This window comes from Macadamia integrifolia, unplaced genomic scaffold (assembly GCF_013358625.1).
Source record: "Macadamia integrifolia cultivar HAES 741 unplaced genomic scaffold, SCU_Mint_v3 scaffold125, whole genome shotgun sequence".
In the NCBI taxonomy this organism is placed as follows: domain Eukaryota; kingdom Viridiplantae; phylum Streptophyta; class Magnoliopsida; order Proteales; family Proteaceae; genus Macadamia; species Macadamia integrifolia.
In genome coordinates, this window is record NW_024868131.1 from 276,448 (window position 1) to 348,536 (window position 72,089).

The following is a 72,089-nucleotide window of genomic DNA, read 5'->3' on the forward strand; positions in this document are numbered from 1 at the left end:
AGAGAAAGATGATGAAGACATTCAGAATAGGAATTCCCATGAATTAAAAAGTCATCCATAAATACTTCTAAGAATTTTTTAACTATGTCAGAAAAGATGCTCATCATGCATCACTGGAACGTAGAAGGGTTATTGCAAAGCCCAAAGGGCATACGCCTATAAGCAAATGTTCCATATGGGCATGTAAAAGTGGTCTTATGCTGATCCTCTAAAGCAATTGGGATCTGGTTATAGCCAGAATATTCATCAAGAAAATAATAGTATTCATGTCCAGCTAACCTCTCTAACATCTGGTCAACGAATGAAAATAGAAAGTGGTCCTTCTAGGTTGCCACATTAAGTTCTCTGTAGTCTATACACACTCTCCACCCTGATTGGACACGGGTTGGAATTAGTTCGTTATTGACATTAGAAACTACAATCACACCAGACTTCTTAGGCACGATGTGAACTGGGCTTACCCATTGGCTGTCAGAAATAGGATAAATTATTCCATGATCCAAGTACTTTAGGATCTCTTTCTTAATGGCTTCCATCATCACTGGGTTAGCTCTTCTTTGGGGTTCCGTGGATAGCTTGGAATCCTTTATAAGATGAATATGATGTTGCACAATAGAAGGGTTTATACCCTTGATATCAGCCATGGTCCAACCTAGGGTTTTCTTATTATCTTTTAACACCTTAAGTAACTCCTCTTCTTGGCTAGAAGTCAAATTTGAAGAAATTATTACAGGAAGAGTCTGGTCAGGCCCTAGGAAAGCATACCTCAAATTAGATGGCAACTCCTTAAGATCTAGCTTAGGGGGCTTAACTATGCAAGGTTTGGGAATGGAATTGGAAAGGGGTCCTAAGGGCTCCACAGGTGTATGAAGACTCAAGACTTCAGAAAATAAATTTTCACTATCATCATCCAACTCATCCATACACTCTTGGATTTCTAAATCAAAATCAATGTCAATGTTCGTAACTAAATCATTAGAAAAATCCAGAAAATCCTCAAACATATTGATCTCTTCTTCTATATGTGGTTGCTTGCTTATCCTAAACATGTTAAACTCAACTGTTTGGTTACCAAAAGATAATTTTAGGAAATCATTCTGACAATTGATTAATGTAATACTGATAGCCAAGAATGGTCTTCCTAGAATTATTGAGATCTCATCCTTGATTGAGAAGGGCTTGGTACCTTACACAATGAAATCAACAGGGAAAATAAATTCCCCCACCTTTAGTAAAACATCCTCAACCATCCCTTTAGGAATCTTAACAGGCCTATCTGCCAACTGAAGAGTAGTTCCAGTGGCTTTCAATTCTCCCAATCCAAGTTGTTTGTATACATGGTAAGGTAAACGATTCACACTTGCGCCAAGGTAAAGTAAGGCATGCTCAATGTAGGTATTGCCTATGACACAAGATATGGTAGGGCTCCCTGGATCCTTATACTTGGCTGCTATAGGCTGAGTAATTATGGAACTAATGTTACCTGCCAAGAACGCCTTTTTGGGCACACTAGTGATACGTTTGTGAGTACACAAATATTTCAGTACTTTTGCATAGGTGGGGATTTGGGATATGGCATCCAAAAGAGGGATATTGACTTCTACCTTTTTAAAGACTTCTAAAATTTTCTCCATGGAAGCAATCTTCTTTTTTTTTATCAAGCGATCAAGAAATGGGACAGGAGGAATATAAGGACTGTTAGGGATTTTTCCTTTTTCAGAAGAATATTTTTTATTTCTTCAACCAAATCATCTTTAGTTTTAGAAGAATCTTTAGGTTCATCAGACAAACCTAGAACAAGAGGCACACTTGTGTCCTCAACTGAAGGAGAGTTCATAGGAGCAATAGATGGGGAAGATTAGGAATGCTCTGTTGGTACTCTCTACCACTCCTAAGGTCATAAACAACATTACATTGGTTAGAGGGCCCTTATTGGGTCTGACCTTGTGCTATATTCAGTGGTGCATTAGTTGGGGTTTGTGAACTAACAGGCTGATGATGCCTAGGCTTAGGCTCTGGTTGACTAGGTAAAGTTCCTTTCTCCCTCTCATGCATAATTGAGACAACTTGGGTGAGTTCTCTTGTAAGATTTTGATGGCTTGTAATGAGGAGGGCCATATTTTTTTCAAAGTCACTTATTCTACCTGCCTCTCCAGTTTTGGTAAACCCAAGGGGTTGCTGATAAGATGATAGGAGAGAGGCCCTAGGAAAACTAGCCTGAGGTCCTACATTTGACCTAGGAAAAATATTATTGTGCAAAGGGAGGCCTTTGGAGTCCAGGTTGACCTTAATTATGGAAACAAAAATATTTTGGGAAAAATATTATTGTGCAAAGGGAGGCCTTTGGAGTCCAAGTTGACCTTAATTATGGAAACTGGAAGGCCGTACTTGGTTGCCCTGATTCCAAGAGAAATTTGGGTGATTTCTCCATCCTGGATTATAGGTGTTACTATATGGATTATTCTGGTACAAAGGATTAACACTATCATTAGAAGTGCCCCCAGAGTTATTGGGGAATTCTTCTATGACATATCCAAGGGACTGGCACCAAGCACAAATCTTAACCAAATTGACTGATGATGACTCTCTAGGAACAATAGCCTCAATTCTCTTGATTAGGTTATCCAAATGGGCTTCCTTGGCTGCTATCCCATCCACAAATATCTTTTTTCTCTAATGGTTCTTTCACTCTCTTGGGTTGATTTCCACTCAATGGTTTTGTCAGCTAAGTCAAGTAAGAATTCCCATGCCTTTTCTTCATCTGTAAAGGATGTGAATCCCTCAGGGCACATAGACTCTATCATTTGTTTAGTTGGGTAATCAATACCTTCATAAATTATTTGATATAAATGTCATAAGTCTAGGCCATGGTGAGGGCATTCTTGGAGTAGATCCTTGAATCTCTCCATATATTTGGAAAATGACTCACTAGGCTTTTGCCTAAACTGAAGGATATCACTTCTAAGCTTATTAGTCTTATGAGTTGGGAAAAACTTCTTAAGGAAGACAACTGTGAACTGTTTCCATGAGGTTATGGAATTTGTGGGTAACCCATACAACCACATCTTCGCTTGGTATTTTAATGCAAAAGTGATAAACCTAAGTTTAACAACATCATCAGAAAGTTGTTGGATCTTAATTAGAACACATACCTCTTCAAATTCCCTTAGAAATAGGTATGCATCCTCAGAGATCAACCCATGGAAGTGGGGCAACATAGTGATGTGTTGAGATTTGAGTTCAAAATTATTGCCTTGGGCTTATGGTAGAACTATGCAGGAAGGTTGGGCTATTCTAGTAGGGTAGAACCTATCTTTTAGAGATTTAGGTGAAGGGTTTTGATGTTGGTCTCCCATATTGAAAGGTTTTAAAGAGAGCAAACGTATAGGGTCACTACTTGTTGGATCTCTTCTTTCTAACCGATTCTTAGTATTACGTACCCACCTTACATTCATGCAATAGAAAACTACCCACAACTAGAGTATGACAAGCACAAAAGAATGGATAGCAAAACCTTTTGATTTTTTTTTTATTATTTTTTTTTTTTGGATTTTTGGGAGCTTACCGACAGGTATCTGGGGTTGCTCAGGTCAATTCCTGAGGTACTGCTATGAGGCGAAAACTGTCTTTATCATACTATGAGGCATGGTGACCTCCACCGATACAACTATTATTATAGGTTGTTCTTCTCAGGAATTCGATAAAAGAAAAGGAAAAACAAAACAAAGCAAACAAAGCACTCTGATTTAGCAAAGGAAAGCAAAAAATAACATGGAACTATCACCCCGGCAACAGCTCCAAAAACTTATTTGTGATTTTAAAATGTAACCGCTAGCGTATGGATTAGTGTAGCTATGGGTCGAACACAGGGAGAGCAACCACTTTATTTTTTTTTTCTTTTAATAATACGAAAGTGAATTGATTAATAGTTGTGATTTAATTCTAATTACCGTCCTAAACATATGTATCTAAAATAACGTCTTAACCATTCGAAATCTAAGAATTTAAAGACGCAAGCCACGCAATTAAAATTAAATAAATAAATAACTGAAAATAAACAACCCACGTAATTAAAATAAAACAATAAAGGAAGAAATGCTGAAATAAAAATAAAGTAAATAAAGGGGATAAAGCTAGAGAGAGACTCACAAGTAGGTTTTTCTACTTAGCCCAAGGGATGCATCATAATATGAGCTCCTCTACTTGACCAGAGAGTCACTCTTACAAGGGTTACTATACTTGGCTTTAGGGAAAGGGAGACAATTAAAATAAAAGCAATAAATTGATGGTTCTATGGCTAGGAGGGGCAAAGCCAACACATACACTAGCCATGAACCTTGGGGGAAAGGGATAGCAATAATGTAACGACTAAAATTAAAATCCTAAATTAAGAAAGAAATGGTAGTCAGAAGAGGGAATGAGAGGGGGGAGAGAAGACTACCGAAGGAGTCTACTTACTTGAACTTCAACCCTTGAACTGAAAACTTGATCGATTTGAGATACTACTAGTACTAAAATCCAGATTTGGAATAAACCAAATCTGAAATTTCCAGTACTAGAGAAAACAAATCTGAATAAAAAAATAAATTGAGCTTGAAAGACATGCTTCGTAGCTTGTTCTTGTCACCTAGAACTAAGCCTAGAACTAGAACTTGAAAATTACAACTTCAATTGCTTAAACAATAAAAATAAAAGACTGAATCAAAAGAAAAAGTGGTTGCATTAATTGAATAAAAAGAACTTACAAAAGTGTTTAAAGCATAAACCTAGAACTAGAGCTAGAGAAAGAGATAGAGCAACTAAAAAAAAAAAAACCCTAGAAGAAGAATGAAGTGCCTCCTTCCCTTGTGTTAATTCTATTATATAGAGAATGGGGGAGGGAAGCTAACAATTTTAGCTTCTAAAAAAAAGATTTTTTTTTTTATCTTGTTGATGAGGTGGAGGAGAGAGAAGATAGAGAATTGTAGGAAGTAGAGAATCTCCAACGATTTTGCTTCCTTTTTCCTTCTTTTTTTTTATTTTTTTTTCTCTTCATCAAACGTGGGCAGCATCTTGGACAATTTTTTTAAATTATTTTTTCCTTTTTTTTTTCCTTTCCTATTTTATCTCCCTTTTTTTCTATTTTTCTCTCCTCTTGTGTAAGAAACCCTTTGGCCGACCTCCTTTGAGTGATGAGTAGGAGAGAGAAAATCTTCTAAAAAACACATCAACAAAATGAAAGCTAAGAGGTTCGAACTTGAGACCTCCTAATAAGCAAGGGATTTTGCACACCACAACTCACCAATTACACTAGGTAGTTGTTGTTACTAAAAACGAAGCTTCCATCACTTAAGGATGTGGTCCATCGATCCTTGTTAGTATTTAAAATATTCCTTGTACCTCTGGGACAACTATAAACGGGCTGGTTCTACATCTCGGTTCAGTTCTGATCTATTATTCTTTTTCTGACCCGAAAAGAATAATCACTTGTACGGGTGACCAAACGAATGTGTACTTGCAATTGAACACATCCATCTTGTTCAAAATTTTGTCTTTTTCGCAACCATAAAAAGAAATAGGACCTCTTTATGTGTAAAATTAAAGATATAACGCTCGATAGTCCTTAAAGCCTTGAAAATATAAAAGCTGCAAAAATAGAGTAAAACCCAAGGTAGCTCCATTCTAAATATGTAAAATGCATGTTTTGCTACCCTAGATTTCACACATAAATGTGCTCATCAGAATTCCCCTACACTTAGACTTTGCTAGTCCTCGAGAAAAATAAAAAGAAAAAGATTAAAAACAAAAAACCAAACTCACTTTCGTTGGAATCACGGTTACACTTAGCATGTGAAACAAGCCTTTAAACCCCTACGTAACCCCTAGTGGACGAGTTGTGTCTCGTGGGTGTTTGCAGTGAATATACACCCAAAATTCAGAATAAATAAATCCCAACCTTGGCTAAAGGTAAGGCCCATACCGATCCAGAGTAAAGATAATTTTTCTTACAAGGGATCCCCACACTTGAACTTTTATTACCCTTTATCAATTCCAGGCACTAGCATATTTCTTAATTTGGAACTCACCTCGTCTCTTTCAAAACATCCTTATCTTAAGGCAAAACCACTTGTGAATAAATAGGGAACCAAAGACTAAGGCGTTGGAATGTTTTTGACCAAAACATATTACCAAGCATTAATGACATTTGCACATTTTTTTCTCCTTTTTTCGCTTAATAAACTCTATTTTACTCCACTACTTTTGGCCTGAATGACATGCTGGAGTAAACACCAGACACCCAAGTTACTATGCAACTTCGCTTTTTGCATATGCCCACAAAAACAATGATGCTAGAGTTCTTTCAGAAGTTTCCTTCCTAGGAATTTTGATCAAGACACCACGCTTCTTGATGCGCAATGCCCTGTCTAGTTCGAAGGGAATTAACTCTTATTCTTCCTTATACCATATTTCACATTTTATTTAAAATTGTACATATATCAACTCATGCTAAATTAAAAAGAAGGTCTCAACTCCAAATCAAAAGTACAAGGAACCCACAGACTTACATCTGGTCCAACACCATAAAACACGAATCTCTTATTTTTCAAAAGAAAGTCTCATCTCAAGACAAAGGATAGTTTCTTTCTTCTCAACAGGTTTTTTATACGTTTAAAATGGGTACCTTAGTCAAAAATTTTATTTTCATACATCAAGCAACCGAATGGTATGATCATTAGCCAAAAGCCAAAGTAGGACTTCATCCTTTAGCAAGCTAAAAAAAACAAAAAGAAAAACAAATAAAACAAAGTAGAAAAAGCAAAAACTGGTTTCCCTCCCCCACACTTAAGTCATGCAATGTCCTCAATGCATGGAAAGAATTAAAAACCAAGACAATGCAAGGGGGTCATACCTGATTAAAAGTTAATCATCAGTGTAAAGAGGTTCATGGAGATCCATGACCTCTTCACTACCAATAGTTAGAAACTCGAGGAATGGTTTTAAACACTGACCATTAACCTTCAGAATTACCCTTGTTCCTAGATTCAAAATCTCCACAGCCCCATAAGGATATACATTATGGACAATAAACGGGCCATCCCATTGGGATCTAAGCTTACCAGGGAAAAGATGCAATCAAGAGTTGTATAATAAGACCTTATCACCAATTGTAAAAGATTTGCGCAGAATGTGCTTATCATGGAAACCTTTGATATTTTCCTTGTAAATTCTAGAACTTTCATAGGCTTCATTCCTAAGTTCCTCCAACTCAGATAGTTGGAGCCTACGATGAATTCCCGCATCAGACAAATCAAAGTTGAGCTTCTTGATGGCCCAAAAAGCCTTATGCTCCAACTCAACTGGTAAGTGACAGGCTTTCCCATACACCAAATGGTAGGGAAACTAGCCAAGGTTAGTCTTGAATGCAGTTCGATGGGCACACAATGCATCAATGAGCCTAAGGGACCAATCCTTATGGTTGGGATTAATAGTTTTCTCTAAGATTTGTTTAATCTGCCTATTAAACACCTCCACTCAGCCACTAGTTTGAGGGTGATAAGGGGTAGATAACTTATGGGTGATCCCATATTTTTTCATTAGTGCCTCAAAATTCCGATTACAAAAATGAGTACCCCTATCACTAATTATTGCACGTGGTGTACCGAAGTGGGAAAAAATTTTCTCTTTTAGAAACTGGACCACCACTTTGTGGTCATTAGTTTTACAAGGTATGGCCTCTATCCATTTAGAAACATAATCAAAGGCTAAAAGTATGTACAAATTTTCAAAAGAATTAGGGAATGGTCTTATGAAATCGATGCCCCATACATCAAAGATCTCAACTACCAAAATAGGGTTGAGGGCATCATATTCCTCTTATTGATATGGCCAAAAGACTGGCAGGTGGGACAAGCCTTGTAAAAATTAAAATCATCTCTAAAAAGTGTAGGCCAATAAAATCTGCATTGGAGAACCTTTGCGGCAGTCTTCTTAGGTCCAAAGTATCCAACACATGCATGATCATGACAAAAAGAGATAATCGAATGTTGCTCATGATCAGGAACACACCATTGTATAATTTGAGCCAGACATATCTTAAACAAATAAGGATCATCCCAGAAAAGTGCTTAACTTTGGAATGAAACCTATACTTATCTTGGGTGGACCAGTGATCCGGAGTCACATCTGAAACTAAGTAATTGACAATGTCAACAAACCATGGTTCACTGGACATTGTAAATAACTGTACATCTAAAAAGTTCTCGTTGACTGGAGAATCGACAGTCAAGGAATTGAGAAGCCGGGATAAATGGTTTGCAACTAGGTTTTCAACTCCTTTTTTATCCCTAATTTCTAAATCAAAATCTTGCAAAAGTAAAACCCACCTAATGAGACAGGCTTTGGCATCCTTCTTCTGAACTAAGTATCTGAGAGTAGAATGATCAGTATACACCACTACATGTGAACCAACTAAGTAAGACCGAAACTTTTCTAATACAAACACAACCGTTAAAAATTCTTTTTCAGTGGTTGTATAATTGAGTTGTGTATCATTTAAGGTCCTAGTAGCATAGTAAATGACAATGGGCAACTTATTAATTCATTGACCCAAAATCGCTCCTATGATAAAATCCGAAGCATCACACATCAGTTCAAAAGGTTCAGTCCAAACAGGTGGTTGAACAATGGGTGCATCGGTCAACTCCTTCTTAAGTTGTTTAAAGGATTTTACGCACTCTTTAGAAAACTCGAAAGTTTGATCTTTGGCAAGTAATGAAGTGAGAGGTCGGGCTAACTGACTAGAGTTCTTAATAAACCTTCTGTAGAAGACTGTATACTCTAGAAAAGACTGGACGTCCTTAAAAGATTGAGGAGGTGGTAAATTATCAATTAAATCCACTTTGGCTCTATCTACCTTAATTCCCTCCTTGGATATTACATGGCCTAAAACAATACTAGATTTAACCATGAAATGGCAATTCTCCCAATTCAAAATCAAATTCTTAGATATGCACCTTTTCAAAACTAGGAAAAGATGATGAAGACATTCAGATTAGGGTTTCCCATGAATTGAAAAGTCATCCATAAATACTTCTAAGAATTTTTTGACCATGTCAGAAAAGATGCTCATCATGCATCGTTGAAACGTAGCAGGGGCATTGCAAAGCCCAAAGGGCATACATTTATAAGCAAATGTTCCATATAGGCATGTAAAAGTGGTCTTATATTGGTCCTCTAAAGCAATTGAGATCTGGTTATAGCCAGAATATTCATCAAGAAAATAATAGTATTCATGTCCAGCTAACCTCTCTAACATCTGGTCAACGAATGAAAATGGAAAGTGGTCCTTCTAGGTTGCCACATTAAGTTTTCTGTAGTCTATACACACTCTCCACCCTGATTGGACACTGGGTGGAATTAGTTCATTATTGGCATTAGGAACTACAGTCACACCAGACTTCTTAGGCACTACGTAATTGGGCTTAGCCATTGGCTATCAGTAATAGGATAAATTATTCCATGATCCAAGCACTATAGGATCTCTTTCTTAATAGCTTCCATCATCACTGGGTTAGCTCTTCTTTGGGGTTCCGTGGATGGTTTGGAATCCTCCATAAGATATATATGATGTTGCACAATAGAAGGGCTTATACCCTTGATATCAGTCATGGTCCAACCTAGGGCTTTTTTATTATCTTTTAACACTTTAAGTAACTCCTCTTCCTGGCTAGAAGTCAAATTTGAAAAAAATTATTACAGGAAGAGTCTGGTCAGGACCTAGGAAAGCATACCTCAAATTAGATGGCAACTCCTTAAGATCTAGCTTAGGGGGCTCAACTGTGGAAGGTTTGGGAATGGAATTGGAAAGGAGTCCTAAGGGCTCCATAGGTGTGTGAAGACTCAAGACTTCAGAAAATAAATTTTCACTATCATCATCTAACTCATCCATACACTCTTAGAATTCTGAATCAAAATCAATATCAAAGTTGGTAACTAAATCATCAGAAATATCTAAAAAATCCTCAAGCATATTGATCTCTTCTTTCATATGTGGTTGCTTGCCTATCCTAAACATGTTAAACTCAACAGTTTGGTTACCAAAAGATAAATTTAGAAAACCATTCCGACAGTTGATAAATGCATTACTAGTAGCCAAGAATAGTCTTCCTAAAATTATTGGGATCTCATTCTTGGTTGAGAAGGGCTTGGTATCTAACACAATAAAATCAACAGGAAAAATAAATTCACCCACCTTTAGTAAGACATCCTCATCCATCCCTTTAGGAATCTTAGCAGACCTATCTACCAACTGAAGAATAGTTCCAGTGCCTTTCAATTCTCCCAATCCAAGTTGTTTGTACACATGGTAAGGTAAAAGATTCACACTTGTGCTAAGGTCAAGTAAGACATGCTCAATGTAGGTGTTGCCTATGACACAAGATATGGTAGGGCTCCCTGGATCCTTATACTTGGCTGCTATTAGCTGAGTACTTATGGAACTAATGTTACCTGTCAAGAACGCCTTTTTGGGCACACTAATGATACGTTTGTGAGTACACAAATCTTTCAGTACCTTTGCATAGGTGGGGATCTGGGATATAGCATCCGAAAGAGGGATGTTCACTTCTACCTTTTTAAGGACTTCTAAAATTTTATCCATGGAAGCAATCTTCTTTTTGATTATCAAGCGATCAGGAAATGGGACAGGAGGAATATAAGGACTGTTAGGTATTTTTCCTTTTTCAAAAGAATCATTTTTTTTTCCAACCAAATCATCTTTAGTTTTAGAAGAATCTTTAGGTTCATCAGAAAAACCTAGAACAAGAGGCACACTTGTATCCTCAACTGAAGGAGAGTTAACAGGAGTAATAAATGGGAAAGATTTAGGAACGCTCTGTTGGTACTCTCTACCACTCCTAAGGACATAAACAACATTACATTGGTTAGAGGGCCTTTTTTGGGTCTGACCTTGTACTATATTCAGTGGTGCATTAGTTGGTGTTTGTGAACTAACAAGCAGATGATGCCTAGGGTTAGGCTCTGGTTGACTGGGTAAAGTTCCTTTCTCCCTCTCACACATAATTGAGACAACTTGAGTGAGTTCTCTCGTAAGATTTTGATGGCTTGTCATGAGGAGGGCCATATTTTTTTTAAGTCGCTTATTCTACTTACCTCTCAAGTGTTGGTAAACCCAGGGGGTTACTGATAAGATGATAGGAGAGGGGCCCTAGGAAAACTAGCCTGAGGTCCTACATTTGACCTAAGAAAAGTATTTTGGGAAAAATATGTTATGCAAAGGGAGGCCTTTGGAGTCCAGGTTGACCTTGATTATGTAGATTGGAAGGCCCTGCTTGGTTGCCCTGATTCCAAGAGAAATTTGGGTGATTTCTCCATCCTGGATTGTAGGTGTTACTATATGGATTATTCTGGAATAAGGCATTAACACTATCATTAGAAGTGGCCGCAGAGGTGTTGGGGCATTCTTCTATGATATATCCAGGGGACTGGCACCAAGCACAAATCTTAACCAAATTGACTGATGATGGCTCTCTAGGAACAATAGCCTCAATTCTCTTGATTAGGCTATCCAAATGGGCTTCCTTGGCTACTATCCCATCCACAAAATATCCTTTTTCTCCTATGGTTCTTTCACTCTCTTGGGTTGATTTCCACTCACGGGTTTTGTCAGCTAAGTCAAGTAAGAATTCCCATGCCTTTCCTTCATCTGTAAAGGTTGTGAATCCCTCAAGGCACATAGACTCTATCATTTGTTTAGTTGGGTAATCAATGCCTTCATAAATTATTTGACATAAATGTCATAAGTCTAGGCCATGGTGAGGGCATTCTTGGAGTAGATCCTTAAATCTCTCCATAAGTTTGGAAAAGGACTCACTAGGCTTTTGCCTAAACTGAAGGATATCACTTCTAAGCTTATTGGTCTTATGAGTTGGGAAAAACTTCTTAAGGAAGACAACTGTGAACTGTTCCCACAAGGTTATGGAATTTGTGGGTAACCCATACAACCACTTCTTAGCTTGGTCTTTTAATACAAAAGTGATAAACCTAAGCTTAACAGCATCATTAGAAAGTTGTTGGATCTTAATTAGAACACATACCTCTTTAAATTCCCTTAGAAATAGGTATGCATCCTCAGAGGTCAATCCATGGAAGTGGGGCAATATAGTGATGTATTGAGATTTGAGTTCAAATTTATTACCCTGGGCTTATGGTAGAACTATGCAGGAAGGTTGGGCTGGTCTAATAGGGTAGAACCTATCTTCTAGAGATTTAGTTGAAGGGTTTTGATGTTGGTCTCCCATATTGAAAGGTTTTAAAGAGAGAAAACGTATAGGGTTCCTACTTATTGGATCTCTCATTTCTAACCGATTCTTAGTGTTACGTACCCACTTAACACTCATGCAACAGAAAACTACCCACAACTAGAGTAAGACAAGCACAAAAGAATGGATAGCAAAACCTTTTGATTTTTTTTTTTATTTTTTTGATTTTTTTTGGATTTTTGGGAGCTTATCAGCCCGTATTCGGGGTTGCATAGGTCAATTCCTGAGGTACTGCTACGGGGCAAAACCTGTCTTTATCATACTATGAGACATGGCGACCTCCATCGATACAATTATTATTACAAGTTGTTCTTCTCAGGAATTCAATAAAAGAAAAGGAAAAACAAAACAAAGCAAACAAAGCACTCCGATTTACCAAAAGAAATCAAAAAATAACATGTAACTGTCTCCCCAGCAATGGCACCAAAAACTTGTTTGAGATTTTAAAATATAACCGCAAGCGTACGGATCAGTGTAGCTACGGGTCGAACATGAGGAGAGCAATCACTTTATTTTTTTTCTTTTAATAATGCCAAAGTGAACTGATTAATGGTTGTTATCTAATTCTAATTACTGTCCTAAACATATGTATCTAAAATAACGTTCGAACCATTTGTCATCTAAGAATTTAAAGACGCAAGCCACGCAATTAAAATTAAATAAATAAATAACTGAAAATAAACAACCCACGCAATTAAAAAAAGATAATAAAGGAAAAAAAATACTGAAATAAAATTAAAGTAAAAGAAAGGGGATAAAGCTAGTGAGAGACTCACAAGTAGGTTTTTCTACTTAGCCCGAGTGATGCATCATAATATGAGCTCCCTTACTTGACTAGAGAGTCACTCTTACAAGGGTTACTCTACTTGGCTTTAGGGAAAGGGAGACAATTAAAATAAAAACAATAAATTGATGGTTCTATGGCTAGGAGGGGCAAAACCAATACATACACTAGCCATGAACCTTGGGAGAAAATGATAGCAATAATATAATGACTAAATTAAAATCCTAAATTAAGAAAGAATGGGTAGTCAGAAGAGAGAATGAGAGGGGGGAGAGAAGACTACTGAAGGAGCCTACTTACTTGAACTTCAACCCTTGAACTGAAAACTTGATCAATTTGAGATACTATCAATACTAAAAGCCAGATCTGGAATAAACCAAATCTGAAATTTTCAGTACTAGAGAAAACAAATCTGAAGAAAAAAATAAATTGAACTTGAAAGACATGCTTCATAGCTTGTTCTCGTCACCTAGAACTTGAAAATTACAACTTCAACTGCTTAAACAATAAAAATAAAAGACTGAATCAAAAACAAAAGTGCTTGCATTAATTGAATAAAAAGAACTTACAAAAGTTTTTAAAGCATAAACCTAGAACTAGAGCTAGAGAAAGAGAAAACTAGAGAAAGAGATAGAGCGACTAAAAAAAAAAACCCTTGAAGAAGAATAAAGTGCCTCCATCCCTTGTGTTAATTCTATTATATAGAAAATGGGGGAGGGAAGCCAACAATTTTAGCTTCTAAAAAAAAGATTTTTTTTATCTTGTTGATGAGGTGGAGGAGAGAGAAGATAGAGAATTGTAGGAAGTAGGGAATCTCCAACGATTTTTCTTCCTTTTTTCTTTTTTTCTTTTTTATTTTTTTCTCTCTCTTCTTCAAATGTGGGCAGCATCTTGGATGATTTTTTTAAATTATTTTTTCCCTTTTTTTTTCCTTTCCTATTTTATCTCCCTTTTTTTCTATTTTTCTCTTTATTTCTTTATTTCTCTCTCCCCTTGCGTAAGAAACCCTTTGGCCGACCTCCTTTGAGTGATGAGTAGGAGAGAGAAAATCTTTTAAAAAAAACCTCAACAAAATGGTAGCTAAGATGTTCGAACTTGAGACCTACTAATAAGCAAGGGATTTTGCACACCACAACTCACCAATTACGCTAGGTAGTTTTTGTTACTAAAAACGAATCTTCAATCTCTTAAGGATGTGGTCCATTGATCCTTGTTGGTATTTAGAATATTCCTTGTACCTCTGGGACAACTGCACACGGGCTGGTTCTACATCTCGGTTCAGTTCTGATCCATTATTCTTTTTCTGACCCAAAAAGAATAATCACTTCTATGGGTGGCCAAACGAATGTGTACTTGCAATTGAACACGTCCATATTGCTCAAAATTTTATCCTCTTCGCTACCATGAAAATAAATAGGACCTCTTTACGTGTAAAATTGAAGATATAGTACCTGATAGTCCTTAAAGCCTTGAAAATATAAAACCTGTAAAAATAGAGTAAAACCCAAGGTAGCTCCATTCTAAATATGTAAAATACATGTTTTACTATCCTAGATTTCACATATAAATGTGCTCATCAGCTCTTCTCACAAGCATGTGACCACTCAAATTTCACACCCTTTCATGTGAGTCGGGTCATTAGTGTAGAAATGCAAACAAAGTTCACAATAAACCTCTTATAGTATTAAGTTAATCCCAGAAAACTACGAATATCTACCACATTCTTGGGAGTGTCTCACACTAAAACTGCTTTTACCTTTCCTGGGTCAACCTCTATATACTTATCTGAGACAATGCGGCCTAGGAATGCCACTTGTGAAAGCCAGAACTCACACTTGTTGAATTTGGCATAGAGTTGCTTCTCTCTCGGACATTACAATACCAGTATTAAGTGAACAGCATGCTCTTATGCACCTTTGGAATACGCCAAGATGTCATTTATGAATACGATCACAAACGTTTCTAAGACATCCTGGAATACCTGGTTCATCAAATCCATGAATGTAGCTGGTGCAATGGTTAACCCAAATGGCATCACCAGGAACTCGAAATGTCCATACCGTGATCTGAAAGCTGTCTTGCTGACATCACTATCCTTGATCCTAATTTGTTGATAGCCCAATCTTAGGTCAATCTTGGAAAATACCTTAGCACCCTGCATCTGATCAAATAGATCATTAATTCTTGGCAAGGGATACCGGTTCTTGATTGTTAACTTATAAAGCTCTCGGTAATCAATGCACAATCTCATACTTCCGTCCTTCTTGACGAACAATACCGGTGCTCCCCACAGAGACACACTAGGTCTATTGAATCCCTTCTTCAAAAGATCCTAAAGTTGTACTTGTAATTCCTTTAATTCTATGGGGGCCATGCTATAAGTGGCTTTTGACATGGGTGCCGACCCTAGGAGTAAGTCTATCACAAACTCTGTTTCTCGATCCAGGGATAATCTCGTCAAATCATCTAGAAATATATCAGGAAATTCCCTTACCACATCCAATTCGGTCAATGGCTTGATCTCTACCTTAGTATCCATCACAGATGCTAAGTAGCCTTGACATCCTTGATCCAGTAGCTTTTTCATCTGGAGTGCCGATATAATAACCTTCTCTGCACATAGCACATTGGCTCTATAAGTGAAAAACCAGTCCATCCCTAAAATCACATCGAAGTCGGTCATGTCCAACTCGATCAAGTGTGCATTTAAATCATGTCCATTTACAATTATCGGGCATAGTTTATATACATAGTTCAAACCCACCACACTACCTATGGGTGTGCTAATGGCCAAACACTGAGTCAAGCTTTTGGGTGGAATCCCCATCCTTCTCGCAAATGTTGGCGACACAAATGAATGAGAGGCTCCTGAATCAAATAACACATATGCAGGCAATAATGCAATCAATAGGGTACATGTCACAACACTTGGTGTAGCTTCTGCATCATCTGCTGTAATAGCAAACACTCTTCCTCATGGTCTGTTGCCCTATTGGGCCTGCACCGATTTGCTTGCTAGGTAGGTCTACTGAGGTCTGGGAGGCAAGGTGTAGAGTGCATCGCCCCGGTCGATGGTGGGGGCATGTCCAGGCTAGGTGACCAGGTTGGTCATAATGAAAGCATCGAGGGTTAGAACCCATGGACTAAGATCCACCACTGGATTGAGATAATTGGGAGACCTGGCTCACATCCAACCTTCTAAACTGAATTGGAGTTGGGTTGATATAAGGGCCTCTAGAAAGCTTGCTTGCTTGCTTGCTCCCTTAGAATCAGTCGACTTTATGGGTTTCTTTCCCTTTCCCTGCTGTGCTATGAAGTTATCTGTGTGCCAGTCCTCATTTGACTTGGCTACTTGTACCACATTAGCATAAGTTTGTAATTTTAAACCAACCATTGTTGAACTAATACTTGGCCTCAATCATTTTTCAAACTTCTTGGCCTTGGCCCGATCACTTCGGATGTGCTCAGGAGCAAAGTAGAATAGCTCCTCAAAGCGTTGCTGATATTCCAGTACAGAATGGAACCCTTGCACCAAGTGCAAGAACTCACTCTCTCTCCTGTCCTGAAAGCTTTTGGGGAAGTAGTTCCCAAAGAAGGTTTCCTTGAAATCTCCCTAGTGCGGCTCAAGTTACTTGCCCTCAGAATGGGCTCAGTGGCCCTCCACCAAGCATTAGCCTCATTTTGTAATTGGTAGCCCACACATAGTATCTTTTGCTCATCAGTGTAGCCCATCAACCTAAAGACCTTCTCCATACCTCTAATCCATCTTGATGACAACAATTGATCTTGGCCCACATTAGAGAAGTATGGGACCCTTAGACTTTGAAAACTTTCAATCATCTTTGTCAGGTCGGTCCACCCTTCCACATGTACCTGAGCTTGTCCTTGCACTTGCCATTGAACTTGTCCTTGCATTTGCCCTTACACTTGCCCTTGCATTTTCCCTTGCACTTGCCCTTGCATTTTCCCTTGCACAGTTGCCCTTGCACTTGCCCTTGAATTTGCCCTTGCACTCCAACAGATGTTTGAAGGGTGGCCAAGCCAACAAGTATTGGGGCTGGTACCGGTGGAGTACGGGGTGTGGGTGGTGCATTTCGGGCTCTCATAGCATCTTGGATCCGGGCATTGATCCCAGCCATAAATTAGGCTTGTCGTTCTTTCACTTCATGCATCATGTTGCCCATTATGGTGGCAACATCTTGGGCCGTGAGAACTGGTGGGGCTGCGGGTGCATTGCATGGTTTACCTTGATTCCGCATAGGGGAAGCGGGAGTGACGCATTGTATCGGGATTGAGTGTTCCTACACGTCATGATTCTTATTGAGGAATCTTCATTAATCACACGTGCATGTACAAGTAGCATATTAGGGGTAGACATGCATAGGGGCCCCACATGGTAACATGTAATTGAGCATTCGCATAATTAGAATCCAATTAATTAAATAAGGAAGGAAATAAAAATCAAATCCCCCCTTTACTATTCACCAGAAATAGTAACAAAGTCACTAGAAACAGATTGAAATCTACCGAAAATATCAGTCCTGTTTCCGGTGGACTAAACAGAAGCCAATTCTATCAAAAAAAGTTCACTAGAAATAGCCACTAGATTCAGCCCAATGTTTCCGGTGACCTTGTTTCCGATGGAATGAAACATGGGATAAATAGGGTCGGGATTCACTCTTCTTTCACAAAACCCTATTCTAACTTGTGGAGAAGAGGAGGAAATGATCAAGAGAGTTACCTCAGCCATTCCCCAACTTTTGCATGTGTTTTTGTGACCGATTACCGCCGTCTACACGTTCAAGGTGAGTTTCTCTTCCTCTTCAACCTAGATTTTGAGATTTTTGTTTTGATTTGGGCATTCTCTCCTAACCTAGGTGTTGGTTTCTCAAAACCCCAAATACTTGTTCCCTGTGATCATGTCTGGACGCCGTGCTCTTCCCTGTCATGCCACCACTCAACAACAACGGGCTCTCCCTGTAGAGAAGCAATATGATCACTTCTGGTTCTAGTTTGTGGTGGAGTAAGACCGTTGGGTGACTTTTGACTACCGGAACGTTGACCCCAACAAGTATGTACGTGTAAGGGATTTTTTACAGTTCCACCTCTGTCAACGTTTTGATGCTATAGGGTGGTATCACATAGTGAAGCCGGACTAGATGTACTACCCACAGCTTATGAGGTACTTCTATTACAACCTGTGGTGCATGAACTATGGTACCAAGGACATAAGGATCACTATGAAGGTGAAGGGGGTCGACATATCCTTTGACATGGCCAAGTTGGTGGACATTCTGATGATTTCCAATGTGGGGGAACTGACCTACTGTCCTCTCAGGATCCTATCCTATGAGTTCCAAAACTTTAATGTTCAGGCAAAGATGGACCGCATGCTTACAAAGCATAAAGCGGGGTGGTCTTGAACTGCCAACTATCGCGCTACCCCAAAGGTCATGTGCTGGGCCATTCAATTTGATGTCTTCCCCACTAGGGGACACTATGATGAGGTATTTGTCCTACAAACATATGTTACCTATTGTGTTTACATGGGGGTTCCAGTTCATCTTTCCTACCTGCTGATGTGGACCATGGTAGTGAAAGTTTAGGATCGCAGGTCCAGGAATCTCTGCTATGGTCGGATCCTAACTGAGGTCTTCAAGTGCTTTGGTTTGGAGTTGGAGGATGAGGAGGGGTTGGAGTTGATGTCCTTGACTTCAACTAGGAGTCCCTGAAGAAGATGACTATCACACCCCGTTCTCACAGAATCAGACCGATGATCGAGTTAACACCTATTAACCCAAAACCTGTCAGGATCATCTGATATAGTAACCACAGCACAACATAGCATACACACACACTAAGTCAAGTAAATTCTGTATTTCAGCAGAAGTCTTACATGTACATACCTGCAAATACACCAATACTCTTAATACCCAAATTGTATGTAGGCCTGTAGGCGTGATATATACACGAGAAATATAATTTAAACATCCAGAATACAAAAAGGATAACATCACAAAATAATCACAAAGAAATCTCGGGTTGGTATCAGTGTTGTTAACCCATAATACAGTTATCGCATGGGCACTCGACCCCGTACCCAAGATCTTCAGGGACCTACCAGCCCTCAACTGAAATCTCCACAGTGGGTCCCATCTCTAGCTCTTTAATTGGATAATCTGCAAGATCATCTAAAAAGTAATGCACATGTGGGATGAGCTCACTAGCCCAGTAAGCAAAAAGAAAGACAAAGCAAGCATTCGTAATACAAATGATCCTATATGCGTGCAGTTCATTTTATTGTCTTAATCCACCTAGACAACAATTCTAAGTCATAGATTATGTGCTACTCACAATCACAGTGCACGTATGCTTCGGGTACAAGCCATGAACCCCATCCCATGATACGCCTATAGGGTTGCCGGAGAAGGCCAACTGTGGGTACTAGAAAAGTAAATTGCCATTCCTCAGTGACATTAAAGTAAATTACTATTTCTGAGTGATATTAAAGTAAATTACTGTTTCCTGGCCACAATAAAGTAAAATGGGCCTTGCCCTGCATTAAATTAAAAGCAGTACAATTGGCCCTCTTATTATATCACCAAAGTTGCCGACAGTCCTAATGATCAGCCAGCGTATTTCTAACCACCACCATTGGTACACAACTTCGAACTTCACCCCAGTGATATATCCAACACCTAAACCCCTGCTGAAAAGGGTCATAGCACAGGGATATGTCATTCCTAACCAAATGCTCCTATGTGAGATAATATGTTTGCATAGTACCATCGTGTCCCATTCCACGGGCCACCAATGCATTCATGTCCAAGCCGACTATGACATCTAGTCTAGCAATCTAGCATATTCGATAGTTTAAAGTCATCCATCTTATATCTCAAAGCAAGAATAAGCATTTAACAGTTAAAGATAACAACATGTCAAGTCATAAATGAATTTTATAATGCACACATCAATGCAGGCAATAGCACAAATGGATGACTAGTATACACATAATAATGAAATAATGACATAGCTAGTCCACAACAAAAATGGAATGATGCAAAAACACTCCAAAATGAAGTCAATGTCCTCTTCCCACTTACCTAGTCATGTAAAATGATCACCCTTGGTATGAGGTAAATCCGGCATGCGATGATGTGAGTTTTTAGTACAATATCATAAAGGAGAACGATCCTAGTATATCTCCACTTTAGGCTCATAACCAATGAGGTATGACGATCCTAACATATTTAAAATCACTAGAGAAGGCTGCCTGACAAATTTGGGCCCATTCAGAACCCAAAAGGTTGGATTGGTGGGTCAACCGATGGGCAAGGCACCCACCAGTCCTTGCTCGCCGCTCGACCCAGAGGATCTACCTGGATCGACGGGCCAAGAGCTGTGTGCCAGGTGCCCACCGGTCTTACTCTTTGGTCGAGCCAACAGCTCTACCTGGACCGATGGGCCAGGAGTGGCGGGCCAGCTGTGCATAGGTCTTGCTCGTCGGTCGAGCCAGTAGCTCAACTAGGATAGGCAGGCTTTGGATTGGTGGGTTCGACTAATTCTAGGCACCCACCAATTAGAATCGGGATTTTTTATGTTCTCTTCCATTCTTCACACACCTTGGGGAAACCAAAAGGAGTCGATTTGATCTCGTTTTCCACAAATCTAAGGTCACACATCATGATTCCAACATGGATCTATGATCGATTTAAAGTTCCAAGTTTGGGTTTTACCTCTTTGCTTAAGAACGCTTCAAAAACCTCAAATCTTCTCTTTAGCTCAAGGGATCAACAAATGCTTCACAACCTTGCAAGTTCCTCCTCAAAATCCTTCATAAACCACATGTAGGTCCTTTATTAAACCTTAGATTCACATTCCCAAGAGAGATTAACAAGATCTAGAGGATTCCTACCCAAATCATAAAGTTTCATTTAGGGTTTCATAAGGGTTTAAGAAATACCGTCAATACTCACCTCAAAATGTAGATCTCGAGTTGAGGGTCACTAATCCGGTGTTGGGTTTAAGAGATTTGACCCCAACGACGCACAATGATCATCTTCTTCTTTATTTCTTCCTTCTTCTTCCTTCTCTCTCCTTTTCTCTCTTCTTTACTTTTCTCACCCATCATGGAAATAATAAATGAGGGTGAAGAAAGTAATAAATGCTATTTATAGTGGGGTCAAAATATCTATAGATCAGAGTGGTAGGTCACACTGGTGGGTCCGACCCATCTATGACCACCCACCAGTCGACTGAAACTTAGCCGAATCATTGGGATTTTCGATGGGGCTCAGCCCCGACACGTATTCCACTCTTGGTAATCGATTAACACATATACTTAACATAGAATACAGTCACATACCTTTAGTGTGTGTACATGGCTCGGTAATATGTACAAGTGCACGGCTTGGGTACACGGACATCACTAGGCATTGACTCTAACTCATCTGGCCAACCCGAGTTCATAGTCACCCTTACCATCATGTTCCATAAGATACTCGCCTCGGCTGGCTTGGGTTCAGGTCTTGTAAGACCAAATCGAACCAACCGAGAATTTAGACAGGGTTTAAAAAGTAGGGTATCACAATGATCATAGATATCGACTAGGTGACTAAAGATGAGGAAGAAGAAGGGCAGCAGCCTATGGATGTAGAGGGCCAACAGGGAGGTGGCCATGGGGGTGGTTAGGATGATGCCGACCCTCTGGCTCCTCCACACGTACCTCCTCCTAAAGTTTTCCACCACCTCCCAACATGCTATGGGGACTACTGTTACTTCCTCTTCTAGGGGCTCTAGAGGGTATGGGCTAAATGCCGTGATGGCCCATCTGGACATCACAAACAACATCTTGAGGAGGATGGATAACTGACTGGAGAGCATGGATAGGAGGTACTATCTCCCTGACAACCGTGTGGGGTCCATGGAGAGGTAGATGAGGGAGACGGTTTGATACTTTGGAATTCCCATGCCGAAAACTGGGACACAAGCTCAAAATCAGACCTAAGACCAGAAGCAGCAGAAGTAGTGGCCTATGGTTCCATAGTAGTTTTAGGATTTCCCTGTTTTATGCTTCCCGGCACAATAGGCTTTTATGTTTCAGTTGAGGTATTTTAGTTTAGTTTATGCACCTTTGTTTCTCGTTCTTTGTTTATGTCAGTTTGAATTCCTAGAAAATTTAGGCTAGATTAGGATTTCCTGCTTTTAGAAATTTTATTTGAGAAAATTTGGTGTAAGCTTATGTAATCAAGTTCTTTTTATATAAAGAAATGACTTTAACACTTATACTTGTCTCCTAATTGTGTATTTCTAATAGTTGTTGTCTTGAGATTTTTTATTTAAATCCTAATCCCCAAAATCAAGGTTTGGTTAGGTTGTGAGTTAAGGCAGAGCATCTCTCTCTGATACCAAACTGTCACACCTCAATCCCCGTTATGGGATACCATAGGTATGAGTAAGACACCTACCCATCTTATACCCCCTACCAGGATCTCTAATAGCAGTACCTTAACATGCACAACCACACATGCCAAACCACAAGATCAATAGCAGCGGAATCAGAGAATATAATAGAGGAATATAGTTCAATTAGGGTAGTGTCTAATGATAACATAAAATCCCTAACCAAGTTATTCAAATTACATATGTCAATGACTTACATATATTAAATTCAATAAAATACCATTAACCAGTTTGGTATCAGAATATAAAAAAGACACCTAGCTTCTCAAGCTACCGAATAGGTACAGGTGTCACAGGCATAATCTTGCTCGTGCTTTTTCGCTTCTAGCATCCACCAGTCGGTCACTCCATACTCGGGTGCAGAGGTAGAGTCATATCCCATTGGTACCACTGTACCTGCATCATCATCTAAAAAGATATATATATATATATATATATATATGAGGGGTGAGCTCCAACAAGCTCAGTGAAGGGTGGGGTTCATGCACACCCAAAACACGTATATACAAGTATAATCTATGATGACATGAGTACAGAAAGTAAACATATAGTCTATGATGCGAATGATACAATTCATTTGATTAATAATCCACCTAGTATAAAACTAAGTCTAGTAAATGCTACTACAACAAATTAGGTTGTATTCCTGGTCCCGGAACTTGCACATCGGTCACCTAGCAATACTAACCTTAGTTGGGATTAGGAGTCTTCTGATCCCAGAATGCGACCATTGGTCACCCAACAAACCCTTGATAACCCCCTCCTTGTAGTCATGACATCGAAATCACCATTAGCCATACTGAACTAATTCCTTCCTCCGAGAATAATCACATCATACCGCAGGTGTGGCATTTCAGAAAGGTTCATTAAACATACCACCGTTGGGATATCCCATAACTTACCCCTATTGGCAAGGGGACGTAGCATAGGGAATGTCACCTAACCACAAATATTCTATATGCCTTGTATAATGATACAGTTAGTATAGACTACGCGATACCAGAATCATCATCGGCCACAAAGCATGTCCATTTCTTAGTATAGTCCTTGGGTACACAATACCGGAATCACAATCGGTCACAAAGTGTAACCAACGATTATATACCTATCTAGCATACAAGCAGTTGAGTATGGGCTACGTAATACCAGAATCACCATCGGCCACAAAGCATACCCATTTCCAAGTATAATACCAGAGTACACGATACCAGAATTACCATCAGCCACAAAGTGTAATCCGTGACTATATCTAGTCTAATGCACATAATCAATGCATGAATGCAACATCCACATGGCGATCACAGTACCAGAATCACCCCAACCACACCAGATCCCATCACACATCTCCGCATACATCACATATCATAATCCACATTTTATAACATAGTGATTCGACATAAATAGCATGTTCACAATTATCAACATAATCATGTTAATAATTTAATAATCAATTAAAATTCCTACCACATGTGAGTAATTTCTAAATATTAAACATTCCACAGAATAAAGTCAACCATCCCTCACCTCGGATGTACTTAGAGAAAGGGGTTCCAAGTATGTCACTGGGCGTTCAACTTACTTTTGATCTCATTGTGTGTGCATGTTTCTATCCTAGTTACAAAGGTAATCTAATGTTAATGGGTGTCAGAAACACTAGAGGGGGCCCATAGGGCTTACCCCTAAAGGGTACAAGCACTGTCAATTTCAGGCAGCACTAAGGAGTCACCAAAAATATGCCATCGGAAACAGACAATTTCCACCGGAAATATTAGTCTTGTTTCCGGTGGATCAAACAGAGGGCCCCTAAAGGTCTGGACTTCACTGGAAATATACCACCAGAAAAAACCTAGGTTGTTTGCGGTGGATTCCCAGAAATTTACCCACGAATTTGGTGCTTTTTGGTTGGAGCCCGATCACCGAGATTTAGTCCGTGGAATTTGTAGAGGGTCTTCCTACCTTCATTTTAAGCTAAAGAAATCCCAATTTTACCAAGCCATTTAGTAGATATGACAATCGAAACCTTAACTTCATTTTTTATCACAACTGTTGTCGGAGCTCACTGGCTTGGTTTGAGCTCGACAATCATATGGGAGAGTGAAATGTACACTCACCCGACCTTCGGTAGTTGTCGAGGTCGAGGTTTACCCCTCCAACCTGGTGATTCACTCCCTAGCTCAACTACACAAATACAAAATAAAGAAGGAGAGTGGTAGGGAGGTAGCACTTACCTCCGACGGGGATTTTGGCAACTCGGTGCAAAGCCGGGAGCCAAGGTGAGCTCCTTTCCTCTTCTTCCTCTTCTTCTCCTTCCTTTCTCTCCTTTTCTCTTCTCTCCCACGTTTTGGACAAGTGAGGAATGAGAAATGAACTCACACCTCCTTTTATAGTAAGTTATAGACCTAAGGTCCATTTGGTTGGGCACTTATTTGGTCCAAGTGTGTTATTCCGTCATTTGGAACACGTGAGCCCACCTCTATAGACTTAAAAGGTGTACAAGTCATGAGGAAGGTGTGGGAGAGTGTGTGGGGTCATTTGGGGCTGTTCATGATGTGGGTGATGAGGCCCACGGGCATCGAAACCCAATTAGCAGCCCAAAGGGCCACCAGAAATATGCCACTGGATTCATCCCAGGATATTTCCGGTGGGCTTGTTTCCGGTGGTCAAGGCAGTGCTGTGCCTTGACTGCTTATTGTCCCCACTTGGTACTTCCCTAAGGGGTTGCCCTAGATTGTGGTCATGTTTTTCTAGCATTTTTGGTACTTGCCGGGACTCAGGTAGGGAGGTGTCGGGTTACTTACCGCTTACGGTCGGAAGGTCTGAATCCCCTCCAGTTGGACTGGCATGATATGCATAAACAAGTATGATTATCCTTTCCTCTTTAGTAATGAACTGTCGCGAGCCAAAATCCATTGGTGCTCTTTATCTCTGGTCTAACATCTATCACAAAAGTCCAAATTAGACAAGGTTAGGACACAAGTGTAACACATATATACTAAGGATATTTTCGTCTTTCTCTTACTTTTTTTCTATGATGTAATATCTTTATATATTATGTGTCTCTACAATCTTAATTCCCATGTCTACATGTCTTCAGTGCTTCTCCATGCTCACCTATCATGCTCTTGCATATTCAGTGGCAATTCTGTGATTCATGGCATGTTTGATTAATTCTTTATGATACTATATCTTTCTATGTCATGATCATATTTTCAATAGAAGCACATTTCAGTTTTCATATTTTGATGCTTAGGAATCACTTTGATATGATTCATACATGCCATGAATGGCAGTTTTGTAATCCCACTATGTGCATATGGTAAATTAGGGTTTCACCTTGACCTTTTGTATATTACTAGCATTTCTATTTTACATTTCGTATACTAACCCTGCAAAGCATCTGGACAGAGGTATGTCAATTTCACCCCTCATCTTTCTATTTTATCTTGCATATTATTGCCGACGTGTTGAATACTACAATCTAGGGTTTTACCATGCTTGTTTCATGTTGTATCAACATTTTTGCTTTACATTCTATATACTAACCATGCAACGCGGCTAGATACAGGTATGTGGATTTTTCCATATTCCTTTACATTTTGGTCGCTCTTTCTTTTCAATGCTTATGTGATATTGATGTTTGTATACACAAACCTAGAAGGCACATTCAATAATCTGTGTTTACCTAGGGCTGTTTTTATCGGGTAGACCGAGGTGCCAGACTCCTTCCTCAAATCGCAACCTGACATAAACCCTAACCCATGATTAGATAGTTCAGATGGAGTCATCTCTATTCCAATTTCAATTAAATGGGTCCTAGACTTAATCTAGGTGAAGAATCTCAGTCAATATAGACCATCGGACCAACACTGCTCTTTTCATAACAGGAGGTCCGCGAAACCCCGCTGGTCCTCACAATGAGCTTCTAAGCTCATATTTCTATTTATAGGATAGACTCACCAAGGCCTAATTGCTTGCCCAGTGAGATTTTGCCAAGTGACTTAACGTCTTTGTTGAGCCGTGGGGTCCACCACTTTGACTTCACAAGATGTATGAATAGAGTAGGTGGATCCTATGTTGTGCGAATCACACAGTCTAATAATGCAATTTGGGACAGACAGATCCGCTGGTGGGATCTACCAGTGACTAGTTTTCTACTGTTATACTTAATTTTCACCAATCCCTTTGCCTATACCTAGATTGGTTTCCTAGGGGTGTGTAGATAACTTAAGTTGTAGAGTCTTACTATATATATATATATATATATATATATATATATCTGAGCAAAAAGATTTTGGATCACCGACCCCCAATCCTTCAGAGATTTGAAACTCTTTCCGTTCTCTTTGTAAGTATATGTGAGTAGGTCTAACTACAGATCCCCAACAATGACCCATGACGGAATGCGCATTTACATGCCATTTAACTTGAGTTTTCATAACCTTTTTTTTTTTTTTTTTTTGTTGGTAAGGCCCCAAATTAAAGCAAGATTCTCCGTTGTCTTGTCTCTTTGAAATATCTAAACTTTTTAACACTGATATTCTGTGGTCGTCTTGCATCAAAATATATATATATATATATATCTGTGGTCGTCAGATATTTATCAGGTTCAGCAAAACAACAAAAAAAAAAAGTCAGATATTATCATATTTGTTAGTTTGTTCGATCTGTTCCTTTCTGAAGTCCACAGTCGTCTTTCGATTCTAATCTCTTTCTCTTCCACGTGTTGTTACATTATTGAAAACTACATGCTTTCTGAATACTAAAACTCCCTCATCCATGGAATAGATCCTGTAGACGTGGTAAGCATTCAACCATTTGAAGCATCGAAAGTAAGCGTTGGGAAAAAGTGAGATTTTACTTCAGGAAATAATTCTAATCCAATGGTTCGTCAATCCAATCCGATGGTCAATCAATACATGGGAATTGGGAATTCCATCCTTGATATAGAGAATAGTGTATACTAACAACTTCTGCCAAAATATCCCAAAAGTCGTAAGTGGATTTTGGTCCGGTCTCTGGCCATGAATTTTTCTTTTGGTAGGGGCCTAGGAGAGATGAGATGATCACTCTTCCACTAGGCTCAGATGCCATGTTATTTTCAAGTTGAATATGGACATCACAAAGCTCTTTATGTAGTACCCTAAAACATCATTCGAATTGTACAAGGGTCTCGTGACAACAAAAAAAATAAATAAATAAAGTAAAAAAAAGAAAAAAGAAATTACATTCTCCTTCCTTGGACTATGGCCTAATAACAAGTTTCTTCCACGTACTTTTATAAATATCAATCCCCTCCCCTTTAGTTTGAAGATTTTTTCAATCGTACCCTTTCTATTAGATAGCCGTGTTAAGTGATGACCTCATCATTCAAACATGTAATTTCATTTAGAAATTACTCTACCCACATTAAATAAGCTTTAAACCCTAAAAGGCTAAACATAACCTCCTTCTTCATCGTGATTTGCCCCTTTTTCATCATTGCGCTTTGCCATCATTTGCTGAACTCCGTCGTCGCTTTGCTCCGTTGTCGTTTGTTGTGCTCCGCGATCGATTTGCTCCACCGTCATTTGTTGAAACTTGAGAGTTGGTCAAGTTTAATCTTTGCAAGTGATCTTCAAACAGTAACTGATACACAATAACACCACTTTTGAAAGCGACTCAATGCGCTTCTCCACTATTCTATCGGTCACCTCGCTCATTGGAATCTTCAATGCCTTCAAGTATCTACCACTGCATTTGCAGAACCCCAATGGAAAACCCAAAAATACAAAGAAAGCTCAGAAAACATAAACCATTATTTTCATCAAGATTACCAAATACATTGAGAACTTTTCTGGGAATGAATAATTTTCATTGTGTGGATGTACAGGTGGGTAAAGGTTTGTCCAAGGATGAGAAAGCTCAGAAGCTAGCACTACAACATTGGCTTGAAGCTGTAAGCTTTTCATTCTCTCTTCAGTTATTTCTAGTATCTGCTTATAAACCTTATTTGATTTTAACTGGGGCAAAATATCGAAAACTAGTTCCTTTCATTTCCCTTTTTTTTTTGGGTGGGTTATCTTCTCCACTCATACCGTCAACGAGTCAAAAAAGCCATACCCAACCAACTATGTGCCTCCTCTAATGGAATAAATATGATATGGCTTTCTAGTTTCGGGCCCTCTTCTTAAGGGATGGGATAGGAAATTTCCGTGAAAATTCATTTAGAGCTGGTTAAGGTCGTAGTTCATAATCTAATGGAAAATGTATTTTGCAGATAGATCCACGGCATCGTTATGGGCATAATCTACACTTATATTACATGTGAATGCACGAAACGAGTTTCATTTTGTTTTAAGCATTTATTAATGGAACATTTAAATGTGCAAGTGATTCGTTTTGTTTTAAGATTAAATTTTCCTTGAGAGGTTGAGAGGATCTTCAAAGATCACTTAAGAGATTGAGAGTTTGCAAGTGATCTTCAAAGATCACTTGAGAGCTTTCTTCTATGCGTGAGTGAGGTTTCATAACAGAGAGATGGTTCAAAGATGAAGAAAAGAGAAAAAAATATATGTAGATGTCACAAGGGTAAATCGATTTTTTTACAAGTCAATTAAACACCGTCAATCCCTTATGGACAATTGAAAGAATCTTCAAACTAGAGGGAAGGGAATTGGTATTTATGAAAACATGTGGAGAGAACTTGCTATTAAACCATAGTCCATGAGAGGAGAATGTAATTTCCTCAAAAATAAAAGATAAAAAAGATATTTAAACTTGAACTTGCGGTTAAGATTCCAAACACAGAATTTAAGATTTTCTCACTTCAAGTTCATATAAACTTTTCTTCAAAAGTTAACCAATGAAGAGAGGAGGATGCCTAAACACTTATAAATCATTACATCAAAATATTTATTTCTAATATAAAATTATTACTTCCACCATCTACGGCAACCCCAACAATAATAGGATTATACAACGTGTGTGAGGTTTTTAATCTCCAGCTTCATGTACCAGATTGGTGGCGTTTGAGTGCTCTTTTCGGTAGTAGGTTACTCCATTCTGGAAGTGATGTAAAGACTTAGGAGTGAATGGGGAGATATTTTAAATTTTAAAATTAGTGAAATACAATGATGACCCAAAATCCGAGGCACGCCGCCACGAGCCCAGCCCAAGAAAATGCGAAACAAAAAGCAGAAAAAGTTAAGGCTTAAAGTTAAATTGTGTCCTTGTTGATACTAGGATAGATATCAGAATGTCAAGGACATACGTGCCCTTACATCAAAGAAAAGCTAGCTAAGTCCAGCCTGCTCCAACCATGCAAATTAGCTAAGTAAAAAGGAGAGAGAGAGAGAGAGAGAGAGAGAGAGAGAGAGAGATGACTAGTCATGGACGTCATCTCAAATATATTTTTCATCAACTAAAAGAGGAGGATTGAATGAATTTAATTTTTTTTTTTTTAGGAGAATCTGTCCAACATATATATATATATATATATTTATATAAACTTAACCTTCCTCTCTTGAATGGAACCATCTATTCCTTTCTCAGTCTTCTCTCCTTTTCAAACCCTTTATGGGTTCTGACCTACGCTAGCATCAACTTAATTGCATAGGTTGTTTCTGTTTTGGTTGAGCATTGCTGTAGTGGTTAAGTGGTCATGTGAACTCACTCATACTAATGCCAAGGCAAAGAGAGAGGGATCCTGTAGTGGTTGGTCGTGTTATAGGGGACGTGCTTGACCCTTTTAACAGAAGGATATCTTTGAGAGTCAGCTATGGTTCTAGGGAAGTTAGCAATGGGCGTGAATTTAAGCCATCAACTGTGGTTAACCAGCCTAGGGTTGAAATTGGAGGAGATGATATGAGGACATTCTATACACTGGTAAGTCTTGGCTTCATTGTCACCCCCGCCCCCCCACCCCCAAGTTAAATCCATGCACTTGGGTTTTCTCTTAGACGTTTTATGGAAGTGTAGCAATATATGATGATCACACTTGTTTTGACTATTACATCTCATCTTCTTCATATGGTTTCTCCCTTTTAATTAGCTTTTTTATCTTGCAGATCATGGTTGACCCTGATGCACCCAGTCCAAGTCATCCAACCCTGAGGGAATATTTGCATTGGTTGTCCCCTCTCTCTCTCTCTTAAAATATATATATATATATATATATATATATTGTGTGTGTATATGTGCAAGAAGGTTCTTCTATACTTTTTTCACAATAATATTTTTTATTCATTTATTAAAAAAATAAAAACCATAAAATTTATATACCAGAGGCTAGCATAGGAAACCCTAGACACACCCTTGTTTTAAGGGGGTTTGTGTAAAGACACCCCTACTCCCTAAAAATAGGGAATCTAAGTGGCGGTCCAGCAGAACATTATCTCTTTACACTCTCTAAGCTTAGACACAAGATGCTATGAAAGTAGAGGGGCTAAAGGCATCTTTTCATAGCATCCTATGTATGACACTTAGAGACTATAGACGAGTAGAGTTTCTTCTCCCAATATATATAAGACCTGATGTCATACTAGGACCCATAAATGTTAGCCATTAAACTAGGCCTCTGTACCTTTTATTTTTTTTGTTGGGTAAGGAGGGAAGTAGATAAGAGCCAGGAGGTTCGAACTTGAGACCTCCTGGTGAGTATGTGATTTTTACACAACATAGCTCACTAATTGCGCTAGACAGCTCACCAGCAGCATTAGACTGGCCTCTATACATATTGCACCCAAAAATTGTCTTTTTGATGATCTCTTATAGCTTCCTATATGTGACGGTTTTCAGGTTAGTAGTAGATATCCCTGGAACTACTGGCACTTCTTTCGGTAAGTAACACTTTTTTTTTTCTTAAGTTTTATACAAATTTGTTAGTAGATAATTGGACTTAGTGTGGTAACTAGTAACGGAGTGGCATAAATCTTTTAACTACTTAAGCAATATATGATTCGCTGACAGTGATGAAGTTAGTCGAGGTGCGCATAAGCTGACCTGAACACCTTGGTTAACAAAAAAAAAAGCCTAATGTATGTTCTTTGGAGCACCGCTTCCATGCACGTTAGGGAAGACAAGTTATTTTTGGTAGAGACAGAGATTACATTAGGCAAGTTATTTTTGGGAGTGAGAACTTAAGTCTGTGGACCACAAAACTTTTACGACCCCATGCACTAAGGTTGGTATCAATTTTTGAGAACCACATAAATACAATCTATTTGAATAAAATTAGAAAAATAAAGTAGAAATTTGATTTTTCATTGATTGGGTTGTATAGAAACAGTAAATGTATTATTATTTATTATTTTTTATTTATTTTTTATTTAAGGTTGGGAATGACTACCTGATCGCATGGTTTTTCCGTACAAACATTCAACAAGGGAGCAAAATGATCTTTTCACTACTCCATGTGTCTGGCATCGAGGCATAATGCAATCCTCCCCCTCCCCCTTCCCCTCTTTTGTTTTTCCTCCTCGTCTTTTACCCATTTAAGAGTCACTATCTTAGAATCCTTATTTCAGTGGCGCGCAGTTGATTGAATAGAATAGAATGTACACAATGGTACATATCGTGTATCTTGTTGGATCCAAATATCTTTTTTCCATATGCTTCCTTTTTCTACCTTAGGTCTTGATTGATGTAACCATGGTTTGTTACACTTAGCTTGGCACTAAATCCGTTGGAAGCCATGACAGGGGGTTAATTTTTTTCCCTGCCCCTTCTAAAAAATAAAATAGGGGTATTTTGAATAACAAAAAAAAATTACCCTTGTTAACGAGTTTTGTCTTTATCTGAAAGTGGGTCGTGTTATGGCCAACAGAAATTTATCCTTCTACCTTCTTATTCGTACTATTCCTCCTGTATCATCAGCTTCCTCCTCAATAAACAGCATTACATTAATAAGATTTGACATATGTAGTTCTAATGTAATCCTGCAGGGGTGTCCTTGGTCCAATGGTAAAAGTACAAAATGTTACCTAGTAGTCAAGTAGTTGAAACAACTTCTCGACATTCTTGGGGCAAGGTTGCATAGCTTTCGCCTCTTTGAACCAATCCGGATCAGGTTCACTCCATGGATTTAGAATCTATTAAATGATGAAAGAGAAATTGGATTCTGAATCCACGGGCTAGGGACGTACGAGATTATTTTCGTATGTAAACCTGATCCGATCTCCCTCCAAACCTCGCACATGCAGGAGCCTCGTGCACCCATAAGCTCTTTAGTTCTAATGTAATCTTCGCCAGCTTTGCTTTTAAAATATCATTCCTAGAACAGTCTAATATCTTTTGGAATGAATCCATCCCTTAATAAAATGGGCTTTGAATTGTTCAAACTTATGTGAACAAGCATATTCAGCTGATCTTAGGCCCATAAATATGGTCACCGAAGCCCATGAGTTTCGAGTCAACTCATTACCTTTCGAGAGTGTTTATTCAGTGAACTGTTCTTGATTTTCGGGGCAAGAGATAATGTGCTATGAGAATCCACTGTCAATTTGGAGAGTTTTTATTCAGTGAACTGTTCTTGATTTTCAGGGCAAGAGATAATGTGCTATGAGAATCCACGGCCAATGTTTGGAATTCATCGGTATGCTTTCGTGTTATTCCAGCAGCTTGGGAGGCAGACTGTCTATGCACCAAGTTGGCGTCAAAACTTCAACACTAGAGACTATGCTGCCGATTATAATCTCGGATTGCCGGTTGCTGCCCTTTACTATAACTGCCAGAGAGAGAATGGTTCAGGTGGACGAGGACCACAAATAGGTGTTGGTAGATTTTGAGGCTTGTTACCAATAGGATGATGGATATATGTACATATATAAAGACTCAAAAATAAGATCAGAATGATGGATATGCCTAATTTGGGAGTTCATAACCAAGAAAAAGATGAATAACTTAGATATATCTCATTTCCTCATCCTATTATTTTCCATCTCTATATCTTTCAGCATTTCAACAATGTATAGGAAATTAGCTACCATTACAAAATAGTTGTAGTCCATATTTACTACATGTTTGAATATTGGGGCGGAAACTTGCTTGGCCTGAATCTTTACCAACCTGAGTGAGGCTCAGGAAAAAAAAAAAAAAAAAACAAGATTGGACTGGCTCCGGTAGATGACTTCAGTATCAAGGCCGAAGCCCAAAATAATCCTAACAAACGCGCATGTCTGTGTGTGTATATTTGTGGGTGTGTGTGGAAGTTTAATGTTTGTATTTATCATTTAATAAGACTATGTTGGAATTATTATTATTGGTTCTGATCCTTATTATTGTTTTAGACTTTTTATTGGATGATGGTGTTCATATCAATGTAAACGGGCCTCCTTAAGAAAAGATAAAAAGGAGCATGACACAAGAAATTAAGAAACCCATCCGAGCACAACCTAACACAAGAAAAATTGAATAATTTCGGTGGTGTTGGCCATGGGCTAATTGTCGAAACTTTGGGTTCCGGTCCGCCTAGCTCATATCCACGTTTTGAGAGTTAGGAGAAAATTGTGGAGATATTGTTTTCATCCAAAATGCATTTTGGTTCTTGTCCTTCCATTTCTAATAATACTATTGTCACACCCCGCTCCCCCTGTAAAAACACAACCTTAAAACGATGCAGAAGATAATGAAAAAACAAAACAAACAATGCACACGGATTTTACAAGGTTCGGTAAGGTTGGCTACGTCCCCGGTGAGATGAGATCCCGCTTCACTATCAATGGAGAATAAGGTTACAACGCTCGTCCTCACACCTCTCAGTATTGCTTGCATTACAGAGAAAGAAACCCTCGCTACAAATATATAGCAACCCTAATCTAGAAAGTACACAATTGCCCTCAAATAAAATATTCGAGCGGGGGGTTGCGCCCCTCTACACCCCTTGCTATGTAGAGGGGCCTCCTGCCCCCCTTGCAACCCCCACGGCTCGCTAACCGGCTAGCAGGACTGCCGTTATGCCTGTCTAGTTGCTGCACCAGTACTTTCTAGATTAAATTGCGATGGAATACAGGACATCGTACACCAACATTCTCCACCTTGGCTTGAATTCTGTCGAGCCTCTTGTAAAGATAACCTATAGACGTCTTCATCCTTGTACGTCATTAGAGGTACAAACCCGCACCTGTTTGGTGCATCCCTCATCTTCAACAATGAGTAATATTAATCAAGTCCAAACAGGACTCGAGCTTCCTGTAGTAACTGGCTTTGTAAACATATCTGCAGGATTGAGATCTATATGAATTTTTCTCAAGTGAATACTGCCTTCTGACACAAACTCCCTGATCTTGTGAAATCTTACATCAATATGCTTTGTCCTTGCATGAAACACCTGATTCTTTGCAAGATGTATGGCATTCTGACTGTCACAATGTAACTGTCACACCCCGTTCGCACAGAACCGGACCGGTGACTGGGTTAACATCGGTTAACCCAAACCTACCAGGATCATCTGATACAGTATCCAACCACAGCATACACACAACTAAGAAAGTGTTCATCAGTTCAGTGGAAGGCTTAATTTACCTGTAAATATTTCCATTATACTTGATACCCAAATTGTAATACATAGTTAAGTACATGTGGACCCGCAGGCATGATATTTACACAAAAGAATACAATTTACATATCAAGTACACAAAAGGGATCATCAAAAACATAAAGGATTAAGCTCAGCTCGGTATCAAAAGTAGAGCTCAGCTCGCTATCAAAGGTAAAGCTCAGCTTGGTATCAAAAGGTAGAGCTCAGCTCGGTATTAGAAGAAGAGCTCAACTCGGTATCAGAAGAAGAGCTCAGCTCGGTATCAACAGCAAAGCTCAGCTCGGTATCAAAGCTGCGGTCCCATAGCACAACCCTCGTACGAGCAATCCGTGGTGTGCTCTAATTCCTTGGGGACCCACCAATCCTCTTCAGGGAATTCAACTGTGGGGCCTGACCCGTGCTCTTCAGGTTGATGATCTGCAAAATCATCTAAAAAAGGTGCACACGTGGGATGAGCTCACTAGCTCAGTAAGTGAAAAGAAATACCACACAGCAGTCCACACAACAAATCACAACCATATGCACTATATGCTATGCAATTCATTTTAATCACTTCCACCTAATCAACATTACTAAGTCTTTGGTTTAGTGTTACTACAACCACAGTGCGCGTATACTCCAGGTACGAGCCGCGAACTCCATCCCCCGATAAGCACATAGGGCTACCGGAGAAGGCCCACCGTGACTACTCGAAAAAGTAAAACATGCCGACCACCGGCTCTCAACATAAAGTAAATGACAGAAATTAAAGGTGCTGACTCCAGCAATTTAAAAGCAGTACGATTGGCCCTCTTGAATATACCATCGAGGTTGCCAACTGTCCTAATGACCAGTCGGACGTATGTCTAACCGCCACAATGACCCGACAACCGCGACCACTGCTTCCCCCCAAATGGTAACCCAACACCTCAACCCCTGTTGGGAAGGGTTGTAGCACGAGAAGATGATAATCCTACACCGCATGCTCCTATATGACATAGTACGATTGCATAGTGCCTCTGCGTCCCATTCCACGGGCCACCAATGCACTCGTTTCCAAGTCGACTACGGCATCTAGTCTACTAATGCATTATGCACCATGATGTCATCATTCATCACATATTCACATCATCATTTGACATTAAGAAAATAAACACAACACACAAGTCATAATAATATGAGGATGGCTAAGTTACACATAATTCGCATGATGACATGACTAGTCTAGATATAATTAAATGAATGCCAAACAAGCCTTAACATAAGGCCAAACATTCTCTCTCCCCACTTACCTATAGTGTACAAAGACTCACGCCTGGTATGGGTCAGATCCGGTACGAGAAGCGTAAGATTTGGTGAACCTATCATGAGTGAATAGGGTTAGCATTTCACCACTTTAGGGTCAAAACTAACAAGATTTGGTGGTAAAATCATGTTTAGAATTCTAAAAGAAGGTCGCACGTCCGTTTTGGGTCCACTCGGACAAAAAAATCACATTGGAAGCTTCTCGGGTGGGTCGGACAGCCCACCTGTCTTGACCCACTAGTCAGACCCACTGGTCCTGACCGGCGGGTAGGTCAACCCACCGGTTGGCCCCGTCAGTTGGCCCCGAGGGGCTTGCTAGGATCGACGAGCAGGTTGGCCCCGAGGGCCTGCCCTCTCAGGCGGGTGCCCTCAGGCGGGCCATTTGGCCCACCGGTTTGGCCCACCGGTCTTAGCGGGAAAATGCCATTTTTTCCAAACCTTCCCCAACCTTTGGAAAATCAAATGGGGCTTTTCCAAACCCATTCTCCACACATTCAAGGTCTCATAAGATGGTTCTAACCTAGATCTAGGTTAGATTTAAGGAATGGAAGCCATTTTACCTTCTTTGCTCAAGAACTTGTTCAAAGACCCCAAAATCACTTCAAATCACCAATGCTCCTCCAACCGTGGAAACACTTCTTCAAATCCTTCAAAATCAACACATAAGCCATCTATTAAACCTTAGATTCATCACCTCAAGGGGGATTTACGAGACCTCAAGAAACTCTATCCAAATCAAGGGTTTCATTTGGGTATGGTGAAAGTTTAAGGAACCCAGCCTTTGCTCACCTCTAAACGTAGATCTCGTATTGGAGATCACTCTTCCGGCGTCGGAATGGGAAGATCAAACCTCGGCACTACTGAAATCCATTTCTTCTTCCTCTTCCTTCCCTTTTCCTCTTCTTTCCCTTCTTTTCTCTCTCCTCTTTACTCTTCTCACCAAACGCCCGAGTGTCATAAATGAGAAAAAAAAAGGAAAACATAAAGATGGCTATTTATACCTTTTAAAATATCTTGTAACCTCATGGGTGGGTCACTTAGGTGGGCGGATGCGCCCACCTATGACCACCCACCTGAGGGCCAAAAATTGGTCACCAAGTGGGATTTTGATGGAATTCGACTCTCGACACGAATCTCACTCTGGACATAAGATATAATATACGTATGCGCTTTAAGATACGGCTACGTACTTGCTTTATCCGTTCATGGCCTTATGATATGTGCATGTACATGGCTTGGGTACACCCATCTCCTCTGGCACTGACTCGGACTTGTCTGGCCAGCCGGTGTTCAAAGTCACCCTTGCCATCATGGTCCATAAGGAACCCGCCTTAACCCTCTCTGGTTCGGGTTCTGCATAGTTAAACCGGGCCAACCGTGTAATCAGACCGGGTTTAAAAAGTAGGGTATTACATTTACCCCCCTTTCTGAAAATTTCATCCTCGAAATTAGCGTACCTGGTTGTTAAAAAAGATGAGGGTACTTGGCTTGGATTTTCTCCTCTTTCTCCCAAGATGCTTCTTCAAGTGAATGATTTTCCCATCGCACCTTTACGTAGGAAATGGAGCGGTTGCGAAGGGTTTTCACCTTTCGGTCCAAAATTTCAGCTGGCTACTCTGTATAGGTCATATCTGCTTCTAGATATTCTGGTTCCACGGGTAATACATAGGATGGATCATGGACGTATCACTTCAGCATGGATACATGAAATACGTTATGAACATCCCCGAGTGAAGGTGGCAGAGCAAGCATGTAGGCTACTGAGCCAACCCGGGCTAAGATCTCAAATGGGCCAATGTATCTTGGGCTCAACTTCCCCTTTCTGTGAAATCTTTGCAACCCCTTAGTAGGAGAGATCTTGAGAAACACCTTTTCTCCTGGCTGAAATTCAATGTCTTTTCTACGGGTGTCTGCATAGCTCTTTTGACGAGACTAAGCTGCTTTAATCCGTTCTCGAATAACATCGACCTTGTCACAAGTCATATATATCATGTTAGGTCCTAACATTCGGCGTTCGCCTATCTCATCCCAATACAAAGGAGTCCTGCACTTCCTACCTTACAATGCCTCATACGGAGCCATCCCAATTGTAGCTTGGTAACTGTTGTTATAGGTAAACTCCATAAGGGGGTATATAATCTTCCCAGCTACCACACATTTCCATCGCACATGCCCTGAGCATGTCTTCTAATATCTGTATGGTTCGCTCCGACTGACCATCAGTCTGTGGGTAAAAAGCAGTACTCAAATTCAATTGTGATCCTAAGGCATGCTAGAAGCTTTTCCAAAATCTGAAAGTGAATCTTGGGTCCCTATCTGATACAATGCTCACTGGCACTCCATGTAAGCGCACTATGTTATCCATATAAAGTTGTGCTAATTTGGCCATAGAGAACTTGGTCTTGATGGGAATGAAATGAGTAGTCTTAGTAAGCCGATCAACGATCACCCGTATCGCATCCATCCCCTTAGGTGTACATGGTAGTCCAGTGACGAAGTCCATTGTAATCCTATCCCACTTCCAGTCTGGTACTGGGAGTGGCTGAAGAGTACCATAAGGTCGATGCCTCTCAGCTTTTACTTTCTGGCATGTAAGACAAGTCGCTACATATAGAGCTATTGTGACTTTCATGCTTGGCCACTAGTAATTTTGTTTGAAGTCTTTATACATCTTTGTACTTCCTGGGTGGAGTGAGTACTCGGAGCTATGTGCTTCTCGCACTATCTTGTCTTGTATGTCCAAATCATCGGGTATACACAATCTGCCTCGAAACATCAATGCCCCATCACTGGTTAAAACAAAATCTGGGTCGTTCATTGTTTGATCTTGAACCTTAACTCTAATCCGCTGCAATTCAGGATCCAAAGGTTGTTTCATTATTACCTCTTGCCTAATAGTCAGATGCACCTGTAGAGTCGCCAATGATACAGTCAACCATTTAAGGTTTTTTGGCCGACGTTCAAACTCTAAGGTTGCTCCTTCATATAAGAGAGCTTCATCCATTAGCGTCACCTCATGTACAAGTGGTGGGCTGACTGCTAAGTGTGAGAGTGACACAGTCTGTGCCTTCCAACTCAACGCATCTGCCACTACATTAGCCTTGCCGAGATGATACTGAATGTTGCAGTCATAATCCTTCATGAGCTCAAGCCATCTCCTCTGCCTCATGTTCAAATCCTTCTGGGTGAAAAAGTACTTAAGGCTTTTGTGATCACTGTATATCTCGTACTTCTCCCCATACAAGTAATGTCGCCAAATCTTAAGGGCAAAAATGACTGCGGCTAGTTCCAAGTAATGAGTGGGGTAGTTCTTCTCATACTCCTTTAGTTGTCGGGAAGTATACGCTATCACCTTTCCGCGTTGCATGAGAACACAACCCAATCCAACTTTGGAAACATCAGTGTAGACTGTCATTCCACCTGTGCCTTTAGGGATGGTCAACACAGGGGCTGACACCAACCTCTTCTTCAACTCCTGAAAACTCGTCTCGTATTCCTCTACCCAGTCAAACTTCACACCCTTTTTTGTCAACTTAGTCATTGGTGCTGAGATCCAAGCAAAATTCTCAATGAAGTGCCGGTAGTATCCAGCCAAACCCAAGAAGCTTCTAATTTCAGTGACATTTTTAGGGATTTCCCACTCTACTACTGCTTTCACCTTATCAGGATCCACCTCGATTTCAGCCTTAGACACTACGTGCCCCAGGAATCCAACTTGCTCAAGCCAGAATTCACATTTGCTGTATTTGGCAAACAATTGTTGTTCTCTCAACCTCTGTAACACCATTCTCAAATATTGAGTGTGCTCCTCTTCTGTCTTGGAGTGAATCAAGATGTCATCAATAAAAATAATTACCCATTTATCGAGGATGTCATAAAATACTCGATTCATCAAATCTATGAATGTTGCCGGTGCATTGGTTAACCCAAAAGATAACACTAGGAACTCATAGTGACCATACCGAGTCCTGAATGCTGTCTTGGGTATGTCGTCGCTCTTTATCTTGAGCTGATAATAGCCTGATCGAAGGTCTATCTTTGAAAATACCTTGGCACCCTGCAGTTGGTCAAATAAATCATCAATGCGTGGCAATGGATACCGGTTCTTAATGGTTAGCTTATTTAATTCCCGATAATCGATGCACATACGCAAACTGCCATCCTTCTTCTTGACAAACAATACTGGGGCACCCCAAGGTGAAACACTTGGGCGAATAAACTCCTTTTCCAATAATTCCTGCAACTACATCTGCAACTCCTTCAATTCGGCTGGTGCCATCCTGTATGGAGCTTTAGACACTGGAGCTGCTCCAGGAACCAAGTCTATGGCAAACTCCAACTCTCTATCAGGTGGTAAATGCATCAGATCATCTGGAAAGACGTCGGGAAACTCTTTAACCACCTTTACCTCTTCCAGCGGTGTAATCCTTGCATCAACATCAAGTACCGATGCTAAGTAGCCCTGACATCCACTCTCCAACAACTTACCGCTTGAAGGGCGGAGACGAGGACCTTTCTCACTTGTTTCATTTTATCTGCTCGGTATACCAATTCTCTTCCTTCGTCATCTGTCGCCCTAATCAGCTTTTCAGCACACATCACATTAGCTCGATGAGGCGACAACCAATCTATGCCCAGTATAACATCGAAATTCTGCATATTGAACTTAATGAGTTGTGCATCCAATTTCTTCCCACTGATTTCCACTGGGCACGGCCTATACACCTCCTTCAACTGTGTAACTTTACCAGTAGGCATACTAACAATCATCCCATGATCTAGGGTCCTGGGTGGCATACCAAGTTTCTCAACAAATCTCTTAGATACGAATGAATGTGTAGCTCCTGAATCGAATAAAACATAGGCTGGTATGCCCGATATAGATAGGACACCTAGTGTAACAATGCATATAATTTTAGCAGGTCATCAATATTTAATATAAGGAAATTCTTAAATTTAAAATGTACCTGCTACCACTTCTATGCTGGCCTCAGCTTCCTCAGCTGATAGGGCATACATTCCCTGCGATTGATTCCCCTGATTTAAGGGAGGTCGATACGCAGAGGGCTGACTGGAGGGTGAGGCTGGTCTGACCCGACAGTCTTTAGCAAAGTGCCCATAGGAATGGCAGTTAAAGCAATGGATCTAAGACGCTGAAACTGGGGCGGGGCCCCTCTGCACTTGACCCGTTGAAGATGGAGGTCGGGGCGGCCTTGGAACTGTAGGTACCGCACTAGTGTTTGGGTGGAAAGATGTAGAGCCTGAACCACCAGCTGGTCGAGGAGGGTAGCAAGATGGCCATAGGGCTGCCTATATGTAGGCCCAGAACTGTACGACCCACAGTAAGCCTTGGAGGAGTTGCCCATATCTGGAAATGGATTTGTTCTCTTCCACAGTCCAGGTGTGAGGGGCTGTTCTCCCTTCTGCTTATCTTCCATAGTCTTGGCCTTCTGTACAATCTGGCCATAGTCTGTCAAGTCTAAGACCTCAAGTACTAACCTAATGGATGCCTTTAGGCCCTTCAGAAATCTTGCAGCCTTTTCTTCAGCTGTCCTCATATGCCTAGGGAAAAAATGGAACAAGCTCTCAAACTGCTGCTAATACTCAAGGATAGTCTTACCTCCTTGAGTTAAGGCCATAAATTTCGTCTCCTTGCGATCTCTGAAGCTACGTGGGTAATGATTGTCCAAGAACAACTCCTTGAACTGTTCCCAGGTGGGTTCCGGATGTGCGACCAACAATATGGGCTTAGAGGCTTGCCACCAAGAGTTGGCCTCCTTCTTGAGTTGTAACCCTGCACAAATGAGTTTCTGTGCATCTGTGCACTCAATCACCTCAAATATTTTCTCCAGCTCCTGGATCCACTGGTCCGGCTCCAGAGGATCACTCCCCACCTTAGAGAATACAGGTGGCAAGTTCCTCTTGAATGACTCCACTACCTTTGACGTATTATTCGTCGACTGGTAATTAGGAGCATAAGCTGGATAGTAAGGGCATGGAGGGGGCACCACATACGGAGGAATAGTGAATGGCAGAATTGGAGGTGTACCTCCCACTTGTGGCCCCGTACCAGACCCTACGGGTAGGTCCTGTGGATTAAGTATCTGGGGAGGTTGACCTATTTGAGAAAGGTCCAATTGTTGCTGTATAGCAGTCATAAATGCTTGCTGTTGCTGAAGCATTTGTTGCTGGAAAGCCTGTTGTGACTGCTGGATTATGGTAGCAACATCCCCCGGAGTAATAACCGGTGGAGGGTCCGGAAGTGCAGTCATAGGTGGGTCCCCTTGTGCCCCACCCTGACCAAAGGTCTCTGGAGGTTGTGGAAGTGAGGTTTGCCCCACAGAGCGGGACCTTCTAGGATTCGGTGGTTAACCAACCGGATGAGGACCACGCGAGGTACCTCGTGCATTGCTACCGGATCTAGTACGTACCATCGTATCCCTGTACCTGAAACATATCATATACCACATTGGTTAAACACCTTAGAATTGATATCGGCACATAATTGTATGCCAACACATAGGGTATTATAGTGTATAACCATTTACAACTAGCCATAACTTACTCTCGGAAATACAGGGCTAGTGCTTCAACAAGTAGGACAAAGGTCCTACTTGACCATATGGTGCTATCCACACACCCCCTTTTTATATATATATATATATATTATAAGAATAATAATAATACCCCCACCTTTCTCTTTTTATTATTATATTTTTTTTTTCAAGTTTTCTCTCAACCGGCGGGCTACCACCGGCGGGCAGGTTGGGCCGCCGGTCGGCCCACCGGTCCTACCCGAGCGGAAAATATGAACAGGGCTTTTAAGCCCCTAGTCATCATTTGTTCTCACATTTCTTCCACACACTCTCTCTCTCTCTCTCTCTCAGGCGATCTTTGAGAGCTCCTTGACGCTTCCACTCGTGATCTCACTCAATGATCCGACGGTTTTGGGAAGATTCAACTCCTCCACTCATAAGTAAGTTTCTTCCTCATTTTCTTCTCAGAACATGTACTTTGGGGGTAGAACTCATGAGTAGTCTTAAATCTCAATTCTTTTCTGTGTTTCCTTCCATAGAACAGCGATTTCATGTGAATATGATGTTTTCTCTGTGATTTGTTTCTAGTTTTAGGATTTACTTCTCAATTTTTGAGAGAAAACCCCAACCGTGCCCTAGTTTTCTCCATTTTGGGGATTTCTTCAATTTCTGCTCTTTTCTTCCCAATTAATAACTCAAATGCAATGCCTTATATTTGATTTGTACTTGACATGCTGTAGAGATCATAGAAAGTCCCGTATGTTTAAAATCCCATTTCTTCCCATGAAAATCCATCTTTTTGTGTTGGGTCTCTTTGATTCTCTTTACATCCTTTTATATTTATGGACCTTAGTAGCATATTAGCAGATGTTTTTGCATATTCTTGATTGCATTACGATGGCATTCCAATCTTAGACCTGTAGCTTCAAGCTTTACTCTATTGCGAGTCTTTTCATTTTTTTTTTCTTAGATTGAACTTGCACAATGAGAATTGGGATTTTTCTATCATTCTTTACTTGCCATGCTATATATGCCCTTTCCGTCATATTGCTGTTTTGCCATAATCTCTGTCTGGTCACTGGCCAGACATTTCATTCATAGGCTTTTTATCACTCCTCACTTCTCACATTTTGTCACATTCCATTTTTCCATGATTTCTGTTTTGTCAGAATTGGGTTTTGGGGGCTTCCTCTTATTGCTCACCCATCTATTTATTCCCTTTGTTATTCTTTTTTTTTTTTCCTTACCCTTCTTTCCTCTTTTCTTCCCAGGATGTCTTCTCGCAAGGGCAAGGAACCCGCATCCTCTTCTACTCGGCGTAAGACCACCACTTCCAAACGGAAGAGTGCGGGGACTAGTTCTCCAGCCCCTCGCACAGGGCGACCCAGACCTGCCCCTATTGATCCTTCTGACTATAACGAGGAACTCTTTCGCTGTTCAGAGGCAGCAACCAACTGGCAGGCCTTCCTGAAGAGGTCTGTAATGATGGAGAAGACTGTGGTAGTTGACGACTTCCACAAGGTTCAACTTCAGAAGAGGTTCACCGCATTGGGTTGGCAGTCTATCCTCCACATAGATCCTCCGTGCTACGAGCAGCTGGTTCGTAGATTCTACTGTAACCTGGAGGTTTCCTACCAGTACGGAGAGTATGCGATAATTAGTATGGTGAAGGGGGTGGACATTCAGCTGACCGTGGACACCCTGGCTAGTATTTTGGGTATTTCTTCAGCTGGGCACCGTTTCTACAGTCCTCCCAGGAGTAAGCCCATGGGCCCGTTCATGAGTTCGGAGACATCGGACCACATCTATGAGACCATCTGTGGCAACAGGGAGCGTCCGGATTCCTAGACATCATTTTTCCCAGAGGTTCGTGTGTTTACCTATTTGGTCCAGTTCAACTTGCTCCCCAGAGGAGGTCACTGGAACCAGGTGGGCTTCATGGCGGCCTTCTTAGCCTTCTACATTTATAAGGCTTTAGAGGGGGGTGACGAGCACTTGTGCTTGCCTTACGTCATCCTCAAGACCATGGATCACCATACTTCTCACCCCGAGGATGGAGGATTTCCATATGGCAGGATCCTCACCAGGATTTTTGAGTTCTTTGGGGTGGACCTGAGTGGTGAGGAGGGGAAGATGCCATCAGATAAGTTTGACAGGGGAAATCTATTGAGGATGGGTCTCCACACTCTTATGGATGTGCCTCAGAGAGCAGGAGCTCAGAGAGGTAGGGATAGGAAGGTTGCCCCTAGGGAGGATGTTCCCATGGAGGAGGAGTCTAGTGAGGAGGATGAGGACTATGTTCCTCAGGGTGGGGAGGATGACTTTGTGGATGAGGACATCCTTGAGGAGGTGTCTCATGAGTCGAGAGGTGCTGATCCTAGCTTCACTAGAGCTGCAGGCCCACAACATAGAGCCCCACCACCTGAGAGTGGTGCATATGATTTTGAGGGCATGATGTCTACTATGAGGGCTTTGAAGGATGGGCAAGATCAGCTGTTAAGAAGACTGGATGAGAGTGCTTCTATGGAGGAACGCATCCTGGAGAGGCAGGCTACTTTGGAGAATTCCTTTCTCAGACTGGGCCAGGACTTGGATACAACGGCCAATGCCATTTCAGCAGATTTTGGCTGAATTCGGAGGGATGTACAACTGGTGAACTCGAGGTTTGACTACTACGACCATCGACTCAACGTTAACTCTAGACCTTAGGTGAACGGAGTAGTAGTATTGGACGATGACAATGACGATGATCAGTGAGGACTTAGCTCGTCCACACCAGCTTCTCACCTATTTCATGTTGTTGATCTTATTGTGTTTTTCTTTCTTTTCTCATTCTTTGTACTTTCTCTGTAAATGGACTTATTTGTGGGGTGATGTGTTTTGATGGTGGTTTGTGGTGAATTTGTATGTTTGATAACTAGTATAGTTTAGTTGTAATGTCTTTTGTTAATTTTGATCATTGATATTTATATATATGTTGTTTATCAGGTGTTTGTGTGAAAATTTTTTGGAAATCTTGTTTTGCGCCGTTATGCTGCCGAAATTTCATTAAACTCGTACTCGATGGGTTATGACATCAATTAATTAATCTTTCATTTTCTCTCATGCATGCCATGAATGCAATAACTAAATGCAACCATTTTTGTTACTTTCTTTCTTTGGCTTTTATCTCTTTAAAGTTTTTACATTAACCCAATCCCATTTTCTATTATAGATTCTATGGGGTCTAATGGTATGCTGTGAGTGGAATAGAGCATCACGCTCTGATACCACCGTTGTCACACCCCGTTCGCACAGAACCGGACCAGTGACCGGGTTAACACCGGTCAACCCAAACCTACCAGGATCATCTGATACAGTATCCAACCACAACATACACACAACTCAGAAAGTGTTCATCAGTTCAGCGGAAGGCTTAATTTACCTGTAAATATTGCCATTATACTTGATACCCAAATTGTAATACATAGTTAAGTAAATGTGGGCCCGTAGGCATGATATTTACACAAAAGAATATAATTTACATATCAAGTACACAAAAGGGATCATAAAAAACACAAAGGGTACAGCTCAGCTTGGTATCAAAAGTAGAGCTCAGCTCGGTATCAAAGATAAAGCTCAGCTCGGTGTCAAAAGGTAGAGCTCAGCTCGGTATCAGAAGAAGAGCTCAGCTCGGTATCAACAGTAAAGCTCAACTCGGTATCAAAGCTGCGGTCCCAGCGCACAGCCCTTGCACGAGCAATCTGTGCCATGCTCTAATTCCTCGGGGACCCACCAATCCTCTTCAGGGAATTCAACTATGGGGCCCAACCCGTGCTCTTCAGGTTGATGACCTGCAAAATCATCTAAAAGAGGTGCACACGTGGGATGAGCTCACTAGCTCAGTAAGTGAAAAGAAGGACCACACAACAGTCCACACAATAAATCACAACCATATGCACTATATGCTATGCAATTCATTTTAATCACTTCCAGCTAATCAACATTACTAAGTCTTTGGTTTAGTGCTACTACAATCACAGTGCGCGTATACTCCGGGTACGAGCCGCGAACTCCATCCCGCGATACGCCCATAGGGCTGTTGGAGAAGGCCCACCGTGACTACTCAAAAAAGTAAAACATGCCGACTACCGGCTCTCAACGTAAAGTAAATGACAGAAATTAAAGGTGCTGACTCCAGTAATTTAAAAGCAGTACGATTGGCCCTCTTGAATATACCACTGAGGTTGTCGACTGTCCTAATGACTAGCCGGGCATATGTCTAACCGCCATAGTGACCCGACAACCGCGACCACTGGTTCCTCCCAAATGGTAACCCAACACCTCAACCCCTATTGGGAAGGGTCGTAGCACGGGAAGATGATAATCCTACACCGCATGCTCCTATATGACATAGTACGATTGCATAGTACCTCCGTGTCCCATTCCACAGGCCACCAATGCACTCATTTCCAAGCCGACTATGGCATCTAGTCTACTAATGCATTATGCACCATGATGTCATCATTTATCACATATTCACATCATTATTTGACATTAAGAAAATAAACACAACACACAAGTCATAATAATATGAGGATGGCTAAGTTACACATAATTCGCATGATGACATGACTAGTCTAGATACAATTAAATGAATGCCAAACAAGTCTTAACATAAGGCCAAACGTTCTCTCCCCACTTACCTGTAGTGTACAAAGACTCACGCCTGGTACGGGTGAGATCCGGTGCGAGAAGCGTAAGATTTGGTGAACCTATCATGAGTGAATGGGGTTAGTATTTCACCACTTTAGGCTCAAAACTAACAAGATTTGGTGGCAAAATCATCTTTAGAATTCTAAAAGAAGGTCACATGTCCGTTTTGGGTCCATTCGGATAAAAAAATCACGTTGGGAGCCTCTCGGGTGGGTCGGACAGCCCACCTGTCTTGACCCACCAGTCAGACCCACCGGTCCTGACTGGCGGGCAGGTCGGCCCGTCGGTTGGCCCCAAGGGCCCTGCTAGGATCGGTGAGCAGGTTGGCCCGCCGGTTGGCCCCGAGGGCCTGTCCTCTCAGGCGGGTGCCCTTAGGCGGGCCATTTGGCCCACCGATTTGGCCCACCGGTCTTAGCGGGAAAATGCCATTTTTCCCAAACCTTCCCCAACCTTTAGGGAATCAAATAGGGCTTTTCCAAACCTATTCTCCACACATTCAAGGTCTCATAAGATGGTTCTAACCTAGATCTAGGTTAGATTTAAGGAATGGAAGCCATCTTACATTGTTTGCTCAAAAACTCGTTCAAAGACCCCAAAATCACTTGAAATCACCAATGCTCCTCCAACCGTGGAAACACGTCTTCAAATCCTTCAAAATCAACACATAAACCATTTATTAAACCTTAGATTCATCATCTCAAGGGGGATTTACGAGACCTAAAGAAACTCTACCCAAATCAAGGGTTTCATTTGGGTATGGTGAAAGTTTAAGGAACCTAGCCTTTGCTCACCTCTAAACGTAGATCTCGTATTGGAGATCACTCTTCCGGCGTCGGAATGGGAAGATCAAACCTCGGCGCTGCTGAAATCCATTTCTTCTTCCTCTTCCTTCCCTTTTCCTCTTCTTTCCCTTCTTTTCTCTCTCCTCTTTACTCTTCTCACCAAACGCCCGAGTGTCATAAATGAGAAAAAAAAAGGAAAACATAAAGATGGCTATTTATACCTTTTAAAACATCTTGTAACCTCATGGGTGGGTCACTTAGGTGGGCGGATGCGACCACCTGTGACCAAAAATTGGTCACCAAGTGGGATTTTGATGGAATTCAACTCTCGGCACAAATCTCACTCTCGGCATAAGATATAATATACGTATGCGCTTTAAGATACGGCTACGTACCTGCTTTATCCGTACATGGCCTTATGATATGTGCATGTACATGGCTTGGGTACACTCGTCTCCTCTGGCACTGACTCGAACTTGTCTGGCTAGCCGGTGTTCAAAGTCACCCTTGCCATCATGGTCCATAAGGAACCCGCCTTAAACCTCTCTGGTTCGGGTCCTGCATGGTTAAACCGGGCCAACCGTGTAATCAGACCAGGTTTAAGAAGTAGGGTATTACAGTAACACTATACCTCCTTGCTCCAACCCCAACTCACGGATTAGTCCAACCAACCAGACTCCTTCCTTGGCAGCCTCAACTGCCGCCATGTACTCTGCCTCTGTAGTGGGCAATGCAATTATAGACTGAAGCATTGGCCTCCATGATATAGGTCCACCAGCCAATGTAAACACACACCCTATAGTAGACCTCCTCTTATCTAAATCACTAGCATAGTCGGAATCAACATAACCTGCCAATTCTGTAGAACTTCTCTTGCCACTGAACATAACACCTGTATCTTTAGTCTTGCTCAAATAACTAAAGATCCACTTAATTGCATTCCAATGCTCTTTCCATGGATTACTTATGTATCTACTAATAACACTGGCTGTATGAGATAAATCTGGACTGCTAAAAATAATAGCATACATGAGACTCCCAACTACTCTAGCATAAGGTACCTGAGACATCTGCTCTACCTCCTCATGTGTTGTGGGGCATTCTCTTTCAGATAACTTGAAGTGATCAGCTAATGGAGTGCTAACCGGCTTAGCCTTTTCCATATTAAAACACTCTAGCACCTTTTCAATATACCTCTTCTGAGTTACCCAAAGTTTACCTTTATTTCTATCTCTAAGGATTTTCATACCAAGGATCTTTTTAGCAGCACCAAGATCTTTCATCCCAAATTCAGCACTCAACAAAGACTTAAAAGAGACTATATCATGTTTGTTCTTTGTAGCAATGAGCATGTCATCAACATAAAGCATCAATAAAATAATAGAATTATCAGTTGACACTTTATAATAAACACAACTATCATACCCACTTCTTGTGTAGTCAATCTTCATCATGTGGGAATCAAAGTACTTGTACCACTATCTAAGAGATTGCTTAAAGTCATAAAGCGACCTCTTAAGCAGATAAACATAATCTTCCTTTCCCTACACCTTGAAACCTTCAGGTTGCTCTATGTAAATCTGTTCCTCCAAGTCACCATGACAGAAATACAGTTTTCATATTAAGTTGTTCAAGCTCTAAATCATACATGACCACCAAAGCAAGTAGTACACTGATCGAAGTGTGTTTTACCATTGGAGAGAATATTTTATTGTAGTCTATCCCCACCTTCTATGCATAGCCCTTGGCTACAAGTCTGCTCTTATACCTTTCACGCTCCTTCTCAGATGCTGCCTCTTTCTTACAAAAGACCTATTTACACCTAATGATTTTTCTTCCCTTAGGTTTTTTCACAATCTCCCAAGTCTTGTTCTTCTGTAGAGACTCTATTTCCTCCATCATAGCTGCCATCCATTTATCATGCTGTGCATCACTCAAAGCATCATGGTAGGAAGATGGATCACCTGTACCTACAGTGAGGGCATCGACAACCATGTCCTCAAACCCGTATCTCACAGGTGCTTTGTGAGTACGCTTCCCTTTACCTTTTGCCACAGTATAGGGAACTTCTACTGCTTCCTGTTGTCCTGGTAAGTTACTTGATGACTCATTCTCTCTTATTGTTTATGACTCACCTAACTCCATCTACACAGTAGAATCTTCTTTATTTTCATCAACTGCTTGTGAATTGTAATTTGACTTCACCATATGAGACTCATCAAACACAATGTCCCTGCTAATTACAACTTTCTGTGAACTTGGATCCCACAACTTGAATCCCTTTATGCCTTTCTTAAAACCAAGAAAGATACACTGCTTAGACTTTGAGTCTAACTTGGAATGCTGCTCACTCTCAACATGCTCATAGGCTGGACAACCAAATATTTTTAGAATAGAATAATCTACTGATTTTCCTATCCATACCTCTTCAAGAATTTTACAATCAATCGCCTTTGATGGAGACCTATTGATAAGGAAATATGCCATGTTCACTGCTTCTGCCCAAAATCTCTTGCTCAACCCTGCATTCAGCCTCATACTCTGAGCTCTTTCTAGAAATGTTCTGTTCATCTTTTCAGCTACACCATTTTATTGTAGTGTCTTTGGAACTGTGAAGTGACTTGTAATCCCTTCAGCTTTGCATAATTCTAGAAATGACTTGTATGTATACTCTCCTCTATTATCTGTTCTCAAGTATTTAATTTTTTTTCCTATCTTCCTTTCTACCTCAGCCTCCCATTCCTTAAATTTAGTGAACACCTCACTTTTATGCTTTATAAAGTAGATCCAGACTTTCATTGAGTAATCATCAACAAAGGTCATAAAGTATTCTGCCCCACCTTTAGATTTTATTGTTGAAGGACCCCATACATCGCTGTGTACATAATCAACCACCCCTTTACTCTTATGTTTTGTAGTTTTGAAGCTAACCTTGCATTGTTTCCCGAACACACAATACTTGCAGAAGTTCAGTTTATAAGTTTTCACTCCCTTCAACATTTTTCTTTTATGAAGCTCCATCAATCCTCTTTCTCCCATATACCCTAACTGCATATGCCATAGATAGGTATCATCTATATCAAATACTGCATCTATAGTCATAGATGCTCCACCTGTAATTGCGCTCCCTATGAGTCTGTATAGGTTTTCTGTTAGCTGTCCCCTCATGACAACCATAACACCCTTAATAACTTTGAGAACTTCACCTTCTGCTTTGTACTTGTAGCCATTTGAGTCAAGTGCCCCCAAAGATATTAAGTTTTTCCTTAATTCTGGTACATGTCTCACATCTGCTAAGGTTCTTACTATCCCAACAAAACATCTTAATTTTGATAGTGCCTATCCCAATGGTCTTGCATACAACATCATTTCCCATTAGGATAGACCCAACATTATATGGTTGATATGTATCAAACCAATCCTTATGTGTACATATGTGATATGAACATCCAGAATCTAAAATCCAAGAATAAGAAGGTTGATTCTTTCCTGATGATATAAAGAGTACATCTCTATCATCTCCATTTGAATTGTCAGCCATGCTAGCTTCCTCTGATGCCTTATCTACACATTTCTTCTTTAAGTCGGCCTTCCTCTTCAAGCACTCTCTCTTCAGATTACCTTCCTTCTTACAATAGTAACAAGAGACCTTTGTCTTTGCCCCTTTTGATTTTGATCTACTCTTCCCAGATCCCTTTTGAGTTGATCTTCCTCTTTCCTGCTCTTTATCACCTCCGAAAAGACCTTCTCCTTGAGATTTCATACTACTGGCCTTCTTCCTTATATCATTGGACATGAGGGTAGCTGTTACTTCATCCATCTTAAGGGTATCCTTCCCATACAAGAGAGTCCTTACTAGGTGATCATATGATTCTGGGAGCGACGACAGCTACAGTAACGCCTTGTCTTCATCCTTGATCTTAACCTCGAGGTTTGTAAGTTTACTTACGATCTGATTGAACATGTTAAGATGCTCTAATAGATCCTTACCTTCCTCCATCTGTAGAGAATACAATTGCTTCTTGACGAACAACTTTTTCATTAAGGACTTCGTCATGTAGATGATGCTTTCAAGTTTTTCCCATAATTGCGGTGCAGATTCGATACCCACAATATATTAATCAGAAATATTTAATCGAATAACACTTACCGCATTTTCCTCCATCTCTTCCCAATCTTCATCAGTAATTTTTACAGGCTTCTTCGACTTCCCCAACAATGTTTTCGCCAAACCCTGCTGTATCAGAAGATCTTTCATCCTTTGACACAAGAGGGTGAAATTTTTCTTCCCATTAAACCTCTCGATATCATACTTGACATTCAATCCCTTCCCTGCCATCGTGATAGTAAACCCTAGAAAAAGGAAACCTAGAGCTCTGATACCAATTTGTAGAAACCCAACCCTAAAACGATGTAGAAGATAATGGAAAAAACAAAACAAACAATGCACACAGATTTTATGAGGTTCGACAAGGTTGTCTACGTCCCCGGTGAGATGAGATCCTGCTTCACTATCAATGGAGAATAGGGTTACAGTGCTCGTCTTCACACCTCTCAGTATTGCTTGCATTACAGAGAAAGAAACCCTCGCTACAAATATATAGCGAAAAAAACCCTAATCTGGAAAGTACACAATTGCCCTGCCTGTCTAGGTGCTGGACCAGTACTCTTTAGATTAAACTGCGACAGAATACAAGACATCGTACGCCAACACCCCCTACTCGGATACCAGCGGTGTGAGCTCCAACTAGCTCAGTAAGGGGTGGGGTTCAGGAAAACACATTCACATATATATCTTGATGTCATAAATACATAAATAAACACATAGTCCATGATGCGAATGATGCACCTCATTTGATTATTAAACCACCTAACATATAATTAAGTCGGGTTCATGCTACTACGACGCATTAGGTGTATCCCTGGTCTCGGAACTCGCACATTGGTCATCCCGCAATACAAATTGTAGTTGTGACTAGGAGCCTGTTGGTCTCAGAATGCGACTATCTGTCACCCAACAAACAAGTCCTCATACTAGTCTAGCATTTATGGTATGCAACCATACTGAACAAGTAAGGAAAATCCTATATGGTAATCAATTATAAGAGGCTTAATCAAAACATCATTTTCGATGGATACTTCATCCCAAGAAAATATGTTTTTATTCATAAGACCAAAAACGCTAAATATTTTAGCAAATTTGACTATAAATCAAGTTTTTGGAAAATCAAATTAACTTGTGAAAGTAGCCCATTTAATAAACATTATCAATGGACAGTTATGCAGTTTGGTCTTAATATAGATCCTCAAATCTTCCAAAGATGGATGGACTCTATATTTGGAGACCTACCTTTTGTAGCTGTATATATTGATGACATTCTTGTTTTCTCTTCTACTAAGGAAGAGCATCAAGATCATCACAAACAAATCTCCCGGCTATTTTAACAACATGGAATAATTTTAAATTCCAAAAAGATTGAATTAGAGAAAACCTCCATCAGTGTTTTGATAGATTGTATGATAAAAAACACTTATAGCAGTTTCTTAGAATTCTCAATTATGGACGAAATTTCATTAAGGACCTCTCTAAAAAAGAAGGACCATTACTGAAAAAACTATACAAAGATAGTGAATGGACATGGAATGATTCTGATACACAGGTCATCCAACAAATAAAGAGAGAACTAACACACCTTCCTCCAATATATTTTCCTGCTCCGGATGATTTCCTCATCCTAGAAACTGATGCTTCCAACGAGCATTGGGGAGCAGTATTAAAAGCTCAGCCTCTGAAAAATCTAATAGATGAACAAGTTTGTGGATACAATTCAAGAAAATTCACGTATACACAAATACATTATATTATATCTGAAAAAGAACTTTTAGTTCTTCTTTTTGGATTACAAAAATTGAAAATTTTTCTTACACTAGAAAAATGGTTTTTAATATGGACCAATAATCAGGTAGTTCGCGATTTTTTAAAATCCAAAAATGCGAAGAAAATGGTGGAAGAATCAATTGATATAATGAAATTAGTCAATACAAATTTGACGTAGAATATATTAGCAGCTCAAGAAATTTTCTTACAGATTATTTCAGTAGACAATGGATAAACAATAAAGTAATGATGGATGGATAACCATCAAAGGAAAAGGCAAGGTAAAAGAATCCTCAACCAGACTTACTACAAAGGAATCTTCCAGCAAACCAATGGCATGAAAGCCTTTCGGGAAAAAATCTTCAGCATCATACGCATGACCTGCTAAGAAGATTGATCTACCACAAGCTTCACTTACCCCAAGTGGATCATTTCAATGTTCTCCTACACCAGGAATGTCTCAATGGGCTCCACTGTCTCAAATTCAATGAACACAAACTCCATTATTCCAAACTCCATATTTCCAAATTCAATGGGCACAAAACCCATATTAAACCCCTCTCACTTACCTACAAGTGACTCAGATGCAAAATGACATTAGACTTCGGAATCTCTTACCAAAGGAGCCTACACAAGTCTCTAAATTCAAAATCATTGAATTTTATAGACATCATGTACTCCCCAACAATGTCTACTATCTGATTAATTAAGTATGAAAATCTCATTGTAGAAATAAGAAAAAAGCCTTCTGAGAAGATCTGCATACTCTCTCCACAACCCTTGCTCAATATTTTGAGAAACAAAAATGTTTTCAAAACTTAATCTTCAAAATCATTACCCAAACAAATTTTGATGATGACATTGAATATGAGAAAATAAAAAATTTTTCTCAAACTTTCAAAATTTTTAACTGATTTTCATGATAAACCCATTTTTCATAAAATCAGAAGAATTTATCTTTTATGAAAAGGCGAGGCATGTACTACCCAAGGAATGCTTTAAATTCATTAAAAAGAAAATTATTGAAAATAATATCTTTCATTTTAAACAGATATTACAAAAATATATGATAGACCTTTTCCAAGATAATATTCTTAAAATTCTTTTTTATCCATCCAATGACCCATGGGATATACACACGATCGAATGGGGACTCTGCGAACGAATTATTTTTCAACCCAACAACACAAAATTTACACGTTATGTATCCATGATGATGCAAACCATGATTTATTGTACTTTCAAAAATTGAAAGTTTTGTCCTGGTTTGGTTTTTAATATTTATTCCTCTTTGGGCTGGCGGGAAAGAGAACATTTTTATCAACTTTATCAAATCTGGATCCTTACTACTGCCAACCAAGATTTATATATTGGACCCCCCAAGATTGAAGAAGAATTTTGTCTTGAAATAATCCAAGACAGCGACCATCGACAAATTTGAAAAGATGCTTTAATACAACTAAGAAAAAAAGACCTTTGAAGTAGTAGGAGATCGGTTTACTACCAAAGTAATAGATGGTCGACGATTATTTTGCACAAACATCCATATTGACTACATGGTCAACCCTCAGCAAGAAACTGAAGCAAATCAATTTCTTGATAACATTATGGACTGGGTACTTTTGGACGCACCATTGGATTTACTTTTGGATGTCCAATCCACCATTGCCTTACAAGAAGCAATGGATGAAGATTTACTCGGCTATGAAGGACACTCTTTAGCACTAAGTTTTGATTCTATAACTAAATGTAATATTGATAATATGATGGAAGCATATTATGGACCAACCAAATAGAACCATCATGACATCATGACTCACATGATGATGTCACCATTTATTATGCACTTACTACCGGTACTATAGCAAGTTACTATTTACGGATTTAAGTTACAATAGAATTCACAGACTTCAAAGGTTTCAAATCCGAAATCTATAAAAGGAGACCCACTCCTTATTTGTAATCATCGGTTCTTCTCGTAGCACTCTTTTCTCCTCTTCTAAAATTCTCTGCTAAGAGTTCTTCTATTGTAAAAAATTCTCAATTTTTTAGAAGCTACGACCCCACGCAGCCTTCTAAACAATCAGATACCCAATCTGAAGCTGAATCAAATATGCTTTCTTACCATAAGTATTCATTGGATGAAAACAATGAAGAAATCATATTATCCTTAAACCAAGGAAATAAACATATTTATGTAAAAGACATCTTTAAATTCCCACATTTTGAAGAGTGATGTTTTCATTGACACAGGAGCAACACAAGCAATTTGTCAATGGAATGTAATCCCTAAACACTATTGGAAAAAGATGAAAAAACCAATCTACGTCCATGGTGTTGCAGGACCTTTGGTTACTTTAGATTACAAAGCTCATAAAGTTTCAATTTATTTGAATAATATACAATTTATTATTCCCCAAATCCTTTGTTTTCCTTTCATACATGGTGATTTTATACTCAGAAATACTTTCTTACAAAACCATCTTCCTTCAATTTTACATCATTCTGTTAAAGTAACTTTAAATTCTACTGAGGTTACGATACCAATTCTCCCTCGACACAGCATTTTCATAGAAAAAGGTTTTAAACCAAAACCGATTGTTAGGACTTTGGAACCCATTCATTAGCTCTATCAAGAATTATCTAATAACTTTAGTGACAATCCATCAAAGTTATGGGATAAAAGCCCACGTTATCGCCATATTCAACTCGAAGATCCACAAAAGATCATTAGAGTAAAACCAATTTTATATTTTGAAGAAGATATTAAAGAATTTGATACTCAATTAAAAGGGTTACAAGAACTCAAATTAATTGAGCTATCAACAAGTTGTAATACTAGTCCAGCATTATGATATACAACCATGTTGAACAAGTAAGAGGAAAAGCCCGTATGCTAATCAACTATAAGAGGCTTAATCAAAACATCATTTTTTATGGATACTTCATCCCAAGAAAAGATGTTCTTATTCATAAGACCAAAAATGCTAAATATTTTAGCAAATTTGACTATAGTCAGGTTTTTTGCAAATCAAATTAACTGATGAAAGTAAACCCCTTACAACTTTTCATGCATTTTTCTGTTTATATCTGGTAATTCAAAACCCATATATCTCTTTCATATCTTCCTTTTGGCTATATTTTTGGCAAGTGGCCATTTGAGAAATGTAATGCCCCAACCCTATTAACATTGCAAAATATTATCCTCTTTGGCCGGTGGGTCTCAAGGCTTTAAAATGCCTTGTGCCATGTTAAAGAGGCTAGAAGTTATCAACTAACCCAGTAATCTCTCCCTAGGCGATGTGGGACTAAAGTTTGCACACCCTCACCGATCTCTCAAACCCCCTAGTACTAGCCGTATTCTTGGTGGGGACAACTCACCAATCTCCCAGGTGGGTCTAGTACTTGCTATGCCGTATTCTTGGGTCGTCATACTTCTCCCTTTCAGCGCAGTGTCCCTACTGTTGTCCCACACACTGTCAGAGTCTGCTCTGATACCATATTGTAATGCCCTGGCCCCATTAACATTGCACAATATTGTCCTCTTTGGCCCGTGGGCCTCAAGGATTTAAAACGCGTTGTGCATTGTTAAGGAGGCTAGAGGTTATTAACTAGCCCAGTAATCTCTCATTAGGAGATGTGGGACTAAAGTTTATACACCCTCACAGATCTTCCAAACCCCCTAATATTAGCCGTATTCTTGGTGGAGGCACCTCAGCAATCTCCCAGGCGAGTCAGGTACTTACTGTATTCTTGGGTCGTCACAAGAAAGGGCTTGGTTTTGGCAGATCTGTAAGAAAGAGAAGGTCTTAGGTACCAGAATTACAGATCTAACCAGACGTTATGAATCCTTCTGCTTTCCCTTGTGCTTCAGCTATACAAGATAAATATAATTATAGTTTTCATTCTAATCCTACCTTAGTATCTATTAGTAGTACTTTAAATAGTTTAATGGACTTTTCTTATTTTTGTTTTAATAGAATATATGAAAAAATAGACCCGCTAGGACCTAGAGCAAAAACAGAACCACCATTTATTGCTTGATCAAAATTTGTGGTAATATAAAAAATTACCATGCCAACGGTCCAGCCAAATACCCAAGATTCGGATTATCCTTTCTATAAGGAAGTCCTAGATCATTGGACGTATAGATATAAGAAATCTTCAGACCCAACTGAACAAAGAAAACTTTTAGACATGATGTAAGTTTTCTATACTTAACTCGAATCAGTTTTTGGAGAACATGCGTATATGTTGTTTAGTGATGATGAATCTGAGGATGGTATCCAAGCCATCACAGAACATCAATTAGATGAGTCCGAAACAATGGATGAGTCCTCAGATGAACACAAAGAGTTGGTTGCAGGCCAACCTAAGTCCAGCTCTAAATCAAAAATAAAATTTCTTTTGACGATTATCTTGAAAAAGATCATGAGTTTGCCCCTCAATATGGAGCCCGAATTAATTTTGATGATAAAAGCATCTTCACTACAAAGGAAGAAGATGACCCAACTCCAACATCTTTTTACCAAAGGAAAGATGACTTAAGCAAGATCAATATTGCATCAGGAGGAACCTATCTTGACCTAACCCATATACCTATAAAGACTATGAATAAAAAATTGACGATTGGGCACAAACTTTTGGCATCCTGATAACCAATCAAAAGAATTCATGGTCTAAAGAAACATTCCTTGAATAAATTGTAGGAACCCTACAAGGAGGTGTTCTACAATTTATTCAAAAATACCAAAACACGAAGGTTGGAAAAGCTAAAAAGGCTGAACTTATGGCTAACTTTGCTAGCTGGGAAGACATCCTCCAAGAATTCACTAAAATTATAAAAACAGAATTCTGTGGCACCAGACCTACTGATACCTATATAGATGATATAAGTTTTAATTTAACAAAATTAAAACTTCATGGCATGAATGTTTTTGAAAATTTTGCAAAAGCATACATGCATTATTATCACTTGTTAGATGGCATACATTCTAACCATTGGCTACAACAATTCTTCTAAAATCTACCACCATCTTGGGATGAATTATGTGTAAAAACTTATCTTGAATATCTCACAAGTTCAGGAAGTACAGATACTTTAAGAAATCTAGTCAATTTCATTTTCCGCCTCATTATTGACAATTGCCTCAAAGCTGAAGCAGCTAAGGCAATTAAACATAAAGTTAACCCAGCTTTATGTTGAAGGTATTACTCAGATAATTATAAGTTTGGTAAATCACCTTCTTATTATAAACCTTCAAGAAGGCATAACCCGATTAAAAAATTCAAATGGAAAATATGGAAGCCTTGGAAAATAAGTTTCAACAAAAAATAAATTTTCAAATATCCGTTTTGTACGTAAACAACCTACAAAACCCAAATCCACAGGATAACATAAATCTAAAAAAGATTACCATTGCTTCCTTTGCAATGAATTAGGCCATTTTGCAAATGATTGTCCTAGAAAGAAAAAAAATCATAAAAAAATGATTAATTTTTGGAACAAAACCAATTTGATATTATTTTTGAAACAAAAATTTCTGATTCTAAAGACATTCTTTATGAATTAGAAACTGCTTCGACTTCTGTTTGTTCTGATTCAGACATCGTATTTGTCTTTATGATTAACACTACCAATGTCTCTTAACCCCTTGAAGAGGAAGAATTACAACGAGTTCTACAACAACAACAAAATTCTATTGCATTGTCTGACCTTATTAGAGAAGACATTACCATTAATGATTCTCAATTATTATCTAATTTTTATGCCAAACAAAAAAAATTTCTTTTTTCGAAGTTTACAAATCCTCAAAATTGAATCTCTGGACCACCAGATTTTTTGATCAAGCTAGTGGAAACATCATTGCTCGAGCTACTGATGAAGAAAATTTTGAATTCCTAATTTTTAACAAAATCAAATAAAAAGATTACGGCAGAAATACCCTCAACTACGATATATTCATATAGGATTAATACAAGTTGAGATTACATCCTTATTTAGGCCAGGAATGGACATACCAATTATTGCCACTTTATTTGACAAAAGATTTATAAATAATTCTGTGAATGCTCTCCTAGGAGGAATGGAATCTAATATGGTACATGGCCATGTTTATTTTTCTTTTCTTCTCTTCCTTTTTCTCCCCTTTTCTCTCCCTCCCATGTTTTGGACAAGGTGGGAAGTGAGAAATGAACTCACTTCCCCTTTTATAGTAAGTTATGGACCTAAGGTCCATTTGGCTGTGGCACTTGTCTAGTACAAGTCATGAGGAGGGGTGTGGGAGAGTGTGGAAGGTCATTTGGGACTAGTCACGATGCGGATGGTAGGACCTATGGGCATCGAAACCCATTCAACAGTGAATTGGGGTGTTTTAGTGGCCTTGTTTCTGGTGGTCAGGGTAGTCTCTTGCCTTGAATGCTTACTCCCCCCACTTGATCATTCCATAGGGTGTTTCCCTATGTTATAGGCATGGTCTTCCAACAATTTTTGTATATGTCGAGACTCATTTGGAGGAATGAGAATTCACGTACCATCTAGGATCGGAAGGTTTAAATCTTCTCCAATTGGATTGGCATGAGATGCACAAACAAGTGGGATCATCCTTTCCCATTTTGCATTGAGCTGGCACGAGCAAAAATTCATTGGTACTCTTTATCTTAGGTCTGAGATCTATCAAAAAATTTCAAATTAGACCGGGTTAGGGTACGGGTGTAACATTCCCCCCACCTTACAAGAATTTCATCCTCTAAATTGAACATACCTGGAAAGTCAAACAACCCCAGTTTCTGCTTCTTCATTTTGTCTTCTCATTCCCAAGAGGTTTCTTGTTTCGGGTGGTTCATCCTTTTCACCTTGAAGTACGATTGCGGAGGATGTGATCTTTTTGGTCAAAAATCTTCTATGGGAATTCTATATAGGTATAATCCTCATCCCAACTCACAGGGTACATATGTCAGAACATGAGTCGGGTCAGGTATATACTTCCTCAGCATTGATACATGGAAGACATTATGGATGCCCTCCAACTCTGGAGGTAGAGCTATCATGTATGCCACCAATCCTATCCTCTCTATTATTTCATAGGTTCCCATATACCTAGGACTCAGCTTTCCCTTCTCGTCGAACTGCATCACTTCTTTCACTGGGGAGATCCATAAGAAGACATTGTCTCCTACATCAAATTCTAGATGTTTCCTCCTGACATCCGCATAACTCTTTTGTCTGGACTGAGCTACTTTGATTCTCTATCTGATCACACCCACTTTCTCACTAGTGGCTCGTATCAAGTCTAGACCTAGGATGTGTCGTTCACCAACTTCATCCCAATAGAGAGGACTCTGGCATTTCCTATCATACTGTGCTTCGAACAGAGACATACTGATAGTGGTGTCATAGCTGTTGTTATAGGAGAAACTCAATAAGAGGGATATGCTCATCCCAAATGTAACTCATGTCCAGCGCACAGGCTCAAAGTAGGTCCTCTAAGATCTGGATAGTCCTCTCTGACTGTCCATCAGTCTGTGGGTGAAATGCCTGGCTGAAATTTAGTTGTGTACCCATAGCCTTCTGTAAACATGTCCAAAATTTAGAAGCAAATTTGGGATCTCGATCGGAGATAATGCTAACTGGTACACCATGCAGCAGGATGATGTTGCCAATGTATAACTTGGCCAACTTGTCCATGGAGAAGGTAATTTTTATTGGGATGATGAAGTGAGCTGCTTTGGGCAAGCGGTCCACAACTACCCATATGGCATCCATACGCTTGTTAGTGTGGGGAAAACCTATGATGAAGTCCATAGTAATGTTCTCCCATTTTCATTCCGAGATAGGTAATGACTATAGTAAACTATGGGGTCTCTGTCTGTTTATCTTGACTTGCTGGCAAGTGAGGTACCTCGACAAGTGTGTGGCCACATCATTCTTCATTCCCTTCCGCCAATAGGAAGCTTTTAGGTCCTTGTACATTTTGGTGCTATCGGGTGAATGGAGTATAGAGTGCTGTGTGCTTCTCTCAAAATAGTATCTCTCAAGTCACCATCACTGGGAATGCACAACCTTCCTTCGAACTTAAATCCCCCCTTTGGTCAAGGAGAATTCCAAGTCCTTCTGTTTCCTTTCCTTGCACTTGGCTATCAATTTCTGTAACTTCGCATTAGTAACCTGAGCTGCAGTAATTCTATCTACTAGCCTAAGCTGCACCACCAATGCCGATAATGACAAGGTGACACCTCCCACTAGTAACTCTAAATCAAATCTTCTGGCCTCTTCAATAAGATGGTCATTGGTGGTCAGTGATGCAAGAGTCAGTGCCTAAGATTTTCAAGTAAGTGCATTAGATACTACATTAGCTTTCCCTGGATGATAGTGGATAATACAGTCATAATCCTTCATCAATTCTAACCAACATCTCTGCCTCATGTTAAGTTCCTTCTGGGTGAAGAAGTACTTAAGGCTCTTGTGGTCACTTTATATCTCACTCTTCTCACCATACAAGTAGTGCCGCGAAATCTTCAAGGAAAATATCATAGTTGCCAACTCTAAATCATGGGTAGGGTAGTTCTTTTCTTACTCCTTCAGTTGGTAGGATGCATAGGGAATGACTTTCCCATACTGCATCAGCATAAAACCCAATCCCAGTTTGGAAGCATCATTGTACATAACCATACCACCTATACTGGTTGGAATAGTCAAGATCGAGGTTGATACCAACTTTTACCTTAGCTCTCTGAAGCTTTTCTCACAAGCCTCAGACCACTCAAATTTCACACCCTTTCGTGTGAGTCGGGTCATCGGTGCCGAAATGCAGGAGAAATTCTTAATAAATCTCCTGTAGTATTTGGCCAATCCCAGAAAACTACGAATGTCTGCCACATTCTTGGGAGTGTCCCACTCCAAAAATGCCTTTACTTTTCCTGTGTCAAATTCTATACCATTATCTGAGATAATGTGGCCTAGGAATGCCACTTATGAAAGCTAAAACTCACACTTGCTGAACTTGGCGTAGAATTGCTTCTCTCTCAGACGTTGCAATACCACTCTTAGGTGCACAACATGTCCCTCTGCACTCTTAGAGTATACCAAGATGTCATCAAGGAACATAATTGTGAACTTGTCCAAAACATTCTAAAATACCCCGTTAATAAAATCCATGAATGCTGCTAGTGCGTTGGTCAAATCAAATGACATCACCAAGAACTCGTAATGGCCATATCGAGATCTGAAGGTTGTCTTGCTGACATCACTATCCTTGATCCTGAGATAGTGGTAGCCCAATCTAAGGTTAATCTTGGAAAATATTTTAGCATCCTTCAGCTGGTCAAACAAATCATCAATCCTTGGTAAAGGATACTGGTTCTCGACTGTTAGCTTGTTAAGTTCTCAGTAATCAATGCACAATGTCATGCTTCGGTTCTTCTTCCTGATGAACAGTACTGTTGCTCCCCACGTAGACACACTAGGTCAAATGAATCCCTTATATAAAAGGTTTTGAAGTTGTACTTGTAATTCTTTCAATTCTATAGGGCCCATGTGGTAAGGGGATTTTGACACAGGTGCCGACCCTGGGAGTAGGTCTATCACAAACTCTGTCTCCTGATTTGGGGGCAATCTCATCAAATCATCCGAGAACCCATTGGAAAATTCCCTTACCACATACAACTCGGTCAATGGCCTGACCTCTATCTCGGTATCCATCACAGATGCTAAGTAGCCCTGACACCCTTTATCCAGTAGCTTCTTCATCTAAAGGGCTGATACAGTAATCCTCTTGGGTTTCTTAGTTTTATCTCCCCTAAAGGTGAATTCCCCCTTATCACAGGGTCTGAAGATTATCATCTTCTCTGCACATAGTACACTGGCCCTATAAAAGGACAACCAATCCATTCCTAAAATCACATCGAAGTTAGTCATGTCCAACTCCGTCAAGTGTGCATTCAGGTCATATTCATTAATAGTCATTAGACACGGTTCATATACATAATTCAAACCCACCACACTTCCTGTGAGCATACTAAATGCTAGGCACTGAGTCAAGCTCTTGGGTGGAATTCCCATCTTTCTCACAAATGTCGGTGACACAAATGAATGGGAGCTTCTGAGTCAAATAACACATGTGCAGGTAATAATGAAATCAATAAGGTACCTGTCACCACACCTGGTGTAGCTTCTGCATCCTTGGCTATCATAGCGAATAGCCTTTCCTAAGGTCTGTTGCCCTGTGCTGGCTGTACTGGCCTATTAGCTACCTATGTCTATTAGGGCCTAGTTGGTAGAGTATATATGGTGCATCACTCGGCCATCGGTGGGGGCATGTCTTAGCTAAGTGACAATGTTGGTCAAAATGGAAGCATCGGGAGTTAGAACCCAGAGACTGAGATCCACCACTGGAATGAGACGATTGGGAGGCCTAGCTTGCTTCGGGCTTTCTAAACTGTATCGAACCTATGTTGAGATATGGGCCCTTGGAAAGCTTTTTTGCTCCCCCAGAATCAGTTGACCCCAAAGGTCTTTTTCCCATCCCTTGTTGTGCAGTGAAATTATCTCTGTGCCGGTCCTCAATGGACTTAGCCACTTGAACCACTTTAGGGTAAGTTTACAACCTTAGCCCAACCATTGTGGAACTAATACTTGGCCTCAAACCTTTCTCAAACTTTTTAGCCTTGACCCGGTTAGTTCAGATATGTTCAAGAGTGAAGTAAAATAGAACCTCTAAATGTTGTTGATATTTTAGTACTGAACGGGACCCTTGCACCAAGAGCACGAGCTCACTCTCCCTTCTGTCTTTGATGCTCTTGGGAAAGTAGTTCCCGAAGAATGTCTCTTTAAAATCTTCCCAAGTGGGGTTTGGGTTGGTTGCCCTCAAAATGGCTCAGTGGATCTCCACCAAGGATCTGCCTCATTTTGAAGTTGATAACCCGCATATAGTATCTTTTGTTTATCAATGCAGCCCATTAATCTAAAGACTTTCTCCATACCTCTGATCCATCTTGATGGGAACAATTGATCTTGGGCCACATTTGAGATGTATGGGGGCCGAAGCCTCTGAAACTTTTCCACCATCTTAGTGAGATCAGTCCACCCTTCCATGTGTCCTTGGGCTTGTCCCTGTGCTTGCCCCTATACTTGCCCTTGTACCCCATTGAGTGTTTGTGGGTTAGCCGAGTCAGCGGGTACCAGAGCTGGTGCCAGTGGGGTAGGGATTCAAGAGGTGGATTTTAGGCCTCAATGGTAGCCCAGATCCGGGTGTCAATCCAGGCCATGAACTGGGCTTTCTGTTGTTCTACTTCATGCATCATGTTACCCATTATAGAGGCAACATCTTGGGCCGTGAAAACGGGAAGGGCCAATGGCACATTGGGTGGTCTACCGCAGTTCCAATTAGGGGATGCGGGAGGTGACGCATTGGAACGGGATCGGGTGTTCCGACGTGACATGATTCCTGTTGAGGAATTCTTATTAGCCACACACATGTACTAGTAGCATGTTAATGTTACACATGCATAGGAGGGGCCCACATAATAGCATAATCAAGCATATGCCTTAATTAAACAATGAATTAACAAAATTAACAAAAATTAAAAAAATTCCACACTATAACCTTCATTGGAAATAGTGTCAATTCACCAGAAATGTCAGTCATATTTTTGGTGAACAAAACAGAGGCCAAATTTTTTAAAAATCTTCACCGGAAATAGTCACTAGATTCAACCCAATGTTTTTGGTGACCTTATTTTCTATGGATTGGGATGCGATATAAATAGGTGTGGGGGTGCTTTCTTATTCATAAAATCCTATTTCTCTTTTAGGAGAAATGACCAAGGAAGGTTACCCAGCTATTCCCTGCTTTTTGCACATGATTTCTCACCTGATTGTCGTTGCCTACGCGTTCAAGGTGAGTTTCTCTTTCTCTTTAACCTAGTTTTTGAGGTTTTTGAATTGCTTCTTCTTCCCTAACCTAGGTTTTGATTTCTAAAACCCAAGGTACTTATTTTCATGACTATGTCTGGATGTCAAGCCCTTCCCCATCATGCCACTACTCAACAACAATGGGCTCTCCTTGTGAAGGAGTAATATGATCACTAGTGGTTTTGATCCAGGGGAATCCTTTGAATACCAGAACGTCAACCCCTACAAATATGTGCTTGTGAGGGACTTCTGACGGTTCTGTATCCATCAATGATTTGATGCTCTAGGGTGGTATCGTATATTGAAACCAAAACAATTGTACTATCCCCGGCTGGTGCGCTACTTCTACTGTATCCTTCGATGCGGAAACCATGGCACCAAGGACATAAGGATCACCTTGAGAGTGAAGGGGCTCGACATATCATTCAACATGGCAGAGTTGGTCATTATTTTGAGGATATCCAATGAGGGGGAGTTGGCCTATTTCCCTCTTAGGACCTTGTCTTGTGAATTTTAAAACTTCAATATCCAGGAGGAAATGGACCGTGTGCTGACAAAGAAAGCTTTTGGGTGGCACCATACCATTAACTATCATGCTACCCCTAAGGTAGTTTGCCAGATTATTTAGCTGAATGTCCTGCCCACAAGTGGACACTATGATGACATGTCTATATTACAGGTGAATGTCACCTACTGTGTCTATATGGGGGTGCCACTCCGTCTTCCCTACCTACTGATGTGGACCATGGTAGTGAAAGCTAAAGAACATAGGGCCGAAAACCCCTGTTATGGCAAGTTACTGACCACAGTGTTCAACCACTTTGGGGTGGAGTTGGAGGATGACGAGAGGCTGGGGGGTTGATGTCATTGATTTTAACCAAGAATCTCTAAAGAAGATGACCATCAACATGGATGAGGTGACTGAGGATGAGGAGGGGGAAGAGGGGCAGCAACCCATGGATGTGGAGGGCAATCAAGGAGATGGTTAGGAAGGGGATCAGGAGGGTGATCAAGAGGGTGTTGACCCACTTTCCCCAGGGGTATTTCCACCACCACCCCCAACGACTATGGGGATGACTATAGTGGCTTCTTCATCTAGGGGCACGAGGGGGTACGGCCTGAATGATGTGATGACTCATCTGGATGCCACCAACAACTTGAGGAGGATGGACAACCGCTTAGAGAGCATGGATAGGAGCTACTGCCTCCTTGATGGTTGAGTTACCATCGTGGAGAGGCAGATGAGGAAAATGGTCACCTACTTTGGAGTTCCTATGGCAGGGTTTGGAGCACAGGGTTACAATCGTTGGCTAAGCTAATTGAACTAGCGGCTAAAATGTCAAGCGCCACGTTTAGTACACCTGCTACTAATTTAGTTTCCATTATCGGGTTTGTTTCAAAAGTGAAAACAAGAAACAAGGCCAGCGTTAGGACCAGGAGCAAGATTAGATAGATCAACATACCTCAGTAGTGTTTGGATTTCCCTTTCCATGTTTTCTGGCACAATCGGCTTTATATTCTAGTTGAAATTTTTAGGTCTAGTTTGATGCGCTTATTTCTTATCTTTGCTTATGTCAATTGTGAGTTCCTAGAAATTTAGGCTAGATTAGGATTTCTTGTTTTCAGTACTTTTATTTTGAAAATTGGTGTAAAGCTTATGTATTCAAATTCCTATTTAATGAAATGGCTTTAATACTTAAACTTGTCTCCAAATTGGTGCATTTCTAATATTAGTTGCCTTGAGATTTATATTTTAAATCCTAATCCCCAAAATCAAGGTTCGGGTACATTGTGAGCTAAGATAGAGCATCTCGCTCAGATATCATGCTGTCACTCCCTGCTCCCCATATTAGGAATGCCAGCGGTGTGAGTAAGAAGCTTGCCCATCTTACACCTCTACCAGGATCTCTGATAGCAATACCTTAACATTCACAATCTCACAATACCAAACCACAAGAATAATTGCAACATAATCAGAATATAACATAGCAGAATATAATTCAAATTGGGTAACATCTAGTGATAGTATATATCATTAACCATGTTATCATTTACAATTATCCATGACTTACTTATAATAAGCCCAAAAGAATACCAATAAACAATTCGGTATCAAAATATCAAAAGACAATCAAGCCTCTCAAGATACTGCATAGGCACAATTGTCGCAAGCACAATCCGGGTTATGCTCCTCAGCCTCTGGCATCCACCAGTCACTTACTCCATACTCAGATCTGGAGGAAGTAGAGTCACATCCCAATGATACTACAGTACCTACATCATCATCTAAAAAGCAACTGTAAGGGAAAATACCTTTTTCTACTTTCTTTCCGCTATTTTCCTCCCCTCACCTGGTCTACTTTGCAGGGGTGAATGAATTGAATGGTCTCTAAACATGGTCTGGCGACTATGGGGGGATGGGGAAAGCATGATTTTTGGAGTCACCATCTAGGATTCAGGGCCTAGAACCCTATGTGGAGCCCAATTTTGATCGAGAGATCGAGCTCGAATAGGGGGTTGGATTCCTGTGAAAGGAAGAAACCCCCGAATTTGACTTCATATTTTGGTCTGTTCTAGAGATAGGGGTCCATGTCAGGTTACGAGTGTGGAAAGGTGTTAGGCACCCACCTCACCCTGAATTTTTGATCTTTCTACTAGAAGCTTGGATTTCAAATATTCTCTCCTGAGAATTTTAACAGCCTAAGCTAGCATGGAAGTCCTATTACGTGAAATAACACAAACATATATACATAAACTTGCATGAAAGAATTGTAGGAAATTATTGAAATATCATATGAAATATAAATCTATAGTAAAACCACATGAAATAATAAAGTCTACATAAAATAGTAAAAGATGCAATTATCCTGTCTACATATATGTACGATGCCCCATGACATGACAAATATGATCATTATTTCATGTGAGGAACACCTGCGATAACACATAAAATGATAAAACATGTTACATTTAATGTACAAATGCTAAAATTAATACATGAAATAATAACAATATATCATTATTTTATGCAATAGACACCTAAAATAATACATACGGAGATGAGGTAACTATTATACATGCAAATGGAATTACGATGTAATATTTACATGATAACGATCGATGAAAATGGTGAAATTTCTGATATTTTTCCTCGACTTAGGGGCAATGATTTAATTTTCTCCTCTCTTTCTTGGAGAAATTAAAGACTTATGGCACTTAGGTAAAAAAAGTTGATGGGGTTTCTTTGCTAGGGTATGAACATGGGTTCTGGTTTCTGAGAATTTGAGCAGGGCTTCCTCACTACATTCTTGAGGTAGGAATCAGCTGTGGAAATTTGGGCAGGGCTTTCGTGCCATATTCCTAGGGTCAGAATCGATTGTGGAAATTTGGGCAGGGCTTCCACGCCGTATTCCTAGGGTTGGAATCGACTGTGGAAATTTGGGCAAGGCTTCTGCATCGTATTCCTAGGGTCAGAATCGGCTATGGAAATTTGGGTAGGGCTTCCATGTCGTATTCCTAGGGTCAAAATCCACAAATTGGGTAGGGCTTCCGCACCATATTCCTAGGGTTGGAATCGACTGTGGAAATTTGGATAGGGCTACCGCGTCATATTCCTAGGGTTGGAATTAGCTTTAAAAATTTGGATAAGGCTTCTGCACCATATTCCTAGGGTTGGAATCAGCTGTCGAAATTCAGGCAGAGCTTTTACGCCATATTCCTAGGGTCATAATCGACTATAAAAATTCAGGCAGGGCTTCCACGCCGTATTCCTAGGGTCAAAATCAGCTGTGGAAATTTGGACAAGGCTTTCGCATCGTAATAAAAATATTAAAATTAAATAAAAAAGAACTTAAACAGAAGTTCTGTACTAACCTGATATGGTTGACGTGGACTTCCAAAAATGGGGCAGGACTTCATCAACTTCAGTAAGCTCGGCTCAAAATTCCTATAAACTTTCTTTTTCTTTCCTTTCTCTCTCTCTCTTTTTTTATAAAGCCTCTGGAACATTTTTTTTCTTCAGGGGTTCTCCTCTTTTTTTTTTTTTTTTGGGGGCTTTTTACAGTGACCCGTGGTCACTATTTATAGAAGGGAGGAGGTATGCCATGCGGGAGCTTGCAAAGGGGCTTATAAATAAGTTTTAGGGGCGTGTAAGGGCTTACACATCCGTGTAATCCTTACATGGATTTGTAAGGCCTTACACGGATCGGGGTAAGCCTCACACAGATCCGTGTAAGCCTTACATGGATCCCTACCCTGTGGCACTCTTTTATGCCCTGAAAAACCCCGTGGCGCTCTTTTATGCCTTGAAAAACCCCGTGTCACCCCATTATGCATTCAAAGCACCGTGGCACCCTGTTATGCTTCCAAATATGCCCGTAGATGGGCGGCTACCCCTGTAGACTGGGCGACAGTGGCCCTAGGTGGAAATCTTATCACTACAGTAGCTGTAGGTTGGGCGGTAAGTTTTGGATAGGGTTTGGTTTAGGTTGATCTGGTTTTGGTTTGGTTTAGGGTTTTGATTCGGGTTTAGGGTTTAGTTTAAGTTAGGGTTTTGGTTTGGGTTTAGGGTTTGGTTTAGGTTAGGGTTTTGGTTCAGGTTTGGGGTTTGGTTTAGGTCAGCGTTTTAGTTCAGGTTTAGGGTTTGGTTTAGGTTAGGGTTTGGTTTGGTTTGGTTTAGGTTAGGTTTAGGTTTTGGTCTGGTTTTAGGGTTTGGTTTGGTTTAGGGTTTAGTCTGGTTTAGGGTTTAGTTTGGTTTAACCAGTTCAAAGTTCAGGTAGGCAATACGGCACATCTGGGTATCCATTTTTTTGTACAATATATCAATGGGAATCGAGCACATGCTAGGCTTGATTGTCGTATTCTGACAAAAGGTATCAATAACCACTTTCGGTCACCTTTCCCCATAAAAAAAACTTGGGATGAAATCCTAACCGGTTTTACACTCGATTGTATTCCGCATGTTCTTGCATAGGTGCTTTAGGTTGGGATAGCTGGGATGGTCTAGACTTGTGTTGAAAATTGGATTCCTTTCTAAAAGAGAGAATACATGTTTCATCATTGTCAAGGGGTGACAAAATTTGGTGTCTACAGAATGCCGCTCTTTGGCCGAGACTATGCAACAGAAATTCTACCAGGCAAAGTTGTGAAACTCATACACCACAATGGCAAAGAAATACCTGGATTGGTCAACATGGATCAATTTAAGAGATACTATGTCTAATAAGGTGAACAACCTGAACTACGCTAGACCTGATTCCTCTCAAGGGTTACATAAGTAACTTGACATGTGCAAGGGCGGTCTCAACCATCTCAAAGCAATAAATTGGTTCCTAAATTAATAATCAAGGTATCTTAAAAGATCATCATAGTTTACGTCCCCCAAGAATTGCCATTTGACATGCAAGGCCATTAGGTATCTGTCATTCACCTATGGTCCTTCAAATTCTTATCCAGGATTCTATTTCCCAAAAGTCACCACTTGGAACCAGTATGTCAAGGTCAGTTCATTCCCCATCCTTGATTAGTAAAAAAAAAGGAGTATGTTTGATGCAATAGTGGTGAAGGCTTGATTGTGTCAATAGCTAATGAGTGATACTTGGTAAATCATCATCTTCCCTTTTATTTGTGATGGTTGTAGGAAAAGTCATGGACTCGTTCAATGATACATTGAGAAAATGGACCTTGGACATAAACATAAGGGCACCAGGACTACTAGAATCCATGAATATGTCAATGCTCAGCCGGATCGGGTGCATAAAGCTACATCACCATGTACTCAAATAAGTGTCTCAACACTAAGATACCAATCTTTATGTGTTTTGATTTGGATTAGATGAGATTTGTCCAACTCTTGAGGAATTCCGAGTTTATATATTGTCTCCACCTAAGAGCAAGTTAATTCAACCATCTTTGAAGAAAGATC

At 40.1% G+C, this 72,089-nt stretch overlaps 1 protein-coding gene and 2 non-coding genes across 4 annotated transcripts; all 3 read left to right on the plus strand.

The window, feature by feature from the left end:
• Nucleotides 1-2,862: 2,862 nt before the first annotated feature.
• On the plus strand, nt 2,863-2,969 carry LOC122063206. Its single transcript, XR_006135257.1, has one exon. It is a non-coding gene; the product is annotated as a small nucleolar RNA R71 (small nucleolar RNA).
• An 8,836-nt stretch (nt 2,970-11,805) lies between these two features.
• On the plus strand, nt 11,806-11,912 carry LOC122063207. The gene has a single exon (XR_006135258.1). It is a non-coding gene; the product is annotated as a small nucleolar RNA R71 (small nucleolar RNA).
• Nucleotides 11,913-28,049: 16,137 nt separating this feature from the next.
• On the plus strand, nt 28,050-33,467 carry LOC122063204 (protein FLOWERING LOCUS T-like). Of its 2 annotated transcripts, none has more exons than XM_042626919.1 (4): nt 28,050-28,501; nt 30,612-30,673; nt 31,342-31,382; nt 33,085-33,467. In XM_042626919.1, the coding sequence occupies exons 1-4, from the start codon at nt 28,277-28,279 to the stop codon at nt 33,327-33,329; spliced, it is 573 nt and encodes a 190-aa protein (XP_042482853.1). In that variant the 5' UTR covers nt 28,050-28,276; the 3' UTR covers nt 33,330-33,467. The 2 variants fall into 2 exon arrangements, with proteins under 2 accessions (XP_042482853.1, XP_042482854.1); XM_042626920.1 differs by lacking the exon at nt 28,050-28,501 and adding an exon at nt 30,076-30,429.
• Nucleotides 33,468-72,089: the final 38,622 nt, after the last annotated feature.

Coding starts and splice junctions, on each gene's coding strand:
- LOC122063204 (XM_042626919.1), top strand. CDS start 28,277: ATGCCTTCAAGTATCTACCACTGCATTTGCAGAACCCCAATGGAAAAC. Junction 28,502..30,611: donor TACAACATTGGCTTGAAGCT/GTAAGCTTTTCA, acceptor TTTATCTTGCAG/ATCATGGTTGACCCTGATGC. Junction 30,674..31,341: donor CTGAGGGAATATTTGCATTG/GTTGTCCCCTCT, acceptor GACGGTTTTCAG/GTTAGTAGTAGATATCCCTG.